Source organism: Theobroma cacao, chromosome 2 (assembly GCF_053813885.1).
Source record: "Theobroma cacao isolate CCN51 chromosome 2, ASM5381388v1, whole genome shotgun sequence".
NCBI lineage: Eukaryota > Viridiplantae > Streptophyta > Magnoliopsida > Malvales > Malvaceae > Theobroma > Theobroma cacao.
In genome coordinates, this window is record NC_142640.1 from 46,641,104 (window position 1) to 46,713,192 (window position 72,089).

The following is a 72,089-nucleotide window of genomic DNA, read 5'->3' on the forward strand; positions in this document are numbered from 1 at the left end:
AGAAGCAACAGAAGAACAAAGGCAGCTGAGAATAAACGCGTGGACCGCTCCATGAACACAATGACAGAAAGAGAGAGAGAGAGAGATTTGGATGCAAGGAAAGCAAAACCAGTGTGAGGCCTTTATATAAGGGTTAGGAGTGGAGCAGTAGTCGACAAAAGGGACGAACACGCATGTGTTATATCTGGGACAGATCGAGAAAAAGGGGAAAGGAAAGAAGAAAGAAGCAAAAGGAGAGATCTCAGATTCGATCATTCGCGTCATGACTACTCAGCCCCCCACTGTCTACTTCTTTTGCTTTCCTGCGTATCTTTCTGTTTCACTTTCTTTAATCTAATTTGTCAAAATTTTAATTGCTTCATACATACTTCCTCTTATCTTTTGATAAGAAAAATCAATAATTTTATCGAAAGCTATGCATTTTGTTCTAGACCAGTACTTGCTATAATAATCATATAATTACATTTTAAGACGTAAAAATAATTTGTGTTTATTAATTCGTAAAATAATTTATATTTATAAAAATTTTCATTCTTTTAAAGGGAAGAAAAGATTAATATATTTTTTTGAAAAAAAATTTCAATTTTACCAAACGAAACCTATTTGTATCTTGATTATTTTCTATTCTCTCTTTATAACGTTCTACATTAAAAATTTACTCACTTCATCTCATCTTATAGGTCTATGTTTTAGCTTGGAATCCAAAATCAAGAAAAAAAAAACTTTAATAAACATATTCGTATATTCTTTTAATAGGAGACATACCCTGTTTGAATTAACAAAATGTACAGATCATGTAGAATGTGTAAGCCTCCTCTTGGAAGCTAAAGACTTACCCAAGGATATCGACCCGATCGGCACAGCCCATATTTGTCACATACACACATGCTGTGTACAACCTAGCATATCACCATCTAGTAACTTTCTTTTTTATATGGTGGTGCCTAACTTTCTTTAATTTTTATATCGTGATGCCTAACTTTATATTTCTGGCAAGATGAAGGAAAGAATCTTGCTGCAAAAGAAAAAAAAAATCTGTGGCATAAAGGTCTTCTTGAAATTAATTCAACAACATTATACATGTAATTTTTAAAATTTGAAACGAATATCATTTTGATTTTTATAATTTAAAAAGTAATTCGTTGGTTTCTACATTCCTAACTTTAAAATGAAATTATTTTTCTTTTCTTTTCTTGATTACGTTAGGTCTGATGTAAGTGTCAATTCGTCATAATGTGTCGGCCACATAGAAGAAACATATCAGCTGACATGTATTTCTTTAAATATTTTTTTCTTTAATTTCAATTTTAAATTTCTACATTATGTTAAAAATAATAAAAATAAAAAATTATTTCTTAAAAATAGAAAAATATAAAACTTAGTATTTATTTTAAATTAGAATACTTTACATAAACATTTGAAAAATTGAAAAAGTGATTCTGTACAATAACCAAAAAATAACTCACTAGGAAAAATTTTTTCAATGTAAAATATTTTACAAGAAAGTTTAATGTTTTTGAATAAACCATCGAAAACATTTTCTATCGTTTAGATCATCTTGTAGAGAATATTTTCCACCATCACTAGTGGAGTTATTTGAGTATTTAAATGATAAATAGGATTTGATTACAAAGTAATGGTGTCATTTGGTTTTTAGTAATTTGATATCAAAAATAAAAATGGACATGAAAATAAGCAAATCAATAATGATATTCTCCAAAACATTTAACCACATATTTATAATTAAAGTAAACTCTAATTTTTAAAAAAATTTCCATCTCATCACCCTTTTTATCATAACATTATAAAAGTATCAATATTTATCAATTGTGTAACATATGCAAAACCGATTTGTATGTGTATTAGTAAGATTTATTCAATTTACAAATAAAAAGTTTTAATTGCATTGAATGATTTCATTAAAAATATTTTTTTAATTTTAATAGTATTGAATAATTTAAATATTAATATTTTAAATAAAAAATTTAAGTTAAATATTAATATATTTTTATTTTTTTTATATTTTAATTGAAATATTAATATTCATCAAACTTATATTCTTAGACTTAGTATAAGAGTTTTTTTTTTTTTTTGTTCTTTAAAACATATCTTACACCCTTCATAAGTGTAAGACATTTTTCATGGTCAATAGTTATTTTTTCTATTGACTTGTAAAATATTTTATATTTAGAATAAATTCTATATCTTCCAAACAGGTATAAATCTTAAAAACATTTTTCAAAAAATATTTTACGTCAAAATAAATGGACGATATCTAATTTTGTTTCTTTATTTTGTCTCTCATTTTCTTTTTTTTGTGCTTTCTTTTCTTTTCTTTCCCCTTCTCTCATCACCTAAGTGCCAACTGAAGATGGCAAAACGTGAAGCCTAATTTCTTCGCCTCTTGTTGGATTGGCAACAATAAGGGCTAATTTGACTCCTTACACCATTGTGGTGCTCGATCCGATCCTTTGCTATTATCTAGTGGCCCTTAACTAACAAGAGAGTGAGGAAAATGGAAAGAAAAGAAAGAGGTAAAGGAAAATTTTTGTATACTTTTTTCAAATTTTCATATATATAGATAATATAAAATATTTTAATTTAAAATAAATAATTTTATATTTCTTTATTTTTTTAATAAATAATTTTTTATAAGTTTTATTTGTTATGAAATATAATTTGAAAGAAGAATTATGAGACAAAGTATTTAAAGGGAATTAGAAGATCTTATTTGAGAGAGTGTATTTATAAATGAAGTGAGGGACATATTTATAGGTTAATAACCCCTTAAATCCTAATCTTAATTTAATTTAATCTATATAAAATTTGGATATACATAATCATATCTAAGAGTTCAAATCAGATTACACTTCTTGTTTCTAACTTCATATCAATTCTTAGGTCCTAACATAATGGACGTTCACACATATATTCATAACACTCTTCCTTGAATATCCATTGTATAAAAAATATGTCTCGTTAAAACTTTACTAGAAAAAACCCTCATGGGAAAAAAATTCGAGTGAAGGAAAAAAGGTATATAATTCTCTTCAAGAATATGCTTTTGAAATACTATCCCCCTAATGACTACGTTGTTTAAGATCTTTAAAATGACACATTTTAATTCTTTTGTACCAACTTTTAAAATGTTGCAGTAAGAAGGGCTTTGATGAATAAATCTGCTAGATTGCTACTTAAACAAATTTGTTAAACACTAATATCACCGTTTTCGTGGAGATCATGAGTAAAGAAGCACTTTGGTGAAATAAGTTTATCCTATCGCCTTTAATGTATCATTTCATTAATTGTGCTATGAAAGCAATATTATCCTCATATAATATTATTGAAATTTCCTTTTTAGTTGACAATTTACACATTTTTCGAATACGTTGAATTATAGATGTTAAACCAAACACATTCACGACTTCCTTCATGAATTGCTAAAATTTTTGCATGGTTAGAAGAAATATCAACTATAGTATGTTTTACAATACGCTATGAAATAGTCATACTTTCATATGTGAATAAGTAACCTATCTGAGATCGAACCTTGTGTGGATTAGATAAATATTCTACATCTGTATAGCCAATTAAATTTGATTTTGATACATTTGAGTAATATAAGCTCATAGTCATTGTTCTTTGAAGATATTGAAATATTTATTTAATTCCATTTCAATGTCTTTAAGTTGGAGAGAAACTATATCTTGCTAATAAATTTATAGCATATAATATATCAAGTTGTGTATTGCTAATTAGATGCATTAATGTTCCAATTGCTCTAAGATATGATATTTCAGAATTAAGAAGTTTTTCATCATCCTCACAAGGTCGAAAAATGTCTTTTTTTTTATATTTAGTAACCTTACAACCATTGGTGAGCTCAATGGATGTGTTTTATCTATATAGGATTGTTTTTGCACTTTGCTATATAATTTGATTGATGGACAAAAATTCTATTTGTCAAACGCTTAATCTGAAACCTAAATAAAACTTTGTTCTTTCAAGGTTTTTCATCTCAAATTCTTTTTTTAAGTAATCCACAGTTTTTAATAACTTTTCAAGAGTTTCAATAATACTTAGGTTATCAATATAACTAGCAATTATGACAAATTCATATCCAAATCTTTTTATGAAAACACATGGGTATAGATGATCATTGTATAGCCATCTTTTTACAAATATTCACTAAGATGATTATATCACATGCGTTTTGATTGCTTTAATCCATATACATATTTATTTAATTTGATCAAATAAATTTTTTAAAAATTGTGTGCTTCAAGCAACTAAAATCTTTTAAGAATTTTCATATAGATATCAATATTAAGTGAGTCATATAAATAGGTTATAACTACATTCATTAGATGTATTTCAATCTTCTTATGTTTGCTAGACTAATCAAATATAAGAATGTGTTATTCGAAAAAAATTAAATATAGGAATGTAATTGTATAGACCATAAGAGTATATTTCTATTCATAGTCAATATCATGTCTTTGGGTAAAACCTTCTATGACAATCCATGCCTTATATCTCATAATCTTATTTTACACAAATACCTATTTAGATTCCATTAGTATTACATCATTTGTTATTTGGATTGCAAGTCCAAAAATTTCACATTTTGCAAATAAAGTCAATTCCACCATGATTGTGGTTTTTCACATTGGTTAATCATTTTTACGTTTACATTCTTCAATAAATGTAAGTTCAAAATCTTTATTTTTTCTTCATAATATTATGCGCTATATTATATGCAAAAATATCATCGACGTTTATTTCATTTCGGTTCCATTTTTTCCCCATCATGACATAATTTATTGAAATTTGTTCATTTTAATGATTTCAGGTACCTGAATTTCTTTTAAAATTTTGTCAATTATGTCAGTGGTCTTTTTTGGAGTTTTTGTTTCCTCTTTTTTACCATATCATATATTTGCTCCTTTTCTTTTTCAAGGATTTCATCTTTGGAACTGATTATTTTCCCACGCTTCTAGCATACCTTGTCCTATAAGAACATCAATTCTAATAAGAGTAATTATAGCTGATATATGAGATTTAGTTATTCTTTTTATGTTAGTAAATATGTTTGGCAACCGATTTGTTATATTTTCCAAATGAATTGTCTTTTAAACTTCAAGTTCATATTAATTTGTAAAAGGATCAATACTAGATAATAATAATGTATTCCAAGAAATTTTTTTTCTAGTTACTTATTTTCTCCTTCTAATTAATGTTGGAAAAATTGTTTCATTAAAATGACAATCGACAAAAATTGCCATCAATAAATCTCTTATTAATGGTTCTAAACATTTAATTATATATGGAGATTTGTATCCAATATATATTCCTAACTTCCTTTGAAGATCTATCTTTATGCGTTGTGGTGGAGCAATTGGGACATATATCGCCCATCCAAAAATTCTTAAATGAAAAATATTTGATTCTTGACCATAAATCAATTGCATAAAGGAGAATTTTTTATAACTTGTTGGCATGATATGTACAAGTGCTGCGACATGCAAAATGGCATGTTTCTAAGTAAAAATGGGGAGTTTAGTAAGCAATGGGCTTACAATTAGTCAAAAGTGTTTAATAAATGATTTTGCTGGACCATTTTAACAGGCTGTTCAATAGTTATTTTTTTAAAAAAAAAATTATATGTATTTCATTATATGTGGTACTTGTTCAAATATAAAAAAGGACAACTAGTTTGCTACCTATACAAAACAAAAAGGGTTAGCATGGCTAACCTTTCCAATACCCAAAAGTCTTTACTTCCCTTGTATAGATCTAAAACAAAAAACAGGGGAGGACATGATCTATACATTCCTAACTCATGCTACCCATAAACAGAAATTCCCTCCATAAAAAGATCCAAATAATCAATTTTACAAAAATAAATCAACAAGCACACGAGTAGTGGGTGTTCAATTTCCCATGATTCAGCATCAACATAGTTACAATTAACCCATCAAACACAAAGCAAATCGAGAATGTAATCAAAATGACAAGAATCACAAAAAAGTCATTAATCATTATCCTGAATCTCAAGTTCAACCTCAATTAAGCCTGAATTACAATTGGTTGCCTTGGGTGTAATCCACAGCTAGTTATTTGTGATGTAAATTCACTAGTATTGTCAAAATGAATAGTCTTGATTGTATAATCAGAAAAATGTGTTCGGAAACGAATGATTTAGGTGAGTAATCTTACAAATGCCAAATTGTAAGTTAATAATAAGCACACATGTGACCATCTAGTTGATGCATCGATTAAAATCATAAAATATATAAATGATCCTCATGGTGGATGTATGGGTCCATATATATCACCCTAAATACTTTTTAAAAATATAAGAGATTGAGTTCCAATTTTAGCTGGTGATGGCTTTATAATTAATTTGCCTTAAGAGCAAGCAGCACATGAAAATTTATTAGATTGAAAAATCTTCTGATTTTTCAATGGATGACCACATGAAGTTTCAATAATTTTTCACATTATTATTGATCTAGGATGATCCAACCAGTCATGCCAAACATTAAAATTATTAGTAAACTTCTAGTTTACAATAACATAAATTTCAATGATTTTAATATTTATTTAGTAAAATTCAGATGAATATCCCTATTTTTCTTTAATAAAATAAGATACGTATATAGTAAAAAACTTGCAAGTTAAGTTAACATAAGATAACATTAAATATATAATATACTATTAAAACACATAGTAAATACAAATCATTTACATATAATGAGCATATATAAAAATATCTTCAAGGTAAAATTATACTAAAACATATCAACAAATTATTTAAGAAATTTCTTTCTTGTATATTTTAATCACCAATCACATGATCAATTTTTCTTTTAGGGTGGACAAGAAAAAAAATAATATTTAAATTATATCAACTTGGCCGTGATTAAGAACATCTTGAACAAAATTTGTTTCAATATATATATATTTTAGTTTTCAGTAATACTTGATAAAGTTTAACAAGATATTTCGATGTACGATAAATATGCGACTAATGACCTTTTATGCCACATCAATGGTAGGCATCTTCTATATTCTTTTTATTCTATCCACTTTTGTCTTTTTCTTATATCTTTTCACTACTTATCAACTTTTGATGGGAAAAAGTATTCATTCACTTTTGGTAGGTAAAGATATTCGACCACTTTTGGTGGGTAAATGTATCCATCTAGTTTTTGTGGGTAAATGTATCTATCCACTTATAGTAAGTAAAGTTATTCCTCCGCTTTTAACAAGTAAAGATATCCATCCACTTCTGATAGGTACACGTATCCATCCATTTTTTATGGGTAAAGGTATTCATCCACTTTTGGTGGGTAAATGTATTCATCCACCTCTAATGGGTAAAGATATTCTAAAATAATGATTAGTGTAACCACCATGATTGCAATTATTATGACAACCTCTTTCACGTCCATAACCATAATTATTAAATTATATTGTATTCACTTCAGAGAATGGACGAAGTTCATAATTTTTTATTAGTAACTTATTATTTTGCTTAGCCATAAAAAGACATGAAATTTATAACAAAGTATATTTCAAACTAACCAAAGTATAGTATTTGCCACTTGTTCCAAAAATAGATATCATAAAAAGTTAATTTCATATTTTCAATTTAAAATGTCTTATGCAAAATCTCATAGTATTAAAAATAGATTTACACGTGTTGAGCAAAGTTATAGTCGGAATTCAACAAAAAAAAATCATATATTATGAAAATCATATTCCAAAACTAGAACAAAGATATCATATATAATTATATATTTTCATTATCAACTTGATTTAATAAATTAAGGGACAATATATGATAAATATTACATGACAGCAAACTTCACATTAAGGTTGATTTTCAGGGAATGAAAACACCAAAGAGATATTAAGTTACTTGATTAATTTGCTAAGACCAAAAACCAAAGACCAACCATTGAAATCCTTTTGAAACCTGGAGATGATGAAAACTAAATAATACCAAAACTTAAAAAATTAGAGAATCATGTTGAAAACATGTTATGAAATATAACTTGAAAGAAGAACTATGAAAGAAAGTATTTAGATAGAGTAAAAAGATTTTATTTAAGAGAGTGTATTTACAAATGAAGTGAGGGACATATTTATAAACTAATAACCCTTTAAATCCTAATCTTAATCTAATTTAATCTATATCCAAATCTAGATATACATAATCAAATCTAAGAATTCAAATCAGATTACACTTATTGTGTCTTACATGTTGGGCTGTTTGACTTAGTTTGAACTTTTAAGTTATAACATAATGGACATTTACACATATATTTATAACATTATTTTTATTTTTACTATTTTTAATGTAGTACAGATTTTTAGAATTAAAATTAAATAAAAAACTTTCAAATAAATAATTAGTATACACGTCCATTGACATGTGATAGACACATGTTGTCAACTAATATTTAACAAAAGGTTTAACAAAAACAATCAAAGAAAGATATTTTCGATATAATATTGGAAGCACAGAAACCAACAAGTAATTTTTTAAACTACAAGAACCAAAATGGTTTGAGTCTCAAATTTTAAAGATTGCAGTGTAATCAACTCTAGTGGATGCTTTAAAAGATAAACTTTTGAAGATAACTTAAGTTAATGGTTTTACAAACAAACGTTATTTTGAAAAACCCAAGTACCTATGAGTGATAAATCATGAAGAAGCATAATGTTTATGTTTATGGAGGCTTTAATTTAGAATGAGGCACTTGATTTCAATTCATTTTTGGTAAACAAGATTGACATAAGAGTCTCAATTTCTTGAATTAATGATCATGAGATGCAATATGTTGTGTATCGAGCAAGTAGAAAAATAGATAAATGGAAAGATAGGCATTGACATGTCATGCCTCGTGTGACAAGCCCAGAGGAACGGAGACTTAGGAGCATTAGAAAAAGGCCATCAAGGCCACCAGCCGAGTGGATGTACTTAGACTGAAGAAGGCCATCAAGCTGATCAGGAGGGTCAAACGGGTCAACAACATGGTTGCCTGCACGCCAAACGAGCTAGACTACTCACCTTGTACGCCAGCTAGCCACGCTAGCATGTCCAGCACTGTTCCAACCGGTAAAAACAGTCTTCCAACGAGCTAGGAGTTTCAAATCATGCAAAAAGCTCTTCCTAACCATTAGGGGGTGCGAGACTTTGTAAGAGGGTTCCCTTAGCCTATAAAGGGATCTCCCACCATAACAAAGGGTGGTGTGAGAGTGTGAGGGGTGAGAGGGTTCATCCCCACCCCTGTCATGGGGTAGAGTTTTTTTGAGGTGTTTGTTTTGTGTTAATGTTGTACATTTGTGAATACAGCATACCTTTTTCCTCACTTCTTTTTTGCTTACTTTCCGTTGAATAGTCTTGTTTCATTCTTACCTTAAAGGGGAATGAGGGTTTATAGGTTGACATAGGTGCTGTAGTGACGTAAGAGGGGAGCCTAAGGTTGCGCAAGGGTCGAGTTAAAGTCTTAGCATGTAACAAGTGGCATTAGAGCCAAGTATAAGAAGAGCGACGGCCAAAGTTGTGTTTGTGGTAGAGCCATAAGGCAAGGGATGCAAAAGAACTATAACCGTAGCCTTAACAAAAGTGCACCGAGATGTCATAACGAAAGGGATTGATCATCTTAGCCAACAACCTTGGGCTTATCATCTCTTATCCACTCATCTCAGGGTTCCAGCTTATCGTTGATATTTTTAAACTTAACCTCATTACATTGTTTCAAATTTATGTGTAGATAAAACTTATTAACTCACCATGTAACCTTTGTATAACTACATGTACACTTCGTTCAATAAGTAATCGAGGAAGTTACTTGAGGCAATTCCTTTCATTATTAAGAACTCTTATTATTTTGTTTTTACAATTTATATTGAGCCTTTACAATTACCTATGATAAAAGTGGAAAGAAATGGTAATTTGTGGAAGTGAAATTGGAAGGGACAAGGTAGACAGAGATAGGAGATAGGAGGGTTGAGAGTCGATCTAGGGAGGAGGGAGGATCAATGGAAGAGGTAGAGGGAGGGGAGAATCAAGGGGCTGGTCAAAAGGGGAAGGGAAGGTAGAGTGTCTATTTTTGAAAAATTATCTTATATTTTTAAAAGATGTAAAATAGTTTTCTTGAAATAATGTGTTTACCTTTGTTGACTTGGAAATCTTTTACATCAATTTTTATATTTTTTACCTTTCTAAACATAAAAAAATACGGAAAAGCTTTTCGAAAAGTATTTTTCATGCTTTTCAAACCGAACAAAGATGTTAATTGTTTTCCTACCTAAGTGAAGGAGAGTGGGCGATGGTAGACTTTTTAAACCCATATAGATTGAAACCCAAAAGATGACCATGGCACCTGGACAAGTACACAGAGCCCATAATGCAACCAATATTTGCCAACAATAATTTTGGCACATAAATATGTGTAGAGTAGGCAGAGAGACACATAAGAGATGGACATTTAACTCCAATCACACTAGCTTAACTCAAGCTATAATGGTGGGGAAAATTTGAAATCGACATCTTAAATACGAGTAATATTTTTTTAGAAAATAAGTATATAAATAACTCTATCTAGCTTTCTCTCTCCTATATATATTTCCAATGCAATCGTTTGTCCTTCATATTATTATTATTGTATTAAGTATGAATCATTTATTTAGGGAATTTGTATCTTTCCATGAAGAAAGAGAGAAACAACTTCGATCTAAGAGGTGGAGTTTGGATAAAGATCTAAGTCCCGAAATGCCCATCTCTTCTCGTAAGAGAGAGAAGAATTTGCATTGCATTGCATTGCATTGCTCCTCGATAATTTGTTCCATTGCATGCGTCCTTAGACCGCAATCCCTCGATCACAACTCTCAATTTTAGGCAATGGGACATCATCGCATATCCATGTCCATTGCCGAAAAAGCAAAGCAGGACTGCAGGAGTATAAACTTTTATATAAAAAGAAATTATAACAATTATAGTACCCACAACCACTGAGAAAAGAAGCAATTAAAAATAACGGTGCATGCCATGATTTCCAACATTAAAATACGCTCTCTCTCTGATAAAGTAAACGTTACCCTAAACCTAGAATTAATGAATAAAAATAAGTTAGTAAATCACCAAATATAAATTTCTAGTAGTAGCTAATTAATAAAATCACTATGCCAATGCCAATATCATAATTTTATATATCAAGAAAGAATTGAGCACGTAAAAAATTTAAAACATATCTCACGTTTGATCATAATGATTGGCAATAAGGGACTGAATTGCGCCAGATAAGTTGGTCATGGCAGCAACAAGATCAGTAATTCCTTTCCTGTTAACTTCGTTTCGAGTTTCTTCGATTTGGAGTCGACGCTGCTCCAGCTCCATCACTTCTTGGTGTCGTTTCTCTTTCTTCTCCTCGCAGCTTTTAAGGGTTTGGGCCAAAACTGAAGCACTTTGCATTATGCTGGAACCAATTTTCCGAACTTTCTTGCGTTTGGTCTCTGAACCCAGATTTTCACTTGACTCTGTCTCCGAAGAATCTGACTCTTCTATGAATGTACACAAACAAATAAATAATTAAGCGTTCCTCTTCATCAACTCATCGCTAGTCATACTGAGGGTTAAATTTTAAGATTGAAAATTTAATGATTGATTTTGCAATGTCGCTGCCAACAGCCAACATTTTTTCTGTTTTTCTTTTTTTTTTTTTTGAGTGGCAATGAAGGAAAGATCAATAAATGGTAGCCTGAGGTCATAAAGGTTTCTGCAAATGGGTCAGCATCTGCAGAGACTCATGACCTTAATAGGCTTAAAGGAAAGCAACACTGCCTAGAAAGGGTGCAATTCATTTTTTCTCTTCTCAATTAGCAGCAATAAACTGGTCTGAAAAGTTAGAGAAAATGATGCCCAAAGGGCAAAGACAAAAGGTTAACCCTGGTGGGTTAAATCTATTAATTAGGATGACTTCTTCTATTCTATATGTCTATGGCAGGTCTCTCTTTTTCTTGAAGTGCCCAAAATCACCCTACCATCATGAATGCAGCTCTTCCACACTGGTTTGCATGATTGCTTCACCTATGTATTTCAAAACTTTTGGAACTGATATCAAAGTATCCAATAAAACAAAAAATAACATTACTCAAAACTTTTTCAATTTATTTTTGCAGGAAATTAACTTTTGTAAAAACCCATGTGAGTTTATATTAAATACATACATATAAGAATCTAACGGTTATTATGTTAAGCTCATATAATGGCTATATATACAATTGAAGGTAACATATGGAAAAAGAAATGGGTCCCTAATAAATAAAAGGAACAGAGTTTTCAAACCTGCAAGTTTGACTAAAAACAATATATAATTATAATAATAATAATATAATCACTGAAAGACAAAAAAAAAAGGTTTCTCATTTGTGACTCTGACACATTACTACTACTATGCTATACTCCAAACACTGCAAAAACACACCCACAAAAAAATAAAAGAGAAAAAAAAACTGCAGTACCTGAACCCGTCACCGGAGCTTCAACCTCCGGCGCCTGTTGATCTGTCCCGGCAGCTACTTGCTCTGATAATTGGGAAATACAAGGTTGCTTTTGTTGCTGTTGCTGAATGCTACCAGTACTTTGCTGTTGTTGTTGGGTGCTGTATTTTCTTTGAAGGAGATCATTAAGGGCTTCGAAGACTTCGGGAGACATGTTGGTAGGCAAGTTGTGGAGCTTACGTTGGTGCCTTTCCATGGACCAGTAAGAAGGGAAGTGATCAGAGGACTGGGATTGGGATTGGGATTGGTAGTGGCGAACTTTTTTGTAGTCACGGAGGAGGTTATCCCACTTGTCGTTGCATTGGTTTTGGCTGCGGAAGCAGCCATGATCCCAGCAATAGTTTTCAACCCATTTCCACCTCAGTTCTCCAGGTTTCGAAGGTGAGCTGGTGGAAGGTTTTGTGCGGCGTTCATCGTCTAGTCTTTTGGCTGTGATGAGGGTTAGAGTTTCTTGGATTGTCCAGTTTCCTTTGCGGTATTCACGGTTGGTGGGGGTGGGGCTAGGGGTGACGGTGGTTGCTGCTGTTATATGCGGTGGTTGGGGGTGGAGGGTTGGAGGCAAGGGTGGTGGAGGGTTGGACATGGTTTAAGCATGCGTTAGGAAGGAGGGGAAGAGGGGAATTGTGTGAGTAGAGTTTGGGTGGTTTTGTTGGTTTGTGATGGAGGGGGAGGGAGAGAGAGAGAGAGGGGTATTTTTCTTTATTTTGTGTTTTTAGTATTTTTACTTTCAAAGGGTATAAAGCCTAATTGAAGGCCAAAGAGGCAGGCTTACAAGGTTGAAAGGAGACTTGATAAAATTAATTATTCATTTTAAAAAAGATAAAATTAATTATAATATAATGACAAGTATTTGAGTATTTGACTCATTAGTGGGTGGATAATCTCTTTACTTAAATAACAGTGTTTGAATATCCTTTTCTCCAATTATAAAAAAGATTATTGTATAACCACAAGCTACGAAAGATATTGTTAGTACATTGGATTTTTCACTGTAAATATATTTTATTTTTCATATTATTGTTAATAGATATATATATTTATTTACTTTTAATTATAAAAATATTAAATCCAACCTTCTAAATTTTTTGTATTGAATATATAATAAAAAAATAAAGAATAAAAAGGGCAAAGATATAAATTTTGCAATGTGCTTAGAGGTAAAACCCTTAATCAAAGTAGTCGGCAAGTGGTCATAAATGCAGGACAAAGCTAAACAGTGTGGAAGCAAAGTGGTTGAAATTGGTTAAAGTAGGCTATGCCTGTGTTAGCCCTTGGTTTACAAAGGAAAGGCAAGGCAATGAGGTGAATGATGAGTAAATGGGGGCTCCAAAAGAGCACGGAATAATAAGTATAGACAAGCAGCGAATATCGCGTGGCTGGATTACGCCAAGCTGTACCCTCCAGTACACACCAAGATCTTCTAAACTAAAACTATCACACTCTGTTTTCTTTTCCTTTTCTAACTCGTATCTCTCCACACCTTCCATATTATACAAATATTCTCCAATATCGCAACTTGTATCTTCTTTTTAACTATAATTTTTATTTTAAAAAAAAAAAAATCCAAAATCCACTATTTGACCCTCCTAGCTTTATCTTTATTATCATCTTAACACATCTTCTCCAGCTAGTTCCCTCGTCCCCCCTCCTAATCCTGTTTCCCCTAAAGGGGCAGCCGAGGGATTGCGTGGGAGCTTTCTTTCCTTTCTATGTTTGGTCCACATTTTATAAGGACCACCATCACACTGCCAAGTGCCAAAGGCCAGATTGTAGTGGGGTCTCTTCCTGCCATATCAAACTGTAAATCTCTTCTTCCTTTTTTTTTTTTTTTTTTTTGCTTTCACCGGCCCCAAAGATTGGAATTTTTTTTTTATCGTTGCTTTAACACTAGATTAAGAAGCCCCTCCCTTAAACAGTGAACACTAATTATGCAGTGTCCATATCATGGTGGGCAAATGAAAACTTCTATGTATATATTGTAGATGATAGCAACTTTAATAGACAGTAAGTGACGGCTTCATTTTCTCTGTACATGAAACAAAAGGTCTGACCCATGCACATTACACCTATGCAGAGAAAAGATGGCAGGAGTGAATGGCTGTGGAATTTCACCTAGATTTTGTCAACAGGGCTCGGTCCATGTGCTTTAATACCATCCACAAGATTTCGACCGTTTGGAAGAATATTGAAATTGGTGGCCGCCTAAGTAGTGGCTATGCAGCTACCAAGTCTGATCTTCAAAATAAATAAACAAACTGCAATAGTATTGAAAACATAAGAGTACTGAGTATGTACATAATAAAGTTAATGGTTCCTTCGCCCCTCATCCTCATAATTAAACTCCTTGAAGAGCAGCAAAAATCAACAAACAGGGATATAAGAGTTGATAAACCAAAATCTTCAACGCTACATTGGTTGAAGAAACTCGAAACCAGTGTCAGCTTCGCAATATTCATTCCCATGCAACCGAGATCATAGAATTGGCGAGCCCCGACTCCTCAAACGTTAATTTACTATCAAAATCCAGAGATTTTGAAGCTCCTGGAATCGGCTGGGTCAAGCGGAATGGCTTTGATTCAGCTTCACCAAGTTGAGCACAGCAGAATGACCACAGTAGCTGCAAAATGACAAAAAGAAATAACAAGTATAAAAACCCATCAGTTAGGACAGTCCTGAGGACTGGGCATGAGTCCATCACTCTGCCCAAGGAAACAATACACAATTTTGCCCCAAATTTTTAAGTTGAATCTAATGGTCCCTACTCAATACTCCCAAAAATTGACAACATGAGATATCCATTTAAATTATACATCTCAGTTTAAACTGGTATACACGTCAGTCAAAGCAACACCTGAATGCTCTTAGTTCGGATGTACAGGGTAAAATTTATTACTTTGGGATAGAAAGAACAAGGGGAGAGAATCTGAGGAATGATTAGCTCCTATCATTAATTGATGCCAAGGTTTTCTCATCTTAGTCACGAGCCACCCACAAAATTTGCAAAATCAGTTTGACACATATTCATAGTGTGCCTACTTTACAGCAAGCATCCAAAGGAAATATTGTTGAAAATACAAATTCTATGCTCAGAGTGGGATCATCCAAGGAAACCATAGTTAAACACAACAAACCAAATACTAATATATAAATGGTAACAAATCACAGTAAAGAAAAAAAAAAAGCTCCCAAAAATATTCTTACCTGTATTGAATCAGTACGAAGAAAATTTCTCTGCACCCTACGTCCATCAGGAAGACGGACTCCAACCCTACATAGGAGGCTCCTATCACCCTTAGGTTCTTCAGGCAAAGGTGGATATGTAGGCTTCTTAGTTAAGCATGGTTCCTCCTTGTCAATATTGGATAAAACTTTATCACCTGAAGCTGTTTTACAAAAGTCTTTCACGTTCTCCATAGAAGCTGCTACTGCTCTTAGCATTTCCTCATCTTCGATAGTTTCATCTGTTGACACTAGAGCAAATGAACTCAAATTACATACAGCACTTACAGATGAATCAGACATTTTTGTAAAACAGCATATGTGGTTGTGGATGGATTTTTCGTTTTCCTTAAAACCATTCCTTCCTTTCTTTGTCCACTAATGCAGTATTATATAGAAAATTAATACATAAAGAAAGAAATCTCTCCCTCCCTCTTGAAAGTTTCTGCTGAAGCTTTCCATCTACTCCATCAAAATATTCTCAACCTAAAGATATAGCCATTCTTTTAACAGATCTCAGTATCACATCTTAAGACTTATGTTAAGCAATCCAACCTGAAAATAGGATGCACCCTAGGCTGGAATTCCATTTACCTGTTTATTGGTTCTCTACCAGTAATCTTTAAATTGGTGTAGGGCAGAAAGATATATGATTACCTTTAACTTTTTGTTGAGGAGTAACTGAGCTTCCTCTTGGACGTTTATGAGACAGAGTTGCATGATAATCCCTTGGGCCACCATCCATGAATTGAACCAGGTCCTACAGTTTAAAATAATTTTTTTATCAAATCACAAAAGCCAGATTTTGAATTTTCCTCAAATTCGATAAAATGAAGTTTTATTAACCTTCTTTTAAAAGTATTTAATTTTCGTTTTTGCTTATTTGCCTAAGGAATTACAATCTGCAATTTATGTTTGCCAACTTATACCTCCAGCAAACTCTCTGGTTGAACCATTCCACACCAGAAGCGCATTTTCTGTCCTGTGATTGGGTCAATAACGAGAACTACTGGAATCAAATCTAGTTTGTAATAGGTGCAAACTTTCCTGCCCTCACTTGAATCATCATACACCTATATCCATAGAACAGTATCAATCAGAAGACGTATATAACAAAACAATATACAGATTCAAAAAGTATAATGTATAAAGTTCTGCTAAGAACATATGTGCCAGTCAGTGCTAATAGAGCTGTGGCTCCTAAGGTCATATACACAATACCATTCACTAGTAGTCTTCATGCACTATTTTAATCTTTCCATCTACATTTGCTAATAAAAATTGCAGTATCATACCAAATTCCTTTGTTTCTTTTTCCTTTTTTTATTTTCAATTTGTGAAACAAAAGAAAATATAAAATGATTGCAATTAGAACACATTGACAACCGATCTTTAAATTCCTTCCTTCATCAAAACACACTCAAGAGACTAAAACCCACATCATGTAAGAATCTTGTAAATTTGAGCACAATCAAACCATTGTAAGAGTTAAAGCATCATTCTCAAAGATGCAATAGCGTCTGTCAAGAAAAGAAACTCAAGCTAAAATTTGAATAGAATATGGCCTAAAAGATTGACAGCCGATGAAGAGAGAGGAATATAGGCACACAAGGCAAAGACAACTAAAGCATCATACTAACCTGCCAGAAAATAAAGTTGGTTTTAATGGTTTGAGAAACTGCTTCATTTCCCCATGTATCTCGATTAAGCTTCAAAAACACATACAACATCAGAAAATTAGATTACATTTTATGCCACTTCAAACCCAGGGAACAAAGTAAATAGTTCTTAGTTTTAATTAGAGCAAAAAGAGAATACTCAAATAATACCATATGTGAGCTGAACTCCTTCGTAGATTGCAAGTTCACAAGGAGCCACTTGTCCTCAAGAGATGCAGCAGCTTTTGCCTGAATCATGAACACATAGCTTTAGGTTGAATTGACTTTAAAAGTTAAGGAAAAAACTAATAGCAAAGGCAGTCTAAATACCAATTTTTCTAGCCCAATATTAAACCCCAAAGTATCAAATTTATGTATTTTCAAAACAAACACATACATATTGGCTACGCACTATATGGTTGACGGAGGGAGATCATAACTTAAAAGGTGAGGAGGCAAACATTTTGAGGTTGATATACAAGTCAGGTAAAAATGAAACTGGGGCCACGGGGGGTTGCTTAACAAGATCCATGGGCATAACAGTATAGCTGCCTCAGCAACATTCTATTATATATTTTTTTGTTTCATACTAAATAAAACAAAAAAATAAGTGTGCAAAGAAATAATTGATTTAGCCAAATTGCTGATCAAATCCATTACTGAACATTTGAACAAAGATCAAATCTTAATCATTCAGCCAATAATTCTTAATCTCTTACCAATAATCATCATCCTATACTTCTCATAACGAGCCAATAAACTTGATGCTGCTAAATACATCCATTCAACAATTACAGAAACGTATAAATCATAAAGAATATAAAATGTTGAGATAAACCAATATACCTTTTCAAATGGTCCTTGAAACATTAAATGAAAGGGAGGACGATATAAAGAGGCAAGATTATCTCGAGGAGCATCTACTGTGGAAGAAGCACCTTCATCTGATTCCCAAACCCCAGGGCGCTTCATTTCCTCATCAAAATTACGGAATGCAACTGACGAACTCAACTGTTGGGGAGGATATCCCAACCTTGATGCCCTAGATTAACATTAGAAAATGAAATTTCAACACATGATGAAGTATTAGAAAAATGCAGGAGAATATATATATCCAAATCATACAAAATCTGAACATAAGATAAGCATGTATTTACGCATGCACGCACAGCAGACTCAACAAGGTATGACCAAAATGAAAAACCAACGTACAAATTTGCAACTTTACATATAGAGAAAATAATAAAATAAAATACCAATGCAACCAGCAAGATATTAAAAATAAAAAGCAGAGAGAAGAAACATACCCATATAGCATTCCATCATCATAAAGTGTCTCCCTTACTACAGGTAAAGGAGGGCGTACATCATCTCCACCAGTGGATCCAACATTATCATTTGCAGGTTCGTTTAACTCACTGAATAATATAAGAAGCCAATGACAAACTATATTAGTAAATTCTAAAACAAACAACTAGGTGATGATTAAAGTTGAAATTAATGCAAATCTCTACCCAGAATTTTGACTGGCCCAAGAATCCACATTTTCCAGTGCTGGAGACTCTGAAGACGATGCAACCACACCACCTTCATTACCCACATAAAACAGCTGAATAGCTTCATCCAGCTTCCAACTTGTAGCCTGTTTTCCACAAAAATTTCACATTGAGTTCCATATGATATAAACAACAATCGCCACTTCAGAAATAAATATACCAGAAACAAAGGATTCCCCGGTAACTCTACATCATTAGCAGTTTACGTCAGCATTACCAATTGAATTCAAAACCCATTAACAATTTAAGATCAAAAGACGCAAACCAATCCACCAACAACTCAATCTTAACTATTCCTAGAACTTCATCAGTCAAACACATAAAAATCTGACATTCAGTTAAAACCCGGGAATCAAAACCAGCATTAAACTCAACGGGAAAAAAGAAAACAAAAAAAAAAAGTCCCCAACTTCAACATTGTGGAACCTTCGATATTCAAGGAGCTTAAAACTTTATAGAATAAAAACGAACAATAGAGTGAGAGAAGAAAAGGGTACTTGCAAAAACTGCGTGGCGGTCTCGGCAGTTTGACCAACGGCGATCTCGAGGAAGGAGGAGACCATTCTCTGCTTATCAGTCGCAGACAATATTCCCTCCATTAGGCCCCTTGTGCTGTTTCCTCAATTTCCCCCAAATTCTTAAATCCAAATCCAAAATCCGAAGCCCTAGAGAAAAAAAAATCAGCTAAATTTCGATATAGATTTCGAGAAGAAAAAGAGATAGAGAAAATGCGTCATCAAATCTTTAGGGTTCTATCGCGGAGATTTATAGATTTACACTCCAAACAGAAACCTGCACGGTGAAGGAAAACCAAAGGCCAAAGGGCATTTTATTAAGGTGTTTTTCCATAAATTATTATTTTCTTTTTCAGATAATAACTTGTAGCCGAAGGATAATAGTATTTACCGATTCGGTGAACCAATATCTATAATTTATGTCTTCCCTTATTGGGCTTTGGTACTCAATAGAGCCCACTGAATAAACTTCCCCTCCAATTAATTATTTTTTTTATTAAATTATAAATATCATGAATAAAAAATTTATTAAACAGAATTATAAGTTTAAGATTTTTTTATTTTTTATTAATATGAGATTCATGATATTTATATTAAATTAAAAATAAAATTGTAAATTATGCATGTTTACATATTCGAAAAAACTTTTGATTTGATAGATTTAGATTTTATTTCATTTTAGATGATTGTATTATAAAATTTTAATTATTTATTATTCAAACTTTTATATTAAAATTATTTATATATAATTATTATTTAAAAATGAAATAAAAATAAGAAATGTTAACATTTAGACAGAAACTGTTAACGAATATTTGGTTGGGCGGAAGCCAAAAGTGTTCCAAAACCCACCTTAGGCAAGACCCGCGCTTTCTGATTGCAGTGAGTTCCCTCTGACTTTGTTTCCATTTCATTCGATTCGTCCAAAAAAATAAAAATTGAAAAGGAAAAGACAGATGGCCGCTGCAGCTCTTCTCTCTCTCTTCTGCCTTTAGTCTCACTTCTCGCTTAAAAGGTTAGATCCTCGTGCCTCACCGCCCTTCTGTCTCTGCTCTCTCCTCTTCTCTTCTCCGCGCCTAACGCAAAATCAAAGCAAAAAGGGAAAAGAATGGAAAAAAAAATTAATTTAAAGGAATGATACCAAAAAAAAATCTTAAAATGAAGCGCGTTTTTGACGAAGTCTCAGACGAAGAATGGGAGAACCACTCTTTCAAGCCTTCTCGTGTTTTAAGGAAAAACCCTAGCCCTCCTCCAATTGAATCTTTCGCCTTCAATTCCCGTACGGAGTCTAGTTTTTCCGACCAAAGCAGCGACGATTGCGTCGAAGTCGAACAATTGGAGGACGAAGATGTTGAGCCCGAGGACGCCGGGCGGGTCAATCGTGCCCGTCGATTCGTGATTGACGACGACGACGAAGAAGAAGAAGATTACGGAAAGGACGGCGATGAAAATGATTGTGAGGAGGTGTATGATGTTGAGTCGAGTGAAGAGGAGGAATTACAAGAGGATGACGTGGTAGGAAAAGCGTTGCAGAAGTGCTCTAAAATATCGGCGGAGCTTCGGAAGGAGCTCTACGGGAGTTCCGGTGCTTCTTGTGAACGATACGCCGAAGTAGAAGCTTCTTCTGTGAGAATCGTTACACAGGTAATTTTCCTTTCAATTGAAAGCATTATATTTTTTGTTTAGTTCCTGAGCTAATTAAGGCAGGAAAGGGCTTGATCACTTACTTTTTTGTAATTTTTTTAATTAAAAAGGAAGCTCTATGAAATTGCAGAAGTTTACAGTAAGTTCAGGTGACCTTAATTAGATGAATTTTGTGATTATGCTTTTTGTCTAAGCTGTAGTATAATGAAAATCACTACAAATAGTTCTGCTGCTTGAAATTACATTTTTATGTTCATTTTAGGGGAGCCAGTTGTTTTGAGATACTACATAATGAAAATTGGAGAAATGTATGAATGCATTGTCTTTTCCACCTCAACCTTTTGTTTGCCAATGGGCTTGTTTATAAATTGGAACGCGTCTTACTTCCGCAGAATGATATTGATATAGCATGTGGGGCAGTCGATTCGGATTTTCAGCCAGTTCTCAAGCCATACCAACTGGTCGGTGTAAACTTTCTTCTTCTGTTGCATCGCAAGGGTATTGGAGGAGGTATCTGTTCTAATCTTTTGACACCAATGTTCGGTTATGTATGGACTTTAAATTTCTAGATTTTATATTATTGATATGGTACCCAAATAAGAAATTGTAATTATTTGTGGGGATTTCATAAGTTAATGAGCATAGTCGTTTGTTCTCATAGGAAAATCCGAGAAGGAAGAACAGACTATTTCTGTAAACATAAAAATGCTCATTCTTAGGTGCCTTGTTGGCCTAGGTTCTCATGTATAGTTGTAGATTGTTAATCATGATTGAGTGATTAAAACTTAAGATGAAGAAAAGAAAATAAAATTCATGATTATGGGTGGTGTTTTGATTCTTGTGTTGCATAATAATTGTGTTGACCTTCACCAATCATTTTCTTGAGATCTGTCAACAATTTTCGTAAGAAAGGGAGGCGAAGGAAAATATAAGAACTTTGGGTGATAATTGGTTACTGGAATTAGATAATTTTAAGATTTTATGCTCTAACTTTTAGTGAATGAGATTGAACTTGCTTAGTTAAAAAAGCTCATGAAGTTGAGGTTCATACTTGTTTCAATGTTGTTTTCAATTTGATAAAAATTTCAGACAAGAATTTGGCAGGATTTGGTCGTATAAAATTTGGTATTGTTTCAACTGATGTTCATTGACCAAAACGGAATGGTTGTTGGTTAGAGTCTTCTTTTCCTTTCTGATGCCTTATGCTGATGTTAATGCTGAAGTAATGCGGCCTTCAAATTTTCTTGCCGTCTTATGAAGTGCAGTACATGCACATCAATATTTATTGCTGTTACATCCTCTATAAGATGTTGATGTCTCTTTGTTTATATATTTCTCCACTTGTTTTGGATGCTTAGTTTCAGATCTTTTTTGATTTGATCCAATTCTGCAATTATTTTGCAGTCCCTTCATCTTACGGTTTTTTTTTTAATTATTTTTATTTCATTTGTCAAATTCATGGCTTAAGTTATTTAGTGCTGCCTCTTGGGACAGTCATGCCAGATATTTATGTGTGAAAATGTTTGTCCTTCAAAGTTAGTAAGTTAAGGCTCTAAATGATATGTGTCTATGTTTTAGATGATTGGTATAATTTGGAAGGATTAATTACAACTTTCTGTATATGTGCAGCTATTTTGGCAGATGAAATGGGTCTTGGGAAAACCATTCAGGTACCTTGAACTCCAATTTGTTTTCCTTGATAACCTTGTCTGTATTTCATTTTGATCAGACTAAATTCTTTTTATCTACAGGCTATCACATATCTAACTTTGCTGAAACATTTGAATAATGATCCTGGTCCCCATTTAATAGTTTGTCCTGCCTCAGTCTTGGAAAACTGGGAAAGAGAACTTAAGAAGTGGTGTCCATCATTTTCTGTACTTCAGTATCATGGTGCTGGCCGAGCAGCTTACTCAAAAGAGTTGAGCTATTTGTCCAAAGCTGGATTACCACCTCCATTTAATGTTCTTCTGGTGTGTTATTCACTTTTTGAACGACACAGGTATACGCTGTTGTTAACTGGGTTTTTATGTTTATGTTCTATTCTGTATGTTTGTTTCGGCTCTTTAATTAGTGGTTTATACAGTGTGCAGCAGAAGGATGATCGTAAAATTCTGAAACGTTGGCGTTGGAGCTGTGTGCTAATGGATGAGGCCCATGCTTTGAAGGACAAAAACAGCTATAGGTGGAAAAATCTAATGTCAGTTGCTCGAAATGCAAACCAGCGTCTTATGCTAACAGGCACACCACTGCAAAATGATTTACATGTACTTTTACCTTTTTCTCCCTGTTTTAAAGTAATTTTAGAATTGGAAAATATTAAAGTGAATAACGGTTGCTAAGCATTTTGCTCTTATAGTGCAGGTTGTGAGTGGTATAGTTCACAGTTACCAAAGAAAAATTAAATTCAATGCTGAAGCATGAAAATTTATAAATTAAAAACTACAGTTTTAGAGAACTCAATATTGTCAGTGAATGGCCAAAATTTAGTTAGGGAAATGCGTAACCATGTGTGAAGCATGCATAATGAGAAGTATGTTTCAACGCATTGAATCATGTATCTAATTTCTGCTTCTGATAACAAAGTTTCATACCTTGTTGTCTCCAATATCTTTTTGCTGTCAATGGAATGCCAATTTTTGTTAGAAATACCTCTTATGTGATCATAAAAGCTTCTGTTAAGAATTTTGGTGTCACAATCAAATGCTGGTGGTATCAAAAGCGTTTAGAAGATATTTTTGATAAACATGCTTCTAAATCTTCTACATGTTATATTGTTGTTGCAGGAGCTGTGGTCATTGTTAGAGTTCATGATGCCTGATCTTTTTGCCACTGAGGATGTAGACTTGAAGAAGCTGCTAAATGCAGACGATAGGGAGTTGATTGGTCGTATGAAGTCCATGTTGGGACCATTCATCTTGAGGCGTTTGAAATCAGATGTGATGCAGCAACTTGTCCCAAAGATACAACGGGTAGATACTGTCTTACCCTTAGGTTTTTAATTAGATATTGAGATTTATTTTTTTTGAGGGGCTTAGGTTGGAAATTTTCTTTCTAGTGATAACTTTTTCAGTATAGAGACGCTAAGTATCATTTCTGCAGGTTGAGTATGTGACTATGGAAAAGCAACAAGAAGATGCTTATAGGGAATCCATAGAGGAGTATCGTACAATTTCACGAGCACGCATTGCAAAGCTTTCAGAGTCTGACTTGAATAATATTGTTGGAATTCTTCCTCGACGTCAGATCTCAAACTATTTTATTCAGTTTCGCAAGGTGCTTTATATTCTTTTTTTTCCTTGCCATGCAGTTAATTTGTAAAAGGGTCCCCTCGCACTTAAATCTAATTTCTCTGTTTTTGAACTTTCCTAGATTGCAAATCATCCATTATTGGTGAGGCGAATTTATGATGATGAGGATGTTGTTCGCTTTGCTAAAAGGTTACATTCAATGGGTGTTTTCGAATGTACCTTGGACAGAGTAATTGAGGAACTAAAGAATTACAATGACTTCTCTATTCATCGGGTAATTTTTCCATGGAAAGTTGTCTTATTTTTTCCAATACCTTTAGACTTGCTATGGTTGACATTTGTTACATTTGCACATCATACTTTTGATTGTGTTTGTTCCTTAATTCTTTTTCAAGAAACTAGAGTCATTCGACTTTTACATTTTATCAAAACTTTTGTGACTGACAGACATTAGCTGGTGGAGACATTTGAAATATTTTAAAACTGGAAATGGAGATATTTTTGAATGTTGAAAAAGAAGATAGATTAGGACTAACAAGAGACTGGGAAGTATGAGAAAAGTAATACTATATCTGTGAATTATCAGCATTGCAGGTTGGTTGGTAGTTCCTCTTCGTTCTATTGGCATGTTCCCTTTTCTGTTTTTCCACTCCTTTGTTATGAAGACCATATTTTAGTTTTCTTTTCTGCAATTACGCTTATTGTTTTCTTACTTTAGTAGTAAACAAATTTTAAGTTGTTTTGTAGTATATGAAAAATTCCAGATTGATTCAATCTAAAAGCTTAACTTCTGAGGTGAGTGCTTGAAATAGGTTTTAATTGCCAACATGTCCACTTCATGCAAGCCTGTTAGATTTGAAAGAGGGGACCAAATGTGTGCCCATCATTGACCTTTTGTTGAAATCTAAATAAGGAAACTCATGATTTGCGCTTTATTTAGGAACAAGCGAACCTAAAAGCTTAATTTGCTATGTGAGTGCTCAAGGATGTGTTTTAATGTCCGAGAATTTTGATAATGGTGTAAAATTAATGTTGTTTTTGGTCATACATGGTGTTGTGGTGACTCTGCTTTAAGTTCATGTTAGGTTTATCTGGTTTTCACTTTGGCTCCTCTTTTCTCCTTTGAGCCATAACCTTTTGATGTGATTTGAGGTTGAAGCACATTTGGCTATATGATGTTGTGGAATGTATCAATTGCCAAAACTGTAGGTTGTTAATTGGTGCCTTGTCATATTCACCATAGATATGCTTGGTTATCCATTGATATGAGTTGTCATGCATATCATGCCAATATTTACTTATTCATCTAAGTCACTGAGAAGTATAGGTCTAATTATGGCATGGATAAACAAGATAAACTTGGAAATTAAATGCATACCTTATTTTCGGAGCTTTCTTTTGGACGGCTTGTTTGGTTACACATTCGATGAAGTCCTGGTTAGAATTGAATTGTTTCAATTCTAATTGGACCCTAGTGAATCCAATAAACTATGAAAATTTCTGTGTATTGATTACCATAGCTGATGCTGTTGATGGATAATTTTACTCATTTTAAACCTTAATGGATATTAGAGTGAGAGCACAGGAATTTGAAGATTACAATGCACCTCTTGTATCAAATACAGAGACTATTTGTGGGATTCAGTCTTATCCTTCCCTTCCACATTGAGTACTTTTAGGTGTTAAATGCCACCATTGTAGTTTTGCTATATTTTCTATTAAAAATGCCTTTATTTTTTAATCAATCTGTTATTATTGGTATAAGCATGACTATTCATATTTGAACTTATCTTCCAAATAGCATGTTAGTCCATTTCAACTGTAAAAAGTGTTGCTTATACATTTAGTTTTTCATAATTTAGTATAACTGGCTTTGTATGTTCTGTTATTATTTCCATTGGAATCATGATTTTGGGGCTCAACCTTTGTGTATACATCACCATTGATTCTTTCTCTGCTTAAGACTAGGGTGTAACTGCAAGTTTATGCTGGGAATGTTTTCTGCAGTTTTGAATCTAATTGTTACCAAAATTATATTTCTTTCTGTTCTCATTTTGGCATTAACACTTTTGTTTTAAACATCTTTGTTTGCAGCTTTTACTTCATTATGGAATTACTGGTGGTAAACGAACTCTTTCGGATGAACATGTTATGCTTTCAGCTAAATGCCAGGTACTTTCGTATTCTCTCTCTCTCTCTCTCTCTCTCTCTCTCTACATGTTATTCATCACTTACCTTTGAGCGTGCATTTCCGTTGGTGCAGGCATTAGCAGAGCTTCTCCCTTCACTCAAGAAAAGTGGGCATCGGGTTCTGATTTTTAGCCAGTGGACTTCGATGCTTGATATCTTAGAGTGGACTTTAGATGTCGTTGGGGTTACATATAGACGGCTTGATGGAAGGTGTTGCTTTACGTTCTGTTTAGTTAGACTTTTCTTTTTCCTTCTTATGAGCGAAAAGTTTTGGTGTTTTTTCTTTTCCAAGGCTGATTAGAGTCTTCTATTACAATGCATAAGTGATGCAGGACTTTTAGTTGGTGTTTTTACTTGTATACAAAGCCAGTGTTCCAATTTTCTTTTTCCCTTTGCATTTACATCAGCTGAGCATTAAATATATCTTACATTGCAGTACTCAGGTGACTGATAGGCAGACCATAGTCGATAATTTCAATAATGACACTTCTATATTTGCATGCTTGTTGTCTACAAGAGCTGGAGGGCAGGGTTTGAACTTGACAGGAGCTGATACTGTAGTTATTCATGACATGGATTTTAATCCACAGATTGACAGACAGGCTGAAGATCGCTGCCATCGCATTGGCCAAACGAGGCCTGTTACCATATACAGGTGCTTGAAACACCCTTCCTTGCCCTTTTCTTTTTCCCTGGCTCCTACTTCTTCTCATTCTCTTCTCTCGTCAGCGCATTGTGAAGTTTTAGTTGCATAATTTACTTAGCATAGTGGATATGCTCAAATTATTTTCAGGCTGGTTACGAAAGGGACAGTTGATGAGAATGTTTATGAGATTGCAAAAAGGAAGTTGACTCTGGATGCTGCAGTGCTAGAGTCTGGAATGGATGTAGACAACGGCAGTGATACAGGCGAAAAAACAATGGGACAGATACTGTCATCCCTACTGATGAGCTAGTACAAGAGTATGTGTTTAGAATTTTTTCTTTTCTTTTTTGTTCTTTTGCTGATTCTTTATATGTAATGCTTATTGTTGTATCAGTTAGTATTATTTAAGAGAAAAACATTTTGATCTATTAGTTAGGGACGTTTGAGGGAAAGTTAACCTTTATAATTGTTAGGGCATGTCTTACATGGGTATTAATTACCCAACATCAAATTAGCAAAATATCAATGAAAAAATTATTAGCAGAAGAGACCGGACATTTTGGTGCCTATAAAAGTATCAAAATCCTATGCCCTGAATCTTCATCACTTACCTGAAGAAAGATTAGTTGATTATGATCTTATATATGACCTAGTAAAGAGTCTCATTGTCATTATCTTAGAACCCCGTTTACTTAGTGGAGGTGGATAGGTAGCTTAAAAGTTGAACAAATTTGATTGTTTTCAGGTTGGGATATTTTTGGTAAGCAATCAATTTGCATCTGAGTCTAGAGGATTTGAATATGCAGATGGTATGAACTTGTAATTATTTTGAAGTTATATAATCCTTGGCAGTTTATATTGTTTGGGTGCTGGAAAGGTTTGAGGGAAAACAAATTAGGAGGATGATGAGAAAATAGATAGTTGGATTTTATTTTTCAAAGCTAATATAGGTTGTTTCATCTTTTGATTATTTATGTTTTTTAAGCATTCAAATGAGATGAGAAGTGCTCCTTTTTGTTGTTTTAAAAAAAAAAATTCCTAAAGGATTCAAGTATGCAATTTATACTTTTATTTTGCCTCATATTTCTGATGAATTGAGACGTATGTAGATGTTTCTCTCCAGAAACATGTGCATATTATTGTCTCTAAGGACTAATGTAATACTGTCTAGTGTGTAGTTAAATGGGAATGGTGGTGATGGTACGAAAATGAATAACCAAATGGAGAGAGATTTGTATTTGCGTTTATATTTGGGAAAGAAAGACTAGACTAGAAGAGTTTTAGAGAAATCTGACAGCCTTTTTACCAAGGTGCTGACTGCTGCCAACGGATTTTGGGGTGGTGGCTGAGGATAAACGATCAGGTGAATCATCCATGTCCAGACTCAAGTCGTTACTTTGCTGCTGCCGTTTTTGGGATTGGTCGCCAAGGGGAAATGGAAAATGAACATCCTTCAGGTCCCCTGCCACGTATGACTCAGCGACTTCTCCATTAGGCTCCAATGGTGAGCAAATAGGAAAGCCAATTATGCATCCATCATCCTTGTGGATCTCTCTCAAGTAAAAATGCTTCGTTTTGTGTGTGTGTGTGTGTTTTTTTTTAATTTTACATGTAAAAATTTTTAGGTCTTGGACTCTTTTCATTGCATCCCACAAAGCCGTACTCCCCTACCCTAGATTTAAAGGTTATAAATTCCAAATTCAATGAACGTTGGTTATAGATTTTATTATTGGAGTGTCTTTTAACATACATAAAAACCTGTTAGGTAGAGCTTATCACAAATACCTGTTAGGTAGGGTTCACAGAAGGAATCGACATGGCTGGATGGAATGCTATAGATAAACAGCATTATGATATCATTTTACGTGATAAATGATTCGTAAAATTACATATAAGATGACAATTTTTTCTTTTAGAACAATATAACACGATGGTTAATAACAGGAGATTCCAATATTAAAAAGTAGAGATAACATGAAACAATTGATTTTTTCCTTTAATTGTTTACTTCCTATATGAAATGAACTTTTAGGTTGAATAAATTTACCATCTTTTAGAGTATATTAAACATCAATTTGGCACTAGAAAAAGAAATACAAGAAGAGAGCAACATCCCACGTGATTTTTTCCATGCGTAAAGTCTTCTCAAAATATTGCTTTTAAATCGTGTAATTAGCGTATGGATAGAGTAGTGCCATGTTTGGGTAGGGTGGGACGAAGGCCGATTCTAGACACGAGGGAGAGTGTATATATATATATATATAATGTTTAAGGGATAGGCATGGGATGATGGGAGGGAAGGGCAACCGAGCAAGGGCCACCCTTGGGTTGGGCGTCCTATAACTATCACTGCCCCACCATGTAGTAGTTGCCATCTTCATGGACCGTACCACCATATCTATAGCATCGTATTTCCTGTCTCCTTGTTTCTTTTCAAGTCATGTGAATCTGATACCTTTTTCCCTTTTAGCAGTGTGTGAAGACAGCTTAAATATTTATCTTTGGTACGTTTTTATTTTTATTTTTTTCTGTGATTTTAAAATACATAATAAAAGGTTATTTTTTTATTGTTTGATAAATCTTATGTCTCAATCATCTCAAAATTTAATTTGAAATATTAAAAATAAAATCTTAAATTTTAATCATCTTTTTAAAGATTCTTTCGTGCTAATGCAATGATATTAACTTATTTAATCATCTATTTTAATGTATCAATGTATATTATATATATTATAGTATCATCTCTTAAGAGGCCGTTGTTAATGTGATTTGACTGTGATCAAAGAGGTTGTCCACACAAGTCATAATGAAGTTCATACATTTTGTAAATTTATTTGCTTTTGCATAGAAAAAGTTTAAATTCAAGGAGAGCATTTGTATTTTAACAAGAGTTTCTTATAGTAAAATTCCAAAATAAATAGGAAAGTACTAACCACTAATTTTAGGTTTGTTAATTTATTGGTAGCAGTTTCTTTGTACTAAACATCACCTTATACTTATGAGATGGAAAAAAAAAATCTTTTCATGCGTAGCATTTTATCCTTGCCTCTCCCATCATACATATATTATCCTTCCATAATTTTTCTTGATATGTATGATTTGGATTTACATAATAAATAGAAGGTGATCATTTCTTATCTTATAAATCTCATACATTATTTTTAAAAAATTGATCTTGAATTCTTCAGGTTGAAGCCTCAGATTTTTAACTGCTATAGTATTTTTCTTCTGAGATTTATTTACCCTTTCGCATGTTAAAAAAGAACCAAAAAAGACATCACTAGCTTCTTGGTTTAGTTCACAATTAGTTCAAGTACAGGAATAATTTTCATATTTTTTTAAGAACAATATACAGGAATAGAATTTAATGCTAATAAAATGTTAGCATATATATTGATTTCGACTAATACATGAATTGAAACTGTTGGGATATGGACATATTAATAGATGTATTGAGAATATTGGAACATTATTGAGATACTAAGGTTGGGATTGGCGACAAAAAGATAAGAAAGGTTGGTTTGCTTGTCTAATCTAGTTAATCAATAGGAACGTTGCTTGTAATGTCTAAGGAGACATAAGAAAAAAAGGAAGGATTTTATGGGATGAGAGGTGAATTATTATATAATAATAAAAGATAATATGTAAAACAAATGACCATGCATGAGGAATTGGTAATATATGTTTTTTTCCTGATAAGTCACCTGTAGTAATGATATTGGGTCCATACCGCATATAGCAAGCATGAGAGTTGGAAAGTCCATCAAGACAAGTTGCTTTTAATGGTATATTCTGATTTACCAAAACGTTTATGCCTTCAGTCGGTGTGGACAATCAAGGAAACCATAGCCAAAACATGCAAAAGCTGTTAGTTGGTATGTCATGTTGGTCATAATTCCGTTTCTAAGATATTTCTTGCATCACCGTCCTTGTAAACGACAATCTTTCCTTCTCTCTTTCTCTCTCTCTCTCTCTCGTTAGAGAATCTTTTCTACAGTTTTGGATGATGATCGATGAAGAAATTTGGCTGCCCGTGAGTCCTCTCCTTCTTCTCTTCACACCACCCTTTCAAAAAGTTGCCCTCTCTCTCTCTCAGACGGAAAGGGGGGGTTAATTTCGTGGTCTTTTGGTTTCATACCCTGTAAAAGGAAAGAGAGGGTTTCTTTTGTTATTGTGATCTTAGAAGCAGGACCTGTGCTTCCCCTTCACAGGAGGGGGACTTTGGGGCAGTGGTTGTCCAAACATGTCTCTTCTTTAGAGCTTAAATCCAAGAGAAAAGCACAGAGAAAAAAGGGCCCCCACCCATCAATGGGCAATGGATGACCCGACACCAAGTGTCCTTCCAATGTCACCATCGGCTCACATGCATCGAAGCAGGCAAATCACATGTTTCTGTGTTTTTGCTATCTCTCTCTCGTCCTGCATTCTTGTAAGGATTCTATGTGCAAATTGCAATGCATGTCCGCTTTCACATTTGCTTATTGCAATTCCACTTTTCGAAAAACAATTAATGACAAATTCCATGCCCATTTCTCTCTCTCATTTTGTTGTAAAAATAAAAAAAGAAAGAAAAAAAAACCCAAATGTAGAATAGAAACAATGTGACAAAAGCCATTACTCTTGTAAATGCCATTAGGAAAATGACCATATTGCTTTCACTGCTTTTGCAAGCTTTTGGAAGTAGACGACTTTGAGTGGTGTCAGTCTGTGAAATGCATCCAAGTTCAAAAATGGGCAATTAAGCGCTCCGCCGTTCTTGAAGTCTTCAAAGGTTTTATATATGGTGGGCAGATTAATGTACTTTCCAGGATTTTTGACTGAAGAGTCAAAATTGGGTTTACTTTATGGTTTCAACATTAGATGAGTAATGATTTCTTTTTTTGACTTTTTCATTGTCACTATTCACAAATTGCATAACATTTCAACATTCATCTTATTAATTTGCTAGTCAATTGCATCTCTAAACTTTTGTTTCCAGTCTTTCATATAGTAATTGAATATAAATAATATTTATAACATTAAGTGCGACAGAGAAAGGCTGCAAATTGTGTGTGAGATATATGAAGGAAAAGAAAGAAAGTTCCCCTTTTTCTTTTCTGGGTATAGCTGATTTACTTCCAAAGCATCTGTTTCTAATCCATCATCCACTAGTATTATTGCTTATTAATTAGCCCTTTCGTTTTTTCTTTTTTTGGGTATAGGTAATTCTCAATTTTCTTTTTATGAAATTTTGATAACTTATGCATTCTTTGTGAAGTTTAAGCAATAAATGTGGATTATTTTGGTTCTACATGTGGTAATTACTGGGCCAGTATTCATTCATATTTGAGTGTAAAATGGCCAATCCAATATTGTCGATTTTATGAGATTCAATTCAACTTGTAGCTTAATTTATTACCCTACTTAGGGTTATACCTATTTTTTCTTAGAAGATCATCCGAACATTGGATCAACTATAGTACCTGTTCAAATACTTTGTTACATGAACTTCTGTTATTTACTTGAAATATGAGTTGACGGCTCATTTTTTGCTGATATCTTATCACAAGCAAAATAAATAAATTCAGTGAGGTTTGTAAAATCAGGTATGTATTGGATTTAAACAAGCCCAAGAACGTGAAGCATACAAAAGAGACAAATTTGAAAGAGGAGAGTTAGCATCATGTATGGGGACAAAAGGATAAAAGTTTTGTTTGGACTATGAGAAAATTGATTGCTTGCGGCAGCCAACATGCAATGTGATAAATGCATGCCTTAGTTCATTCATTCTCAACCTCATAGCCCACCCCATTTATCGGTTTCAAGGGCCCACTATCACCCCTTGTTTTTCTCTCTACCTTTTTTTTTGTTTTCAGTTTGAGCTTCAAATCATATTCCAAATTTTATAAACTTGAGGAATTCCTAACATTAATTGATTCTTTAATTGGTTGCAATAAATTGGACAACTTGATTAGTTTTGACTTTGTAAAGTTGAATTTGATCAATCATTCGACTGCTAACATTTATTTTTTGTCTGCTTATATTTTCCCTTAAATTGAATGCAATTGTAAATGTCACTCAAAAAATCTCATACTATACAATATATACAAAAATACCCATTAAACACATCAAGACTATTTGATTTGTGAAAAATTTAAAGGAAAATAAAAAAAAATTAAAACATGTTATATTATCTATGTATGTATGTAAATAGTACACACACTATTGCTCAATGTTTAAGAAGTCAAATCAATATACTTTGTCATGTGTCGTAAAATGAGAAACTCATATTAAGTCCTTAAATTATTTAAAAATTTTTACATAAATTTTTATTATTTTATTACATTCAATTAAGTTTTTATATTTTTATTTTGAGTCAAACAAACTTTTATAATTAACAGTTGTTTAACTATCGTTAATTAAAATATCACTTATCATTTTATGTCACGTAATACTGACATGTCATAATAAATGGTGATATGGTATTGATATGACATGATAATAGTTATTTGATATTTTTCATTTTCCACGTCAACATCATATGAGTATAAAATGACAAGTAATATTTTGATTAATGACAGTTAATCAACTTTTAGCCATAGTAGTTTATTTGACTTAAACTATAAGTACAAAGACTTAGTTAAATGTAAAAAAAATTATTTAAATTTTTTTAAATAATTTAGAGACTTATAAAAACATTAAGCACCGATATTTTTTATATTGCAAGTTCCTAATAATTTCCTCTTAACGTTATATTATCATGAAAGATACAAAGCCTAAATGATCACTTTTAAAAATATATATATATATATTTAAAAAACTTAATTTCCTTTAGTTGATGTTTTAACTTTAAAATTTTTTCTCTTTAATTTTTTGTATCCTAACTGAGTTTTGAATTATCCTTGGAAGATATAAATTCTAAACAACATTGATAGTGACCGGTTAGTATGAATTTGGTAAAGATTGAAAAGGTTGAAGTTTTTAGAGATATGGAGGTTATAGAAATTTAATTTTTTAAAGAAAGCAGCAAGTATTGGCGTGCGAAATTGAGCTTTCAAGTATTGAGAAAGATCACCAAATTGAGGCTTACACACACTCCATATTGTTTAGATATTAATCTTATTTATTGAGTAAAATTTTGAAGGTTAAAAGGGCACAATTAGATTTAATTTGACTCATTTATATATATATATATGTATATATATAAACTAAAGAGGATGATTGGGTTATCAAATGATGCACTTTGGGCCAAGCCTTTAGACTGTGAACAGAAAATGCTTAACCTTAAGGAATCTACCATGTTGAATTCACACGTACACGACATGCCCCTTTAAACGAAGAAATACACCCACGTATGTCTTCAATGGAAGTACGTAAATAATTTAGGAATGAAATTTTTACAAATATAATAAAAAATTTTCTCTATAAAATATGACATCATTTATACACACTTAAAGAAAGCCACCGAATACCCAAGCAATGTTTGTATTTATCAACTTAAACAACAACTATAGTTTTGTTGATCCGATTATTAATAAAATCACTTTGATTGAGGGAACAAAGACTTCTAATAATATATGAACATTTAATTCAGTAATAGGTACAAGCATTCTTTTATTTTAAAAATTGAATTTGATTTGTTGTTAGTTACCTAAGAGTATCACTATAAAAAGAATTGGCAGCCGGGTGCTGACCAAGGCTGTGATAAGGCGGCACCCCTTTTGACGAATGCATAAACTTTTGTGTCATACTGATATAGAAAATCAGTCACATGTTGATCTACGGAGTGACATTACTGGCCATGAAATGAAATTAATATTAAGCCTTTTCTTTTATGTGATATGCTGAAAAAATGTTGAATAAAATTAGCACACATGTTCCTTCTCGTCAAGTTTAATTAAGTAAAAAGAAAGACTTCTAACATCATGAGACTACTGTCATCAAAGATTATTTTAGCATACATTTAAATATGTCCATGACATTATGGAATGATGTACACTTTAATATTATTGTAACGTGGGGATTCAAAGTACCATTAATTTAATAACTTTTTAGATTTAAATCAAAATATTTTATATTTTATAATTAAGTTGTTAGTAGTAATTAACTTGAATATTGTATAAGTCTCATCATTATTCATATTGATACCGGATGAAGTATATATCAAAACTATAATTACTTTTTATTGAGGTTTAAAAATATATTTGTACCGCAAAATAATTAAGTTGCATTATTGAAAATACAAGTAATAAAAATATATTATTTTGAATAATATAATCTAGAACCAAAAGTGGAAAAATAGAAAAAGAGTTGATGAATAGGACTAGGAGCGTATAACTAGGATAATATTATATGCCTCTTTTAGATATATATATTATAATTGCATCTTAAGTTGTCAATCACTATAGACAATGAAAGAAACAATAAGGAAATAGTTGGTGAATGGTAAACTCACATGCCCTAGAAAACATTTGCAATTAATTACTACACTCCTTGGTGTACGAGAGGGAAATCGCATAGGGAAAGGAATAAGGGAGAAAAGCGACAAGGGAAGGGGAGGAAAGAAGGTTGTCCTTTATGGTGTCCCCATAGGGGTGCCGGCAAGGATTCTTCAAGGTACGAGAGGGACCCACTCCCTCCTTCCTAGAAGAAGAAGTTATGTCATTTCTTGGGGGCTCACTTTCATTGTCACTCCAGCGTGGGACATAGGGAATCCCTACAAACCGCTAGATGTCTCTCCTTATAAGATAAGATGACCCCTCCTTTTTTATTTTTATATAATACTATAATGTGTTCACATTAGTTTACATTAAAAGTTCTTTTGGGTTCTATTTGAGTTGCCATGTTTCTTCTGTTTTAATTAAATTTTAAATCAAAGCAAAGAAAAAGGTGTGGAGTGTATCCTTGAATGAAGATCTTGAGACCCCATTGAATTGACCTTTGGTGCTTTTATAATCCAAAACTTTGATGGGGAAAGAATTTTTTGACATGATAATTCGATATTATAATTTTACGATAACTTCAAGTACAAGTATATGCTAATCATGGTTCGATACTTTGTTCTTAATAGCATAAAAAAATAGCATTAAATTTGTAATTTGGAACGTAAACCGAGTTCCTCTTCAAGATTGCTGTGTGAAATAGTGTGTAAGAAAGATTAATTATACATAGTGGGAACAAGAGTCAAATCTCAACTCTAAAAGAAGTTTCAATCTCAAGTCTCTCTCTTAAAAAAAGGAAAAAGAAAAGTTCCTTTCAACTCTTTTTGCACTAATGAATGATCTCACTGAATTCCTTGTTCATGCTTAGATATACTTACACAAAATTAATTGATCCTTTTGTTTTGGTTTAGAAATTTCAGCAATTATTTATCTATCTACTTATTCCTTTGATAGAATACACCCAAGAAAGGGTGCGAGGTCTAGGAGTTTTCAACGAAAAAGAATGAATAGGTATACCCATCAAAATAGTTAATTCAGAATCCAACTATACATATACTAGAAAGTGCAGGAGTTCAAATCCTTCCTATCATTTATCATAAAATGAAAGAAAATATGTGATGTTGACTTGCCTGCAAAATGTAAAACGCACCGTTAATTTGAAGTGAATCTTTTATTGTCAACTCACAAGATTTTTATATGCTATTAAAGATCATTGATCTGTTGTTTAATTTTCTGCTTGTAGAAGATTATAATTACAACCTTTTTCTTTCATTTTGACATGATGCTTTACATGTTGATGTGAAGTTGTCATAAGTCATATTTAGAGGACATAATTACTATATTTAGTCACTGGACTAATGACATTTTAACCACTGATAATTACTCAATATCAGAACACTTTTGATTTTAAGGAGTCCAATCCCATTGACAATAGATGGCTAATGATTAAAATAGTTATTAATAATGCATATCCATTATTTTCAAGTGTTACTTGAAAATGTACCAAAACAAAAAAAAAAAAAAAAAAGTTGCTACTTTGAATGTTTCTTTCCCTTTTCTAACTCAAAGTTGCTTTTTGAAATTATTGGGCTGAACCTATGTACATGTGTTGTGAGAAACTCTTCTCATTTCAACTTTATAAAGATTCCCGTCCAAAAGAAACACTACTCTTACAAAACTCAAGACTAAGCAATAACATGTCTCATGTTCATCCTCACACTGCAACAAATCTGAGATTTCATAACATTATTATGAAAGTATAATTGATAATGAGACATGAATTTGATCATACTAATGATGTAATTCTTTTTCCTGTGATCTTAATTTCAACAAGCAGAATAATTCATGTTAAAACCATAGAGTACGTAACTTTCTTTTAAAAAGGTAGAGACAAAAATCGAGAAAACCGCAATTCAAAATCCTGGAAATTAATGGCATCAGCTTCGATTTCTTCCCTATCCTCCTCCATAACTTGTTCCCTTCTCGAGTGATGCCATGAACATAGGCCCACCCGTCACCGGACCGGCATCACCAAAATTCTTTGGTTTTCTGATAATTTATACACCTAATAACAAAGTTGAATTAATTTGTATCTATTACTATCAAATATCAACGACTGTGGAGGGAATCAGGCTCCTAAAACTCATTTTTTCTGACAAGGTAGTAAGCAGCCTCTTGCATTGCAGCAATGGCTGGAATGTTTTGCGGAGAGAATAATTGTCTAAGCCTTGGATGCTAACCTTACCAACCAGCTGTGGCTGTGCATGTTAGTCCCGGCCCACTTGCTTGCCATTCTTTTCATACCTTGGGGTGACAATTATGAATTATGAAGCATCGTAGCTGGATGTGGTGGTTACCCGAGAATCTGTTTGACTTGAAATTACTAACAAGTCCCCATCTCTTACACTTCAAATAGTATAATTTTTGACCCCCATCATCAAATCATGATCGTTAGATCAGATATTTCCACTGCCCCACCCCCACCGGGGTCCCACTGATCAGCTGTGACCCTCAATTTTCTTTATAACAAAAGAAAAAAAAGAAAAAAAGAGGGGTCTGTCTCAGGAATTCATTTTTTATTTCTTTCTTCAATTGAGACATTTGTACTGCTATGGCCCCATCTATCGTTCAAACGCATACATTTTTTATGTAAAGAGAATTACATGATTTGGTCATGGAGGTTGACAGAGGAAAGACGAAAGAATTTGGCCCTCTATCATATACCGACAAGATTGTCTTTGTCGCTGAGAAATAGTCAAGAAAATGACTAGAAACACACTCATGATCACTTTGGGGAGGGGGGAAATGGAGGAGCAGTAAAAAGTTGCTTAATGAAGTTTCCCTTGCAAGTGAGAACAAGCTACCTCTACTCTCTCAAAGCACAATGCAACAAAGAAAGGAAAGGAAAAAGTGTGAGTTTGAAGCATTCTTGCATGGTGGTTTTGTTTTTATCTCCGCTCTCATGCATCATCATTGTCTTTCTTTCCAACCATGCAACCTTAGAATTACGCGAGCAAGGTGCATATTTTTCACATACATCTGGCATTAAGAATTAAATTTTCATATGGGACAAAGTGTTATACAGTGTGACAGATTTGAATGAAAAAACAAAATTGGAAATTACGTAAGATACCCGTGAATTTTACGATTATAGTCAAAGGTATTTACTCTTCACATATGACTCTAGTCCTGAGAATTATCACGGTGAGAGCTTGTCACGATTCAATCATACATTGACAGCATGTTTGGTTGGGAGAATGGCTAAGCCATTCCCCCTTTATTCCCAAAAAATTTTGATTCCTTTATTTGGTTGAGAAATGATTCAAGGAATAGCCATTCCTATTCTCTAAAATCCTCCAAAACTAAGAAATAGCTAATACCACCCTCCCCCATGGTATTAGCTATTCCATGATTAAGAAATAAACTCAAAAAATAATAAAAACAAAAAATACCCCTTATAAATTTGAAAAATTACAACTTTATTTGTATAAAATATTATTTTTCTCTCTCTCCTCTTGTCACTTGATTCCAAGTTTTAATAACATATTAATATTTTACAATATTAATATTAAATTATAAATAAAATATTTATATTTATGTTATCAATTATTAATAAAATAAATTATAAAATATTCCTATTTAAAAACAAAATAAATTAAAAAAAATAAGCATAATATAATTTAAATTATATAAAAAATATTAATAATTAAATCATCAATTATTAATATTTTAAATAAATTACCAATTATTAATTTTTAAAAAATAAAATAAAATAAAAATTAATCATAATAATATTTAAATAAAATAAAATATTAATGATTAAATTAAAAATAAAATATTAATATTTAAATGATCTATTATTAATATTTTAAATAAATAATCAATTATTAATTTTTTAAAATAAAATAAAATAATTGATCATAATAATATTTAAATTAAATTAAATATTAATATTTTAAAATATAAATAGTTAAATTATAAATAAAATATTAATATTTAAGTTATCAATTATTAATATTTTAAATAAATTACCAATTATTAATATTTTAAAAAATAAAATAAAAATTAATCATAATAATATTTAAATTATTAATTATTAATATTTTAATTAAATTCTAGATTATTAATATTTAAAAAATCTAATAAAAACAAATAGTCATATAAATAATAAAGGGTGTTTTTGTCTTTTTATTTTCTATTTCTTTCTTATTTCAAAATTATTATTACTAACCAAACACTACAATAAGTTATAATAATTATTCTTGTTCTATTCCCTTTGTCATACCAAACTAAGTAATAACTATTCTATTCTATTCCCACCTCATTTTATTCCCATATAATAACTATTCTATTTCATTCCTGTCTATTTCGACAATCAAACGTAACCTAAGTGTTTGCGCAAGAAAGAAAGATCACTTTGGGAGAGTAAACAACTAATAGATACGGCTTAGGCTCGAAGGGAAACTGTGTTGTTCCTGGGGATATCAACATTCCTTCGTAACTATTCTTATCAATTTCCAATTTTACTTAGGGTTTTCGTAGATAAAAAAATTGTGGTATATGTGCTTATCCAAGCAATTTTCTAATTGCCAAACCTTAACTAACCATGAGGGATCACATTATTGAATTACTTTATTTTCTTTGTTTTCTTTCCAAATTGAATCAATAATAGGCCGGAATTAAATTGTTAAGCTCTAGTAGTCTTTTCCCTTTCCTACAATAGCTCCATGTTAGTTTATGCTAATGATAACAATGGGTAAGGACTAAGAGAGGAAAAAAAGAGGATTTTTCTTAAATATATTCCAAGAGCATTCGTTAATTAAGGTGCCATTCACGAATATGTTTTTGCATTAATTTTTATTTTAGAAAAAATTTATTATTGTGAAAACAAACTACAAAGTTCTAGCATCACGAATATCTGTTTGCAAAACTTAAAAAAAAAAAAGACTAAACTACATTAGTTGTTACTTAAATTTGTAAAAATTTTTATTTAAGTCTCTCATTCTAAAAGTTAAATTTTTTTTGATGACTAACATTTACAAAAATATAACATTCCAAGATCTCTTGTTGTTAATTAACTAACAAATGAAGGAGAAGGATCATCAAGAGCTACAAGCTTGATCACTTGCGGTGGTGACAATCAAAGGGGTAAGTTTATAGTCATGAAAATTCTTTTTTTTTTTTTTATAAGACTTGAGTTTATTAATGTAACAAACCATTACAGGGAAAGGAGAAACTCTCATTTACAATTATAGCAAAGCACCTTGCAACACCAAAGAAATTCATCAAACAAAACTAACATTGGATTTAAGCAACTAGTAGTGGCGAGATGGGCAAGTAGAATTTTGTGCAAAGTGGGACTCCTTACAATGAAGTATTTGGGGTAGTCTTTGGGTGCGAATACGAGATCCATGGGAGTGTGGTAGTTGGTTTGCGATTGATTCAAGCAAAGGTTAATGGGATGGAAAGGGTGAGTTACACTTCTCAAGTCAATTCTATCGACCTTATCAATTTTTTACATGTCACTTTTTCAAATACCAACGGGGTTAAAAAAGTACTAGATAAGATTTAACATAGGTTGAAAAATTGAAGAGTAGGCTTTCATCATGGAAGGCCAAAACTTTGTTTATGGGAGGCTGTTGACTCATCTTAAATATATTTCAAGCGATTTGCCTATTTTTCACATATCTTTGTTTCATATGCCTGTTTGTATTAAGACGACAATTGAAAAATTTTTGAAAAGGTTCCTCTGGGGAGGACCCAACCTTGTGCGTAAACTTCAACATGTTAGTTAGGATGCCATATGCAACTTTTAGGACCTCGGCGGATTGGGTCTTATTGACATTGGTCTTAAAAATAGAGCTTTTTTGAACAAATGGCTATAAAGATACGGTAATGAATTGGAAAGCTTGTGGAGAAGAATTGTTGTTGAAAAGTCAGGCCTGAATCACAATATGATTTTACCGAGCTTAGGAATTTAAGTAAAGCCTCTGGTATTTGGAACAACACCACCAAGCCACTTTATGACACTTGTGACTTTAGCTCCTTTATAATGGATGGTATGGGTTTGTCCTTGGGTAATGGTAACCAGACTAGCTTTTGGGAGGATGAATGGGTTAATGACATCAACCCTAATAACTCTTTCCCTAGAATCTATGCTCTGGTAGTCAAAAAAGTAGACAACATTGGAGAATTTGGCAATTGGAATGGTAATGAGTGGACGTGGAAAATTGAGCTACACAGGAATGTCTTTGAATGGGAAAACTAGTAATGGGAGAATTTTAATCTTCTCATAAATGATCAAACCTTCAACAAGAACTTTTAGGATAAACTTGTGTGGAAAGGTAGCATTAATGGCATTTACTCCTCCAACTCCTTTTGTCATCAAGTGTTAATTTTCAACTCTCCTCTAGTTGGTCATTAGAAACTCATCGGGTCCTGTCTCGCCCCCTTAAAAATTGAGATTCTCTATTGGCAACTAATAAGAAAAAGACTAGCGGTGAAAGAAGCTTTGGTAAGCAAAGGCCTCATCAATGCTGAGGCGGCTCCTTTTTTATTTGTCAGTGCTAGATTGAAATAGTGAACCATCTGTTCTTCACTTGTGGAAAGTCCTAATTCTTATGGCAACAGTGGTGTGCTTTGTGGAATGTTTATTAGGTGGTTCATAAAGACCCCTTAGTTAGTTTTTTATCTTGGTTTGAGATTGCTAACTCTCTTAATAATGAATTGGTTTGGCAAATGGTTTGGTTTGCCACCATATGGGCTATTTGGACAGCAAAGAATGAAGTGGTGTTCAAAGGTAAAATTTAGGATAGTGAGCAAATTTTTGAACTCTCTAAGGTTAGAGTAGCTTGGTGGATGAAGGCCAAATGGCCAGATTATAATGCCTCTGCTAGTTACTTGGCTAGACTTTTGAATGAAGGAACCATTCCAATCAAGAACAAGTTGAACAAGAATGTGTTGGTTTAGTTTAAGTCGATTGCAAGGTCCTTCAAATTTAATATAGATGGGTCTTCTTGCGGTTGTCCAAGTGACTCAGGTATTATTCTCTAAACTTAGCCTAAATTCCTTGTTCATAAAAACAAATTATTAATATTTTAAATAAATAATCAATTATTAATTTTTTAAAATAAAATAAAATAATTGATCATAATAATATTTAAATTAAATTAAATATTAATATTTTAAAATATAAATAGTTAAATTATAAATAAAATATTAATATTTAAGTTATCAATTATTAATATTTTAAATAAATTACCAATTATTAATATTTTAAAAAATAAAATAAAATAAAAATTAATCATAATAATATTTAAATTATTAATTATTAATATTTTAATTAAATTCTAGATTATTAATATTTAAAAAATCTAATAAAAATAAATAGTCATATAAATAATAAAGGGTGTTTTTATCTTTTTATTTTCTATTCCTTTCTTATTCCAAAATTATTGTTACAAACTAAACACTACAATAAGTCATAATAATTATTCCTGTCTTATTTCCTTTGTCATACCAAACTAAGTAATAACTATTCTATTCGATTCTCACCTCATTCTATTCTCACATAATAACTATTCTATTCTATTTCTGTCTATTCCACCAATCAAACGTAACCTAAGTGTTTGCGCAAGAAAGAAAGATCACTTTGGGAGAGTAAACGACTAATAGATACGACTTAGGCTCGAAGGGAAACTGTGTTGTTCCTGGGGATATCAACATTCCTTCGTAACTATTCTTATCAATTTCCAATTTTACTTAGGGTTTTCGTAGATAAAAAAACTATGGTATATGTGCTTATCCAAGCAATTTTCTAATTGCCAAACCTTAACTAACCATGCGGGATTACATTATTGAATTACTTTCTTTTCTTTGTTTTCTTTCCAAACTGAATCAATAATAGGCTGGAATTAAATTGTTAAGCTCTAGTAGTCTCTTCCCTTTCCTACAATAGCTCCATGTTAGTTTATGCTAATGATAACAATGGGTAAGGACCAAGAAAGGAAAAAAAGAGGATTTTTCTTAAATATATTCCAAGAGCATTCGTTAATTAAGGTGCCATTCATAAATATATTTTTGCATTAATTTTTATTTTAGAAAAATTTTATTATTGTAAAAACAAACTACAAAGTTCTAGCATCACGAATATCTGTTTGCAAAACTTAAAAAAAAAAAAGAAAGACTAAACTACATTAGTTGTTACTTAAATTTGTAAAAATTTTTATTTAAGTCTCTCATTCTAAAAGTTAAAATTTTTTTTGATGACTAACATTTGCAAAAATATAACATTCCAAGATTTCTGGTTGTTAATTAACTAACAAATGAAGGAGAAGGATCATCAAGAGCTACAGGTTTCATCACTTGCGGTGGTGACAATCAAAGGGGTAAGTTTGTAGTCATGAAAGTTCTTTTTTTTTTTTTTTATAAGACTTGAGTTTGTTAATGTAACAAACCATTATAGGGAAAGGAGAAACTCGCATTTACAATTATAGCAAAGCACCTTGCAACACCAAAGAAATTCATCAAACAAAACTAACATTGGATTTAAGCAACTAGTAGTGGCGAGATGGGCAAGTAGAATTTTGTGCAAAGTGGGACTCCTTACAATGAAGTATTTGGGGTAGTCTTTGGGTGCGAATACGAGATCCATGGGAGTGTGGTAGTTGGTTTGCGATTGATTCAAGCAAAGGTTAATGGGATGGAAAGGGAGAGTTACACTTCTCAAGTCAATTCTATCGACCTTATCAATTTTTTACATGTCACTTTTTCAAATACTAACGGGGTTAAAAAAGCACTAGATAAGATTTAACATAGGTTGAAAAATTGAAGAGTAAGTTTTCTTTATGGAAGGCCAAAACTTTGTTTATGGGAGGCTACTGACTCATCTTAAATATATTTTAAGCGATTTGCCTATTTTTCACATATCTTTGTTTCATATGCCTGTTTGTATTAAGACGACAATTGAAAATTTTTTGAAAAGGTTCCTTTGGGGAGGACCTAACCTTGTGCGTAAACTTCAACATGTTAGTTAGGATGCCATAGGCAACTTTTAGGACCTCGGTGGATTGGGTCTTATTGACATTGGTATTAAAAATAAAGCCCTTTTGAACAAATGGCTATGAAGATACGATAATGAATTGGAAAGCTTGTGGAGAAGAATTGTTGTTGAAAAGTCAGGCCTGAATCACAATACGATTTTATCGAGCTTAGGAATTTAAGTAAAGCCTCTGGTATTTGGAACAGCACCACCAAGCCACTTTATGACACTTGTGACTTTAGCTCCTTTATAATGGATGGTATGGGTTTGTCCTTGGGTAATGGTAACTAGACTAGCTTTTGGGAGGATGAATGGGTTAATGAATTCAACCTTAATAACTCTTTCTTTAGAATCTATGCTCTGGTCGTCAAAAAAGTAGACAACATTGGAGAATTTGGCAGTTGGAATGGTAATGAGTGGACGTGGAATGGGAAAACTAGTAATGGGAGAATTTTAATCTTCTCATAAATGATCAAACCTTCAACAAGAACTTTTAGGATAAACTTGTATGGAAAGGTAGCATTAATGGCATTTATTCCTCCAACTCCTTTTGTCGTCAAGTGTTAATTTTCAACTCTCCTCTAGTTGGTCATTAGAAACTCATCGGGTCCAGTCTCGCCCCCTTAAAAATTAGGATTCTCTATTGGCAGCTAATAAGAAAAAGGCTAGCAATGAAAGAAGCTTTGGTAAGCAAAGGCCTCATCAATGCTGAGGCGGCTACTTTTTTATTTGTCAGTGCTAGATTGAAATAGTGAACCATCTGTTCTTCACTTGTGGAAAGTCCTAATTCTTATGGCAACAGTGGTGTGCTTTGTGGAATGTTTATTAGGTGGTTCATAAGGACCCCTTAGTTAGCTTCTTATCTTGGTTTGAGATTGCTAACTCTCTTAATAATGACTTGGTTTGGAAAATGGTTTGGTTTGCCACCATATGGGCTATTTGGACAGCAAAGAATGAAGTGGTGTTCAAAGGTAAAATTTGGGATAGTGAGCAAATTTTTGAACTCTCTAAGGTTAGAGTAGCTTGGTGGATGAAGGCCAAATGGCCAGATCATAATGCCTCTGCTAGTTACTTGGCTAAACTTTTGAATGAAGGAACCATTCCAATCAAGAACAAGTTGAACAAGAATGTGTTGGTTTAGTTTAAGCCGATTGTAAGGTCCTTCAAATTTAATACAGGTGGGTCTTTTTGTGGTTGTCCAAGTGATTCAAGTATTGATGGCATCTTGAGGAATGAGTTTGGAGACATTCTTGCCTTATTTTCTAAAGCCATTGATATTTTTGACTCAAACAAAGCGAAACTCTTAACGATAAGAGAAGCTATGATCATCTTTGTTGCCTCTAAGTGGTGTTCTTCCCATACCTTTCTACTTGAATGTGATAATTACAATGTTGTCAAATGGATTACTAACCTCTGTGAAGTGCCTTAGAGATTGAGATCACTGGTCATTCAAACTTGTAATGTTTTTGTTAAGATTAACAGATGGAAATCAATCGTATTCCTCATTCCTTTAACGATAAGGTTGACTCTTTGGCCAAAAAAGGTGTGTTTAGGCCATCGGACTTTCTATGGATTAATGGTTTTATGAATATACAGGATATGGAGCAGGTATAAAGGAGATTTACTAGGGGTAAGGTCCCAATCACTTTTTTTTTTTTTTTGCTTGGAGACACCATTTTGAACTAAATGAACTTGATCTTCTGACTTATTATATTTTGTGGATTAATTTTGATTGCTAGTGTTGGGGTCTCTGCTTGTATATGTTGCTTTCATGCATTCATTGGATATATAGTTTTATATGTAAGGTTTTCTTTGTCTATTAGGCTAGCCTCTGTCACATGTAAGTCTTACTTAGTAGCTTTTATCTTGTAAGTTGTTTTTTGTATGTTACAAGTTTTTGTATTGGCTATATGGGTATCTCATCCCTCAGTTTTCAATATAATGATTCATTTTCTTGCCTTTAAAAAAAAAAAAATTTGACATAGGTTCCTTTGGAATGGGGTGACAAAGGAACAGAAATTGCAAATGGTGGATTGGGAAATGGTGTGTAATTATAGAGATAATGGTGCATTTAGGTTGATTGATCTATATCTTAAAAATAGGGCACTCCTAAATGAATGGATATAAAGGTGTAAGAATGAGTCAGAGTGTTTTATGGTGAAGAGTTTTAGTTGAGGAGAATGAGGTTAATGACATGGGGCTTCTACCGGGGATGGATCATGGTAGAAAGGTCTCAACAATTTGGAAAGGTATCAAGAGCTCTCTATCTCCCAACAACAAGTACTTCTTGCAAACCAAGGCTAGTGTTGGATTTAGTTTAGGAGATGGAAACAAAATATCTTTTTAGTCGTAAGAATGGATCGGGGTGGGGGAGGATAACATTAAAAACAATCTTTTTAAGATTTTTGTGCTAGAAGTGAACAAAATAGAAAAGGTAAAATAGTACGGTGTTTGGGAAATTAGTGAACGGACTTAGAGGATTAAGATTCAGAGGAGACTCTTTGATTGGGAAATTCAGCAATGGTCCAATCTTTAGTAAGTGTTGAGTGGCATTGTCCTAGGTTATGGAAAAAAAAAAGACAAGTTGATATGGAAGGAGACCTCGAGTGGTAAGTACTCCACCAAATCATTTTTTAGAGCAGCACTAGGATAAGGTGAGGGCAATGTGAATGTGTGGAAAGGTATGTGGGGGGGGGGGGGGGGGGGGAGTCAGTAATTTGCTTACTCTATAAAAGGGAAATTGAATCCAACAATCATTTATTCTTTTTTTATTATGAGATTTGGAAAGTACAGAGTACGCAGTGTAAAAGTTAAGGGATATAGTTGGGTTAAGCCAAAAGATCCATTGGCGACCTTCTTTTCATGGTAAGGTTGTGACATCCTTAGTGATAATAGTAAGGTATGGATAATGGCATTTTACACCATAGTTTATGGTCCATTTGGCTCCATTAAAATGAAATGGTTTTCTGAGGAAAGATATAGGATATGAAATAAATCTTTGAGTTAATAAAGCTTAGAGTGGCATGGTGGCATAGAGCTAAGTATCCTTAAACAATAAATTCTATTTTGAATTTGATGCAAAATCCAAATATGTCGCAAGTATCATCAAAAGTCAAAGTTGCTAGGAAAATATATTCTTTTTTTTCTTTTGAAAATAACTAGGAAAGGATGTTCATGGGTAGCTCTTCCACAAGGCTTTTTGAAGTTTAATGTGGATGAGGCTTCTAGAGGCAAACTGGGGAGGCAAGCATTGGTGGGGTATTTAGAGATAAGGTGGGAATGGTCAAAATAATGTTCTCGAAGGTTGTGAGGATTATGGAATCGAACATTGCCGAGTTGCTTGCAATTAAAGAAGCTTTTTTGTTGTATGCCAACTCTAAATGAGCTAGTACTCACTACCTATTTATTGAAAGTGATTCAACCAATGTGGTTAATTGGGTGAAAAAGCCTCACTCTACGCCACTGAAATTGAGGTATCATATCCTATATATTGAGTGCATGGGGTTTAAGATTACTAGTTGGGAGATTCAACATACACTGCAAGAAAATGGCAATTAGGCTCAAAGGAGTATACTAAAAATAAAAATATATCAAGGTTAGCTTGAAAGGCTAAAATGGTCCAAAGATGTCCTAAATCATATCCCTAACTAAGTTGTGCCTAAGATTTCACTTGGAAAGAGAATCAAGCAAATTTGCATAAGAGTTCTAAGTGGAAATCCAGGAGGCAGGTTTAGCTTAGATGTTGATTCTAATTGTTTAACTTAGTTGAAAACCTTTGGTTGTTGCTCCATAAGAAATTAAGATGATTCCTTCAACTACAATTATAAGTGTTGGAATAATAATTGTTGTTCTGCTACCTATTTCTAACAAACTAGTCAGATTCAGTGTAGATGGGGCAATTATCATTGGAGTGTCCTTATCCATAAAGTTCACAAGTCATAAAGGAGTTTTGAACTGCATTAACACTCAATTTATCAATTTTCTTTGTGAGAGAAGCCAATTGTGTAGTCGAAGCATTAGTTGCATCTAGTTCATGAAGTCCAACAACTTTTCTCTCACCCAATCCTTTAGATGGTCATTGGTAATTATTAGAAGCCATCTCCTCGAGCAAATCATAGGCTTTTTCAATGGATTTACTTATAAGTGCACCTTGAGCTGCAGTATCAATAGTGGTTTAAATAAGTCCCAACAAACCATTATAAAAAGTCTAAAGTTGCAACCACTTAGATAACCCATGGTGAGGACACCCTTTTAACAAATCCTTGTACCTCTCCCAAGCCTTATATAGTGATTCAAAATCAAATTGCATAAAAGAGGTGATGTCATTATGCATCTTTGCAATTTTAGCAAGTGGAAAGAATTTTGTTAAGAATTTTTGAGCCAAATCATTCTAAATACTAATGGAACCAATGGGAAGTGAATTTAACTAGCTTTTTACTGTATCTCTCAGTGAAAAAGGGAAAAGCCTCAATCTTATGGCATCATCAGTAACATCATTGACCTTGAATGAGTCTCAAATTTAAAGGAAATTCACAATATAAGTATTAGGATCATCATTAGGCAAACCTTCAATCTGAACATAAGTTTGAATCATCTGAATGATTGTTGGCTTAATTTCAAAGTTGTTAGTTTGAATAAAAGGTCTTTAGATACTAAAGTGGAGACCTTGTACTAGTGGGACAATATATTCCATCAAAGACTTGGTCTCTTCCCCTTGTTGATAAGCCATTATTTTACTTTGAGTAGAAACTTGTTGATTTTTCTTCTAAATTCTTTAAAAAGTTTTTTTGATTTTTGGATCAAGAGGAATAATTTTCAAATTTCGAGCTCTTTGTATACAACAATCAAAAGTACCTGAAAAGAAAGAAAAGAAAAGTCTTAAATTAGATTAAGAATGCTTGGTATTAATATTAACAAGAAAGAATTAAAAATCAATTCCTTGGCAACGGCACCAATAACTTGTTGTTGGATTAACCACGTTAATGCACGTATCATTAAACAAGCAATATAATGAAACGTAGAGTGTCGATCCCATAGAGAATTGAATTAATTCTTACTGTTAACTACTAAAATTAACACACCTTAATCTTATTTAAACAACCAAATTTAAATTATTAAAAAGAAAAATTAAATCAAACAAATTAGCACTGAACTAATCTAAAATTAATCAAAAAATTTGTTTTAGAAATTCAATCAACTATCAGACCTAAAAGTATGATATCCCTTAATACTTCATCTGAATATTGTATCTCTCTCTTAACTTACTTCAATGGATTAAGTTGCTAACTTAGAATCCTAAATTATTTACAAGTCTTTTTCAATTTTTTTTTAAAAAAAAATCTTTCTCAATTAATTTACTATATATCTGTATAAATTAAATTGAAGATTCATTATGTTCATGCTCTAATCTTGACTACGCATGGCTTATAAGTGTATATTTACCTTATATGCGAATCAAACCACCTAATCAACTAAGTGCATTTGATCATAGGCTATTCTATTCAAGGTCTATTCTTAATCTCATTCATCAAGGTTTAACTTAAGTTTTTAATTCAATCTAATTAGTGATCAGGCACTTAGAATCATTAAGAACTAAATAGAATAAACAATTTAAAACCATCAAATATAAGTACAAGAGAGATAAATAATTCAGACTATGTATTGAGTTTAATCATAATTTTAGATAACTAAATTAGTTCCCCATGTTGTCACAAATCATCATCAAATAAAGTTGGGTAAAATACCCTCACCTTCTTAAGTTTTAATCGAAATTCCAAGTAGGTCCATTAGTTTTCGAAATGGACACTCTGCTCTAAAAAAATCTTTTATTAGACATATAGGTCCAGCCATTAATTAACTGTTAGTGCTTACATTAGTTTGATGACGTGGTAATATTGAAATGATAATTTTTTTTTATTAATTTTAAAAATTACTATTATATAATTTTTATTAATTAAAAAAATGGGAACATTAAGCACCGATTGGTGTTCCCTAAAGGAGGGAGCACTAGGTCAATGCTCCCAAGGGAAGGGAGCACTGGTGCTCGTTCCCTTGGGGTGCTCCTTTTTGTTTATTTTTTTTTTTAAAAAAATAATTTTTTAAATTAATAAAGAAAAAAAGGGCATTTTAGTCTTTTCATAACATCTATTAATAATGTTTACGCTTTTAGGGCAAAATGTATATTTCGAAAACTAATGGACTTGCTTGGAATTTCGATTAAAACTGAGGGTGGGGGTATTTTACCCAATAAAGTTTAAACATTAAAACCAAACCAAGAAAAATAAAGAATTATAAAAGAATAAAAAAACTCTAAGAGTTGAAATTTTTATCTCCAAATCTTCTTGAATCCTACAATTTCTTCTCAGCTCCATTGAGACTTTTCTTCAATGATTTTGTAGCTAAATCGTAGCTCTAAATCTTGTGCTTTTTGTTCCTCTAAAAGTCCTTTGAAAGGTTGCATAAATAGGGTTTAAGTTTGCATCAAGAAAGAAGTTTGAATCAACAAGGATTTTCAATCAATAACAAGTGCATCGTGACCTACCTCTTTGCAGGCCATGCCTCGACCATTTAAAGGTGAAAAAAACATGGAATTCATCTTAGGGCGCCACGGCCTACCTCCTCCAAGGCCATAGCCTTTCTTCCTCTGTTTTGGACTACAAAAGTGCTTCAATTACGACAACGGTTTTGGCCACCTTCCAAGCCGAACTAGGTAAAGTGGTAAACATGAAAGTTGTTTCATTTTCTCTTATCCTTCTAGTGGTCCAAGAATCACCTCATTTAGAGTTCTATAGTGAAAGTTATGGTCTAAATACTGAGATGTGTGCAGTAAAAGTTTGCATCTCATGAACACTTATCTGGACACCTAAAAAATCAGCAAAATAATCAATAATAACATATGTTAGGCATATTAACAGCAATTTATGCACAAATTTAACTAAGATTAGATTGACTCACCTAATTAACTAACTTAAAAAAATTAAATAAAACCTATTAATGTCTATGCATCACTACAAGAATTTAGCTAAATTACTATCAGAATTAAATCCAAATAACTCTATACCATAGAGTTATCATATGATCGATCATTTTGTAAAATAAGGGGTATGTAGAATTGAAAATCCACTAGTGGTGCTAGATTAACGCGCTCAATGCTTCTTTTTTGGTTATGATATCACAAGTTAGCATGAATGCCAAGGCAATGAAAGTAAAACACCTGCACTTATTTGTTGAATTGATGTGCTAGATGATTTGACTAAGTCATAGAAATTGGCTTTTGCATGTGGTCACGCTACTTTTTTTGTTTAGAGCAATTGCATTCTATGTATACTTGAATAGGGAATTTGAGAATTTTTGGTTGCTATGTGATGATGTCGAGCCATATTTTTGTGTTTTTATGGAGTTGTCAGTGTTTGAATTGAGAGATTCATTGATGTAAAGTTGATGGTATGATCTTATAGGTAACCTGTTATAAGTGTCTGTATGTTTATAGTAATCAATTTACACTATATTAACATTTTGTTTCTCCAGTGAAGTGTTGAACCACTACCATATGGGTAGTTTTTGTAAAGCTTATTATGAAACAAAATATACCTTTGGATTTCCAATAACAAAAAAGACTAGAAATCTCTTTGCCCTTTGACAACCCTTTAACAAATGTTGAACTCTTTCTATGTATTTTCTCACTGACTCACTTCTATTACCTACACTAATTATCACATCAAATAGCTTCATTCATGCAAACCACACCTATCACTACACCCCTACTTCCTTTGCAAAATCTTTCTTCAAAAACCAATAGTTCATAACATTAAAAGGCTTCAACCACCAATTTACTTGTTCAAGACTCAGCAATATTAGATAGTGATTCAATGTTAACCTATTCAATGCAAATTAACATAGTGTAAATAACACTGTTAACCATTTTTTAGTGACTAAGTACCCATCTATCTTGTTCCTTTTTGAGATGTTGGAAAAATATCGAAGCACAAAAACAATTCAAGAAAGTCTAAGGTGTGGAACACTATCTTTAAGGATAATTTATACCTTTTTGGAGCATTAAGCTCGATGTAAAAAGATTGTAGTGATTGTCTCCAAAGATTCAATAGACTTTTCTTGATTAGCTTGCACAAATTATTAGGGATACTAGGAACAACAACAAAAATATAATTAAGAAAAGACCCAGTGAAAGTAGGAAAGTAGAGAAGAAAACAAAGAAAAGCTAGAATTGAGAGGTGTGTTGTGAACTAAGGTAGAGGCAGGTATTTATAGGTTAAGAATTGAAGTGAATGTTGCACCAAATCAAAGGATTTAATGTTAAAATCAGATAGTTATTAAACTCAGTTAGCATGTAACATTAAAGTCTCAAATTATGTTAGGTAGAGTTTGAGAGTTTTAGTAAAAAAGAATGAGTAAAAGGTTGAGAAAAAATAAAGCCAAGGTACAAAAAGTTCACTTAGGCCTAGCCCACGTGTATACTTGCGTGTAGAAGGGAAAATATGCATTTTGTCAAGTCTTGACCCGATCTCGTGTGTGCGCGAGCCCACTTTTTTTTCCTTCCTTACAACAAGCTCATAATGAGTTTGCTTATTTAAAGCACTTATCTCTTTTTGTTCTTTAGCAATGTGGGATATTGAAACATTATAAAATACCACTATATGTCCAACAATCCTCCATATATTTCATAACGTTTCATAATCGAAAGTTTTTGCTGGGTTTAATCTCACTCAAGTGTAATGTATCGAGATTGGTGCTTTTTGAACTATGAACCAGGCTTAGAAAAAATGAAATATAAATTGTAGAATTTTGATGAAGTTTATAACTTATATGAACAAAAAATTCTTTATGTGAATATGATTTTTCATAAATCACATTACACCCTTACAATTTCTGTTATTTAACGCGATTTTATGTGAATAGGCCATGCGCATGCGTAGTTACTCATAAGTGCTCTAGAGAATTTGTTACTATTCTCATAAGAGCGGCCCCACTCAACACTTATATAAGTGATTCCATTAAGTGTATATTGCTCCACCACCCATAAGAAAAATGGAATTCATTAAAAGTTTGACTCAAACTCTCTTTCATTGTAGTCTTGCACTATTCACACACCATAAAAGGGACAATAATTTTAATAGTGCATCAATTTATCAACAAATAACTTTTTATTACCCATATGAACCTAATTCATGGGATCACCACTCACATAGGTTGGGTTGCCATTATTGTTGATTTTTCTCAATTGGCTTAAGTCCCATTCCCCTCAATGTATCATTAATTAATTTTCTTCCTAAAGGTTTAGTCAGAGGATCGGTCAAATTCAGCTTTGACTTCACATTATTATTGGATATAATTTTATCTTTGAGCAACTGCTTTACCAAATCATGTCTTAAATGAATATATCTATGCTTACCATTGAAAGTTTTATTCTTTGCAATGTTTATTGTCACCTAGCAATCATAATGCATAGACACAGAAGGTGTTGGTTTCATTCCCAATGGAATATTTACTAAAAGGTTTCTTAATCGCCCAACCTCATTTCTAGCCAACTCTAAAGCTACAAATTCTGCTTCTATTGTAGATTTAGCAATTATTGTTTGTTTGGCTGATTTTCAAGTAACAGCACCCTTATCAAGGGTGAAAACATATCCACTTGTGGATTTTGTCTCATCTGAATTTGAGATCCAGTTAACATCAATGTATCTTTCAAATATAGTGAAAAATTCATTATATAAAATACCATAGTTTATAATACCTCTCAAATATTTTATTACTCTGCTCAAAGCAGTCTAATGATCTTGATTGAGACTTTGTGTATATTTGCTTAATCTACACACAACGTAGGCTATATCAAGTCAAGTATAGTTCATCAAATCAATCAGACTCTCAATAATCTGAGCATACTCAAACTAAGCCACACTATCACCTTTATTTTTTTTTAATTGGGTATTAGCATCATAAGAAGTATTCACAAGTGTGACATTAAAATATCCAAACCTTTAAGTAGCCTCTCAACATAATGCTCTTGTGTTAGCATTAGGTCACTATCACATCTTACGATTTTAACACCCAAAATAATATTGGCTTCTTCTAAATCTTTAATATCAAATTTAAAAGTTAAAAAACATTTTGTTTTATTGACAACATCAATACATGTACCCATTAGCATTCAAAACATCAATAATAATAAGCATAACCATTTAAATCAGAGGTTCTATCTTAAAACAAGTAATTTAAAAGCATGCTATGATAATAATAATGAATACTATGCTATTAGCATATCCAAAATAATGTTATGCATATGTCATTGCTTAATAAATCATGCCATGGAAAAATGTGGATGGCAAGCATCATCACAAATCATGTATCCCACTTAAAATAAGCTATAATGCACTAAAACAACCATTATATTACTTATGTGGTAGCATTTTCATTTGAAGGTGAGTTGGGGAAATAAACATGACTCAAAAGCTTGTTTCCCAAGGTTAAAACCACACACACACACTCAGAGTAATAATATTATAAATATTCACTTTTAATTAACATTTAAATCCATGACTTGCATGTGTTAATGCTCAATATATTTCATGCCGCTGAAGGTTGTAAATACTATATTCCTCAATGCAACCATTAATGCCAAGTTTTTGTAGTGCAAGCATTTAAATGGGACCTAAAACACCATGGTATTTCTTCAATCAAGTATTAAAAATTTCCTTTAGTCCATTGTCCACAATTGAGATGCATGGCAATATCCCAGATGATGCCATACCCAAGAACCTCAATGACTAAAGTAGTTTCTGCAAATTGCCATAGTCTTGCATGAGAAATCATGGATTGAATCAAAATCACAGTGAGTCCTTATGTCCCAAAAAATATTCCACATAATAATATTCCATATCCGCCAATGAAAACTTTCATGCAATTTGCTTCAAGAACAGCATGTGTCTCATAATTAAACAAATATTGGTGTCACATTTTATAACATGATCCTCACATTTTTGTTTAAACTAAATAGAAGCATCAACAAAAACAAGTAGCAATAAAATAGTCATCAATAAGAAATTTATTTAAAATATATAACGTTGCCTTACTTCTTAAATCAATAAAGCTCAAGAAATCATGCTTTCCAAGTAAACCAATAGGAATTTAAATCATACTTATACAATTCAAAAAATCAACACCTAAGGCAACTATAAGCTCAAGCTTCCCCAATATCAATGCAATTCAATCATGCTTATATATATACATATATATATAGATATATCTATATTTTCAAAGTATATTTTGAAATAGACACACCGACTTGCGTTGGTTCAAGGTTGGTCAAAATAAGACAACTTCTCTAAGCCTTTCTATTAACAAGGTTAGATTTAGTCTTGCACCAGACTGACAGTATTTACAATGGTGGTGGAAGTAGTGACAGCGGTTAGATTATTATCCTTAAGATTGTTGAAAAAATATCGAAGCACAAAAACAATTCAAGAAAGTCTGAGGCATAGAACATTGTCTATAAGGATAATTTCTACCCTTTCGGAATATTAAACTCTGTGCAAAAGGATTGTATCGATTATCCCCTAAGATTCAACAAACTCTTTCCGATTAGTTTATACAAACTATCACGGATACTAGGAACAACAAACAATATAAATGAGAAAGGACCTAACAAAAGCAAGAAAGTAAAGAAAAAAACAGAGAAAAGCTAGAACTAAGAGGTGTGTTGTGAATTGAGGCAGAAGCTGGTATTTATAGGTTGAGAATTGAAGTAAACGTTGCACCAAATTAAGGGCTTCAACATTAAAATCATATAGTTATAAAACTCAATCAGCATGTAACATTAAAGTCTCAGATTATGTTACAAAAAGTTCACTTAGGCCTGACCCACATATATATTTGCATGTAGGGAGAGAAATCTACATTTTCTCAAGGTCTAGCCCGATCTTGTGTGCACGCGAGCCCACTCCTTTTTCTTTTCTTGCAACAAGTCCATAATAATTTGCTTATTTAGAGCACTCACCTCTTTTTGTACTTTAATAATGTGGGATATTAAAACATTATAAAATACCACTATATGTTCAACATGAGACATCTTGAATCATGTGAATCTGTTTCCTATATAAAGTGAGTCAATAAATTACCTTCTTGTTAAACCTATTAAAGTCTCTACTCCACTCCTGAAATACAAATAGCTCATCCTTTTAAAGCTATCCCTAACTATTTTAAAATCGCCCATTACGCACTATTTACCATTGATTGTCTCCTTCAAACAAAGTAGATTACTCCATAAATTTTTTTTTTTTTCTGACTCACCTAGAGGGGCGTACACATTTACCATGACACACTCAAAATTCTTTTACAACCATACTCCCTTAACACAAATAAAAATATTTGAAAACTCCATTTTTTTTTCTCAAAATTTTTCGTATCCCATACCACAATTAAACCCCCTGATTGCTCACTCAATCAATGGTATAGCAACCCGATCTAGTGTCTCAACTAGACCTAGGTTTCTGATACTTTATCACTCCAATTTTCCATTTTTGTCTCTTGGACTAAAATCATATCAATTTTATTATTGCTTAACTATTCTTCTCAAAAACTCTCAAATTTAATGTCAATGGAATAGCAAGGGGTTGTCCAGGGGCTATCAAAATTGACAAAGTGTTTCGAGATGAGGTAGGTTCCATTAAAACTGTTCCGTAAGTTTGTTTGTATAGGAGATTTAAATCTTGTTGCTTGCTATTAGAAAAGCTTTCATGGTGCTTACTGCATATAAATGGGCATATTCTTGTGCTGGATAATTGAAATTGATTTGGCTAATGTAGTTAGTTGGGTACCCCTCACTCCGTCCCGTGGAGGCCAAGGAAGTGGATTCTACATATTAAAAGTATTAAAACTCATGCGGGCAGTTGGAACATTAAGCATACTTCGTAGGCTACCAATTGTCTAGTGAATGCTCTTGCCAAAGCTGGGGTAAACAGAAAAGACTTTCTTTAGATAATCAACTAGTGATTGGTTTTTTCTAGTTTGTATCAGTAATGTTTTGGCCGCATGGGTTGTGATGGAATGTCATTAACCATGTGGTCTGTGTTCTTTCTTACGAGTTTAGTAGGTTTTGCTTCTTATATATGTATGAAAACTGAGATTGATCTTAGTTGGCATGGTCTTTAAGAGTGGTTGATTGTACTTGATTATTGAGAATAAAACTCGGTTGCATTTAAAAAAAATAAAGTTAATATTTATTTTTACATGTCAAATAATGTGACATGCTGATATATTATAGTGGATGGTGATATAACAAAATGGCATAATCACATGATCTTTTTAACCCTTCACATCAGTGTCACATGGACATAAAACGATAAATAATATTTTAATTAATTACAATTAATCAACCGTTAGTCATAAAGGCATATTTGATTCAAAAAAAAAATATATGAGCTTAATTAAATATAATAAAATATAAAAATTTATTTAAAATTTTTAAAATATATAATTCAATAATTTTTTAAAGTATTATGTTTCATAAATTCGATGAATTTCAATGTATTGGATGAAAATATAACTTTAAATTAAATATAATTGGAGTACTTATTAGCAAAACTTAATGACAGTACTTACCAATTTGATTTGTAAATTGGCTTCTTTTTTTTTTAAATCATACATAGAACCCTCGATCACGTCAAAGAGTTAAGATGGTGGGAAATGTATTTGATAAGGATACATAGCGGTCCAAAGACAATCAATTAAGCTGAATTCATTTCAGAAAAAAAAAAGAAAAGAAAATTATTGTTAGGTGTATGATGATATACAATTGGATTAGTGCTGCCATTCCCCTGACCTAACGCTGACCTCATGTCAACTTTATATTTGGTGATTTTGTTGGATCCAAAAAATTCCACCGCCAATAATATGTTATATTTTAATTTCAAACGCTTTTTTGTAAAGTAAGGCCTACACAGCAATTAAGTTTTCTTGTCTCAACTACCCTAAGTGGTATTCTTAATTTACTTTTCATTATATAATATATATATAGCCAGACAGATAAATAGATAGTGCTAAATAGTCTGAAAGTCGACATGAGAGACAAAAATTATGACAATATGTAAATAATATAAATTTTTACTTGATTTATTTTGACCACTTTTTTTTCAGACTTTTTATTATTTCTCTGTTATTAATGCTATACGAGCTAATCACAATGAGGCTGGTTTCAACTCTGGTATGAGACTGGGAGCTCAGCCAAATCTTGTCTTGTGTCTAGGTTTAACTTGTTGACGCCCCCAGTTAGGCAGAATGAATGGAGCAATCTCATGATGTATTAATTCCATTCAAGATAATCTTTCTCAACTCAACTACCCCTTGCTGCTTTGAGAGCCTATATCTACTTGCATCATCGGTTGTTAATTCCGTTTATTTTTCCCCCATGTATACTTATTAATTACAAGCATTAATAGGTTATTATTATTTAGAAAACTACAAAATAAGTTGAGAAGAGAGAATTGAAATGGTTTTCCTAGATTAAGAATATTTTCTTTGGATTTTGTGTTTGAAGTTTGAAGTGTAGACTAGACATTCACTATCATGCACATTTATGGATAGATTCCCTCCCCAACTGTCCATGAAAGTTTGACGCTTTTTGGTGAAGATGTTGACTCATACAACCTTGTTTATCAATTTGGAAAATTACCAATAAATGCCTATTAATTAAAAGCAAATACATGTTACCTCTTCTGAACAAAGTTTGAATTTATAAGGTGCATAGGTACAAGCTTTTCGGGCTGGCATTAGCCCTTGGGAATTTTAGGTCAACTATACTTTCTCCTCATGAACTACAGCTCAATTACTTTTGTTAAAGTTGCTTCTCATACTTTCAATTGAAATCTCCCTTGAAATTATATGTAACTTTTATCTTTATTTGATAAGTGGTGGTTAAACCCATCAATTCTCTTAAAGATGAAGTTGGGAATGATTGTAAATTATACTTAATATAATTGATTTTTCTCTTATCATTATCTTTTTATGAACTTGTGAATCTCACTCAAGTACTGTGTCTATATGTTCTTCATAATATTAAAAGAAAAAGCATGACGTTTTAGGTGCCAAACGGATACGACGTGCCCTATGTATTCATTAATGCGGTTTATAGTCATGTGTCCTATGAGCATAAAACTAAAAAATAAAAAAAAATTTGATTAGTTGATATTTTTATATTTGGCATAATATACAAAAACGTTTTTAAATTATTCAAATAAGTTCTCATATTTTTTATTGTGTTCAATCAAGTCTTTATATTTCTATTTTGAACCAAATAAATCCTTGTGCTTTTTATTTTGAGACAAATAAGCTTTTATAACTAATGATTAACTTAGTTAAAATATTAATTGTTATCTATATTGTGTAACGTTGATATGATATGCTAAAATATCATAATTGATTATGATGTAGCATATTGACATATCATAATTGATAATGATATGATATGCTAATTTGACATGATAACATGATTATGTAGCATTTTTCAACCCCCACATCAATGTCATGTCAGCACTATGTGAATATAAAATGATAAATGACGTTTTTATTAATGGCAATCAGTCAATCATTAATTATAAAAGTTTATTTGACTCAAAATAAAAGTACGGGGGTTTGATTAAATATAATAAAAAAGTAAAAACTTATTTGAATATTCATGAATAGTTTAGGAACTTATTTGAGCATTATACCTTCATATTTTATTTTTTTTAAAATGTAAAAAGTAAAATTGTCAATGATGTCAAAGTAATTTGTTAATAAAATATTTTTTTCAATTTTCTTTTAACTTCTTTATTTTTTGATTATCAAGTATTTTTTAAACTATTTTACAATGGATTCTAAGGAGAGAGAATAAATAAAGAAAATGGAGACAAAGGTAGTTGAGTTGAGAAAGATTATCTCAGTACAGCTGATGGCAATGCCAATACCTTCTAAAACCAAGGAGCTAAAGTTGCCACTGCCATGAAGAGGTTCGGTAATATTTTCCCACATACAAGAGGCTTTAGTTCCTTGGGTAGGCCTCGGGATGAGCCTATTTTCCTCATCACTAATTTTTCCCATAATCACTTGCTTTTAAAGGCTCCTTGAAACATTTCCAAAATGCCAAAGCCATTTGTTAAGGAGCGCTCTATTCTTGAGGTCAACATCAATAATACCAAGACCTCCTAAATCACAATAATTGCAAACTGAATCCCAAACATGATGAAGTCTACGAACAAGGTTAAGCCCACCCTAGAGAAATCTTCTATGAATTTTATTGATGGAATCTCACACACTAGCTAGCATTTGGAAGATTGACATATAGAAATTTGGAAGACTATTGAGTACTGATTTAAGAAAAGTAGCGTGCCCACCCATTGAAAGGGACTTGGCCTTCCACAAGGCCAATTTACTTTCGAATCGTTGAACAATCGATTGCCACAGACTAATGGAATTTTGTCTAGATCCCAAAAGAATGCCCAAGTAGATAGAAGGAAGTTTACCTGCCTTGCAGCTGATTTGGTCAACTTATGCTTCCACAACACTCTGGTCAACACCAACATCGTAAAGCTGACTTCTCTAAAAATTAATTTTCAATCCCAAAATAGCTTGAAAACACTTTAAGATACGTTTAGGGTTAATAAGAGAGCAGATGTCTAGGTTAGAAAAGATTATCATATCATATGTGTTTTAAAGATGTGAGACATGAACTCCTAAACGACCAACCTCAACACCTTTCATAGCAAACTGTTAGTCGTCTTGTACATCATCAAGCAAAAAACCTCCATCACTAAGTTGAAGAGTAACGGAGAAAGGGAACAACCTTGCCTCATTCCTCTACCCATCAGTACCTCTCTAATAAAGGACTTATTAACAAAAATAGAGACAGGCAGTGGAGATGCAAGCCCATATCCACATACGCCCTCTGCAACCAAAGCCTAAAACGGTTACGATGTAGTTAAGGAACTCCTAAGCAACACTATCAAAAGCTTTCTTGAAGTCCATTTTGAAGATAAGACCACATTTTCTATTCATTTTCATGGTGTCAACCATTTCATTTGCAATAAAAGAGCAGTCCAAAAGTAGGCACTCATGGATAAATGTGAATTGGTTGATGCCCACTACCTCATCAATGACAACCCTCAATCTTCTATCAAGGATCTTCACAATAATTTTATACAAACAACCTATTAGGATAATAGGCCAGTAGTTATTTAGTGCAATGAGGTTCTCTTTCTTAGGAACTAATGTGATGAAGGAAGCATTAATTCCTTTGTCAATGGTTCGGAGTCATAAAAATCACTCATTAGCCTCATAACATCCTTATTAATGACATCCCACTGATCTTTGATGAAATTGAAAGTGAAACCATTCGGACCTGGGGCTTTGTTCTGTTGCAGCTATCAATAATCTCTTAAATTTCATCAACAGTGAACTTACCTTTTAGAGAGCTAGAAGATTGAGTTCTGAGCTTTATAAGACCACAGTGGAGACCCCGAAGTTCAACTATTAGTTTTTGCTCATAAAGCCTCTCGAAATGCTCAGTAACCTTTTTTTTAATAGTTGTTGGATCAACCAGCTCTTCAACATGGCTAAGAATTTTATCAGTATGTTTGATTATCCTTCTAGCTGAAGCAATGTTGTGGAAGTAGCGAGTGTTTCTATTGCCATAAAGAAAACATTTTACATAGGCTTTTTGCTCTCAAGTGTGCTTCTCCATCCTGTAAAGTTTCCATATGTCACCTTTCAGCCTAGAAAGTTGTTAATGTTTTTTGGCATTGTGACCTTCCTGGTGTAGTTCATCAAACAAGGATTGGATATCAATCTCCGAGTTGTGAATTCTATCACCAACGCCAATAACCTCTTTCTGCCACTTCCAAATTGCTTGTTTAGTGCCCCTTAACCGGTGCTATACAACCACCTTTTTATTATCCAGATTACTAGTCTCAGACCATGCCTCGATGAACATACCCTTAAAGCTCGTCTCATCAAGCCAAAAGTTGAATAAAAGTATATGTATAATAGTAATTATATTCCTTATAAACTAATACAATATATAAAGTGTATATATATATATTAAATTACAAGTTGATTAATAATCATACTTTCAGGAATTAATTTTATTAACTCTATAGGTTTGTCCTTAATTATATGAAATTAAAAAAAAAGCTGCAAAACTATTTTGATCTCACAGTCTCTTTTTAGGTATATGTATTATTATAAGTTTACATAAATAAAAGTATATTTATTATAACTGATAATTTTATAAGTTACAATTTTTGTAAAATACAAAATAAAAATTAAATATGTTTATATAAAAGTATATATATATATAATAATTATATTTCTTGTAAAATGATAAGATATTCATATTATTTAAACATAACTAATAATCTAATAGTTTTTTAATTTAAATATCTTAATGACATCACATTATTAACTTGACTAAAAATCATATATCATTAATATAACTATCAATTTTTATCAAAATGAATTATTCATGAATTGCTAAAAATGTGGCGTATTTCTCATCCTTACCCAAGTTAAAATCCAAACACCTGCAAAATTTTACATATTTAATTTAATTGTCTATTATTTACTATATAAATATTAATAAAATGTTATATAAATGGGTATAAGGTTTGGATTTGGGGTGGGTACCTGCCTAAATTTGAATATAAACATAATCGGGCTTCGGGTAGCAAATACCCAAGGAGTAGTACCCGAACCCGATACATATAGTAAAATTACTATTCGAATTCATTTCAAATCCGATTATAAAGTACCCTAACCCTATATAATTGGGTTGGATATCCACGGGTACCTTATAACAAGGTACCCATTGACATCCCTATTCAAATTTTCATCTTTTGCATTTTGGTCCACTTGAAGAATCTTATAATAATTAACACTCATTCTTCAACTTCCTTTTTTCTTCTTGATGCTTGAAGATTTTTCTTTTCTCTCGCTGGATTTTGTTTTTTTTGTTTTTTACTTTTTCTCTTAACTTTAGCTCTTTTAACTAAAGGAATTTTGATTTAATTAAGAAAAAGGACATACAAAAAAATTGTTTATGTTTCTTGACCATTGCCATTTGAAAAGGAGAAGATTCACTAACATTGATCGCATACTCACTAACGTTGATCCCATATAAGCTGCACCCACCAAGGTCTTTCATTTGTTTTCTTCTTTTATGTGATTTTTTTAATTTTTTTATATTTTTTGGAGTTCAAAATCCTATTTTTAACTATTAATTATCTTTTCCAAGTTCAAAATTCCTTTAATTTTTTCTGATCAAGGTTTTTGGAAGAGGATGAGCGGATTTTTTTTCCAAAGAGAATATGCCTAATTTGAAAAAATGATATAAGGGGCATTTGTGTGTAAAAATATTTATGTGGTATTGAGTCTCAGTTTTTTTTTAACGGTTGACTAATAATGTTAACAATTAAAAGATCAAAAACATCAATTTAAAATAAGAGGAGCCAAAGTGTTTATTAGAATGATTAGAGCAGCATTTTGGATTTTATCGGTGTTAAATAATAACATGGTAAGCATCATTCATTGCAAAAGCGTTTTGCTCGCCATTTGAATGTTGTCTTAGCTGGACTGCTATTGCATCTCCTCCTTTGTAATTACCATTATATTATCAATGAAATATTTTGATTGGCTGAGAAAAAAAAAAAACAATGGAAGTTAATTTTTGGTGTTGAATTTCTTGTAACGCAGGCACGCAACTAAGGAATGTACTCAGCGCAAGCTCACAAGATTAATTACACTTAATTACTTCTGATAGTAATGATTCATATATTTAATCAACAAATTAATGAACAATAAAACATCTTTGCATGTCTCTGCCTAATTAATTTATTAAATGAGTCAAAAGAGCACTATTTATGATGACAGAGGGAATGAAATTGTCATAAAAAAAAGTTGAGTAAGTTACATTATTAGTCTATTGCACTATTTCATTTTCGTTCTGATTTAAAATATTAATGATATATTATTGGTAAATTTCATCTATGTTTTAAGGTGTATTGGTAGATGAATAGATTTGAAACAAATTGAAATGAATGTGAATGAATGAAAATAAACAAATTAAATTTTATGTTGCTTACGAAAACAAAACTCACGAATTAACAAACAAGGTTATTTGACGAAGAGAATATGGCGCTGTGAAATGCATCATTGTCCAAAATGTAGTATAAAAAATAGAGGGTGTAAGAAAATACAGAAAAGAGGTGAAAATATATATGGGATGAAGACCGTGTGAGAGCGGCGATGGAATGACGAAAGGGAGGCTTGTCTTGATGCTAGTAAGAAGATACGAAATAAGAGAAGGAGAGATGGGCACAGGGTAAGGCCTACAGGTTGGTGGCCCCCAAAGCATCGCCGCATAACGACACATTTCGCTGTGTGAGAGCTGCATGAACAGTGACAGCAACGCCCCTTCGCCCCTCAATTACACTCATTTTTCTTGAAACAATTTGTGAAGTTAAAAAAGAAAAAGGAAAGGAAAAACTTATATTCTACTACGACAACAGAAAGTATTGAGAAATACTATAAGAATACACCACAGAGAGAGAGAGAGAGAGAGAGAGAGAGAGAGGTATACATATGGGGATAGACATGTATGTATTTGTTTATGCATATATGACATGAAATGATTGAGTAAGTTTAAGAGTTAGCCATATTTTATAAATCAAAAAACAACAATTGCTGAGAAAGGGGAGAGGCCTATACTTTTGATTGTTTTCTTTCTCTTCGACTCCGGATTGTAGCTGTCTCCTTATATACTTTTCTCTTGGTATTTTGTGGGTTTTATCTGTAGTTTTTCTTCCTCTTGTTTCTTAGTGGATTGTTTCTGAAATGATTTTCAAAGGGGAACTAGAGCTAGGGGAGGTAAAAACATCCCCCCATGGCAGAAACCCTTTATTTTGCTTTTCTTTCTATTAACTCAACTTTTACAAATCCTGAGAGAGGAGAAAAGCTGAAAATTTTATGCCGATTATGGTAATTTGGGTGATTTCTGAATTCTAGGTTTGGTGGTGTTGAAGAAGAAGAACTGAAGAAGTAGCAGCTAAGCCTAGCCCGAAGAAATTAACAACAAGAGAAGCAAGCAACGATTAACAGCCATAGTATCTTTGAAGATGGCCGCCGCCTCATCATCCACACCGTTCTTTGGAACCAGGGAAGAAAATCAAACCCAGATGATACAACAACAATCTTCCAGCACACCCACTTCCTCAACTGCTCCAACCACTGCACCTCAGAAGAAAAAGAGAAATCAGCCTGGAACACCAAGCAAGTATCTCTTTACATACATCTGTTATGTTCTTTTTTTTTTTTTCTTTTGAGGCTTTTAGCACATGTATCCAATGAGTAAGGCCAATAACAAAAGAGGTTTTTGTTCTTGTTCATTTATTTTAATTCAAAAAACAAAGATTACCCAAGGAACCCTAATCTAGAAATTCGTCAGTTTTCATCATATAATTTATTCCGGACATTGTGTTTGTTTGAGATGGTTTCTTCTTTCTCTCCCTCACAATTAAGTCTTGGGTTTTATTTTGTTTCCCCTCCCATTTTTCTAATAATTTTTCGTTTGGCATTATTTCTGGACGAAGCAGATCCAGATGCGGAAGTGATAGCACTATCTCCCAAGACCCTAATGGCAACAAACAGGTTCATTTGTGAGGTATGCAACAAAGGGTTCCAAAGGGAGCAAAACTTACAGCTTCACAGAAGAGGACACAACCTGCCTTGGAAGCTAAGGCAGAAGACTACAAAAGAAGTGAAGAGGAAGGTTTATCTCTGCCCTGAGCCCACATGCGTCCACCATGACCCCTCTAGGGCTCTAGGTGATCTCACAGGCATCAAAAAGCACTACTCAAGAAAACATGGCGAGAAAAAATGGAAGTGTGAGAAGTGCTCCAAGAGGTATGCCGTGCAATCTGATTGGAAAGCTCATTCAAAGACCTGCGGGACTAGAGAGTACAGATGTGACTGTGGTACTCTCTTCTCAAGGTAATTAATCATATACATAATCATTCACATAATTACTACTTTTTTTCCCCTTTTTTTTCTTACGTTATGATGAAAGTTGACAAACGAAAAAAAAAGTGTTTGAAAGATTTGGGGACTAAGAGTTGGGAAGAGAAAAAGCCTGTTCTTTTGTTTGACCTTTTTGGATTACTTGTCTATGGATTAGATCTCTCTTCTTCTTCTTCTCTTTAAACTCTTAAAGGACTGGTAGCACGTGAATAATAATCTGCGAAACTGCCATGGCTGATGAGGATTCCAGGCAAAAAAAAAATCAAAAATTAAAAAATTACTACTTCTAACACTGAATGATAGGGAGAGAAAAGGAGAGAAATGAGAAAAAGTAAAACAAAATTTTATCTTTGTTATGTCTCCCTCGGTAACACCGCCTTACATCTCTTCCCTATTCACGTGTTGTTTATTTATACGTTGTCAGGAAGGATATTGTTACTGGATTTGTTGTCATGTGGGTTTTGCATATGTTTACAGCCCTTGTTTTCTTCGTTGTTTGCCCACCCTCTTCTTATCAACAAAAAACGTTAGGGTTGTGGGGTTAAAGTAAGATGCTCTTTTCTCTCTATTGCTGAGCAGTTCGAGGACAATTCTCCATTCCTTAGTGCAGCACTTATCTGGAGAGAAAGTGTGTTTTACCAGTCCTTTTTGAAAGTCCTATTGGTGAAGCATTGGGCTTCTGAAAATGTTTGTCATTTATTAAGAGCTTTCACGGTTATGGAAAAATATTCTTTGCATGGATGATAGACTTCTGGTCAGGGTTTTTCCATTTATTGCAGACAGTCCCAGAAATTTATAGGCGTCTCTGGGATTTCTGGTCTTTCATCAACCTGGAAATGATTCCCCACTTCATTTATTAAACAACTTGTCCTCAAGATGGTAGTTGAACTTTGAATTGATTGATCATTTTCAGCTTAAACCCAGAATTTCTGTCCGCTCTTTTTTTGTACTCCGCTCCTCTTCTTTCATTTTTCTTAGGAAACTGAAATTATTTCTCAGTTTCCAGCTCTGCTCTTTTTGTCAGTTCTTCATAAAATCATCACTTCGTTTTATTTTCCTTGTTCCACCTTTTCTTTTTCATCCTTTTGCGTCTGAGGATTGGGAGAATATATTTAACACCTTAACACCATTGATTCACATTGAGATGAAGTTTACTATTTTCGGGTTTTTTATTTTTCTTGTTTCTAGATACCCTCTTTTCTTTATTTATCTTTCAACTGAAAAAATAAAAGAAATACATGATGTTGAAACCATTGGAAATGATCTTCAAGTTAAAGGTCCCCCATCCTCATGCGTCAAACATGTCAACCTAAACCAGTAGAAGTCACAGTAACTAATTATGTTCAAACTTTATTCCATCCTACTTTCATTTCTTAACAAACAATGGCTAGATTTTCTTTGACTTTGGGCCTTGAATACCAAGGTTGACTAACAATTTTCTCTCCATGATCTTTGCTGCAGACGTGATAGTTTTATCACTCACAGGGCTTTTTGCGATGCACTGGCTCAAGAGAGTGCTAGACACCCCACCAACTTAAGCACAATGGGTAGTCATCTATTTGGAAGTAATCACATGAGTTTAGGACTATCCCAAGTGGGTTCCCAAATTCCATCATTGCAAGACCAGAATCAACCACCGAGTAACATGCTGAGGTTGGGAAGCGCCGGAGCAGCAAAGTTTGAGCACCTCATCCCTCCATCAAATCCTTCTCCATTACAAAACATGCCAACATCTGCATTTTTCATGCCTGATGCAAACCAAGGTTTTCATCATCAAGACCATCAATCTCACCATGGGCATGGACCATTTCTAAACAAACCATTACATGGGCTTATGCAACTTCCTGACCTTCAAGGGAATACTAACAATACCCCCGCATCCACCAATCTTTTCAATTTAGGCTTCTTTCCCAATAACAGTGCTGCAAGCAGCATAAGTACCAGTGAAAATGCCAGTGCCTCAACTGCCAACTTACCAAATTCCGGGTTTTTAAGCCCTAATCAGTTTAACAGTGGGAATGGTGGTGGTGGTGGTCAAGGGACAGCAATGTTCTCTACTAACATGGGAGATCAGGTCGGTTCAGGACTCTCCTCTCTTTATAGCACTTCAATGCAACATGAGAACATTTCTCCACATATGTCAGCCACCGCATTGCTGCAAAAAGCTGCTCAAATGGGTTCAACTACAAGCAACAACACCTCCTCTTTGCTAAGGGGCTTGGGGAGTTCTTCAGCAAGTGGGAGTAAATCCGATAGGCCAGTTTTATCCGCTAACTTCGGCAGTAATTACGGTGGTGGTGGAGGTGAAACCCTAAGATCACAGATGGAGAACGATAGCAATCTTCAAGGGCTAATGAACTCTCTTGCAAACGGTAACTCTTCCATTTTCGGGGCGGGCCATGGACAAGATAGCAACTTTGGAGGGTTCAGTGGAAGTGGGATGACTCTTGATCAGCAAAGCAATAATGCCAACTTTTGCAACGTAAATGAGGCCAAGTTGCATCAAAATCTTGCGGCAAGCATAGGTGGAACTGATAAATTAACCTTGGATTTTCTAGGTGTTGGAGGAATGGTAAGAAACATGGGTGGAGGTTTTTCGCAGAGAGAACAACATGGGATCAATATTAGCTCTTTGGACCCCGAAGTGAAGTCAGCTCAAGCAAATCAACAATTTGGAAGTGCAAAACTTCTCTAAATATTGACTAGAAGCCGTCGAGCTAGGGTCTGAGGCAGGCAAGCTAGCTTTGTAGGTTAAGATGTAGGGAAAAACTCTTCTTGGTTTTGAATTTGACGGCATGAATTAGCTAGGGTTTCATTCCTAAGGTGTTTTTAAGGTTTACTTTAGATTCAATTTAAGTTATTTTCTTTGCATACTCTAGTCGTTGAACAGAGATGGTAAGCAAAAAAAAAAAAAATCTTCTCTCTTTTCCCTACTACTATTCTCTAGTACATTTTCATTTGGATGCAGAGTCACCTTACATGGAAATTTCCTAGTCTTTTCATTATCTTTTTTTTTTTTTTACATGAAGATTCAGTTAAAGCATAAGTTTTATTTCATTGTTACTTTTACCATGTACTTTTTAAAAAGTTAGAAATTACAAATTTTACCCTTTACTACAAAAATAAGATGGTGATTTTACTAATATTATGTTTGATTTAATACCTATATATATTTGTTCTGCAAAATGATATTAATACAATAAATATTTAAGTTGTTTGGTCACTTTTAATCAAGTAGTATAGTTTTGGTTTCACTATATTTTTGTTTAATAAGTACTAGTAGCATCTTTTGCTAATGACAAAAAGTATTACCAAAATGAAAAATATTCGGAAGCAAGAAGCAAACAAAGTCAGAGAAAAAAAGAAGATGAAGTAAGCCCTGATCGCAGGAATTAATGTCAAAACCATGGGGCCTCGGAGTGACTTCAAGAATCTTAACATGCTGACTACATTCCAACGAACTCGACAAGTTAATGATTATTTTATTTCCATCCTCTTCATTCTATTCTTTATTTTATTCCATTTACTTAGTTTTATTAAGTATTCAATCTTAGAATGAGAGAGACAGATGATGCACTTTAATATCTTTATAATTAAAAAAGAGAATTTATTTGGCCACCTAATACCTAACCCCAACACCTTATATTAGTAATTAATAGAGACAAAAAAAAAAACCTTAATTAATGCTTTAATAGACACACCCATTCTTTTATTTTCCTTTTTTAATTCCGATGGCTAAGTTTTATTGTATTTACAATAAGACATCATTCCTCTTTATGTTGACTCGATCCATTGCTTTTAGTGATAACAACTGTAATCTCGAGTTACAAAAATGAGAGATGATTTTATAAAATTCCATAAATTTAATATGTTTAATTTCATAATTTAAGATAAAAAATTTCAAGATAAAGTTTTAACTTGTAGCAGCTGAGATGTCATGCTAATTAAACGAACAATCTTTTTTTTTTTTTTTTTGCGGCAGTAAAAAAAAAAAGAATTATTCATAATTTGGAGGGTAGTGTCCTCAGTGGTACCGGGTCACTGGGAGTGTTGGTCAGAAAATTTCTGTAATTCAGGTAGCAGCAGCAGATAAAGCGTCCAGAATTGTTCGTTATGGTAATAATTGGGAAACTCATGTGGCACTTTTGTCGCAATTGTTGTCTTCTCTTTCACTTTATGGAATCAATTAGTCCGTGACTGCCAAAGTGATGACAGTTTATTCATCCAAAATAGAAAATATATGAACAGTCTTTCACTTTTAAAATTTTTAACCTTTCTTTCTATTCATCTACAAAGTATCATTACTAAACTTTTCATTCCTAAGGGGTCTCCCTTCACTTATTTCTTTGGTTTGGCCCCATGCCCAAAGTCTATATTGTACTATACATCTTCCCTCCTGATTAATAATATGTAATTAACACTTAAAGAGCCTTAACTTTCTTGTTTGAAGTTAACTTCAAGTGACTTTTGACAGGAACTTTACCGAACTAGACAAGGTCTCTTGTAACTTGAAAAGTTTAATATTGATGTAACTTTCATGTGCAACCTCGATTAACAGCAGATGTTTATATATATGTTTAATTATTTGCCTAGCCTTTTCTTGATAATAGATTGTTTTTGTTTAGCCTAAACCAGTTCTCTGGGTTTCATTTGATCAATGTCTTCTAGTCGTTGTCACCTACCCTCACAGTGTTTTTATTGCATTTTATGATAAGTTATTGTTGTAACAAGACCCTGGCGTGGCCAACCGGACAACAAGATATACGAAAAGGAAGCTGATGCACAAAAGCTCAAAGCACTGATTACACAAACTATATATATATATATATATATATATATATATATATATATATATATAACTGTGATTCAGCTTACTAGCTTACATCCAGGGGTGAAGACAGGAAAGGGATCCTCACTAGCTATAAACTAAAGAAGAATAGAGATTACAATTATATGTGTAGTCTCTCCAACCTTAGCTAGAATCAGAGTCCAAACTAATAAAACCATCAGAAGAGTAGCTACTTTTAATTCTTGTTTGCTGATCGAGTGGGATTAAACCCCTAATAATGAGTAGTTACCCTCATAGTTTAATAAACTAGCAACCTAAAAAAATTTGATTGTAGACCTAGATGTCATGATACCTTGAACTCGACAAAATTGATCTAAACAAATCGTACGATGAGTGAGCTTAGACCATTGGAGTGCGTATAAGGAATTTCATAGAACTAATGTGAGTATAGAAAATTGCATGTGGGCACGGGATTCTAGTCAACTCTCATTTTTCATCTTCCAATAGTACATACTCATTGTCAACAATG

At 32.7% G+C, this 72,089-nt stretch overlaps 5 protein-coding genes and 1 non-coding gene across 13 annotated transcripts in view; 3 read left to right on the top strand and 3 right to left on the bottom strand.

Annotated features, from left to right (window-relative positions):
• The window catches only part of LOC18609930 (defensin-like protein), a 794-nt gene extending 514 nt beyond the window's left edge, over nt 1–280 (bottom strand). The window contains exon 1 of the mRNA XM_007045292.3: nt 1–280. This exon is cut by the window's left edge and continues 11 nt beyond it. Within this exon, the coding sequence (XP_007045354.3) occupies nt 1–53 (53 nt within the window). The 5' untranslated portion in view covers nt 54–280.
• Nucleotides 281–11,185: 10,905 nt separating this feature from the next.
• LOC18609931 (uncharacterized) lies at nt 11,186–13,253 on the bottom strand. The gene is made up of 2 exons (XM_018114795.2): nt 12,538–13,253; nt 11,186–11,577 (listed from the first exon to the last, which is right to left on the bottom strand). Exons 1-2 carry the CDS (start codon nt 13,157–13,159, stop codon nt 11,270–11,272), a joined length of 930 nt encoding a protein of 309 aa, XP_017970284.2. The 5' UTR covers nt 13,160–13,253; the 3' UTR covers nt 11,186–11,269.
• A 1,566-nt stretch (nt 13,254–14,819) lies between these two features.
• LOC18609932 (plant UBX domain-containing protein 7-like) lies at nt 14,820–19,893 on the bottom strand. Of its 2 annotated transcripts, none has more exons than XM_007045296.3 (10): nt 19,507–19,893; nt 18,968–19,095; nt 18,761–18,871; nt 18,300–18,495; nt 17,625–17,702; nt 17,436–17,504; nt 16,725–16,868; nt 16,453–16,555; nt 15,778–16,037; nt 14,820–15,193 (listed from the first exon to the last, which is right to left on the bottom strand). In XM_007045296.3, exons 1-10 carry the CDS (start codon nt 19,606–19,608, stop codon nt 15,029–15,031), a joined length of 1,356 nt encoding a protein of 451 aa, XP_007045358.3. In that variant the 5' UTR covers nt 19,609–19,893; the 3' UTR covers nt 14,820–15,028. The 2 variants fall into 2 exon arrangements, with proteins under 2 accessions (XP_007045358.3, XP_007045357.3); XM_007045295.3 differs by having other exon boundaries at nt 15,778–16,046.
• A 464-nt stretch (nt 19,894–20,357) lies between these two features.
• Nucleotides 20,358–28,984, top strand: ETL1 (SNF2 domain-containing protein / helicase domain-containing protein). 4 transcript variants are annotated; one of them, XM_018116121.2, is made up of 13 exons: nt 20,360–21,168; nt 21,561–21,678; nt 22,798–22,838; nt 22,920–23,170; nt 23,255–23,435; nt 23,955–24,140; nt 24,271–24,444; nt 24,541–24,693; nt 26,514–26,591; nt 26,683–26,819; nt 27,046–27,264; nt 27,403–27,572; nt 28,566–28,984. In XM_018116121.2, the coding sequence occupies exons 1-12, from the start codon at nt 20,659–20,661 to the stop codon at nt 27,563–27,565; spliced, it is 2,211 nt and encodes a 736-aa protein (XP_017971610.2). In that variant the 5' UTR covers nt 20,360–20,658; the 3' UTR covers nt 27,566–27,572; nt 28,566–28,984. The 4 variants fall into 4 exon arrangements, with proteins under 4 accessions (XP_088659934.1, XP_088659936.1, XP_088659935.1 ...); XM_088803808.1 differs by having other exon boundaries at nt 20,358–21,168; nt 22,920–23,435; XM_088803810.1 differs by lacking the exon at nt 28,566–28,984 and adding an exon at nt 28,427–28,517 and having other exon boundaries at nt 20,358–21,168; nt 22,920–23,435.
• Nucleotides 28,985–48,944: 19,960 nt separating this feature from the next.
• LOC148764336 (small nucleolar RNA R71) lies at nt 48,945–49,050 on the top strand. The gene has a single exon (XR_016024907.1). It is a non-coding gene; the product is annotated as a small nucleolar RNA R71 (small nucleolar RNA).
• A 16,185-nt stretch (nt 49,051–65,235) lies between these two features.
• LOC18609936 (protein indeterminate-domain 4, chloroplastic-like) lies at nt 65,236–69,704 on the top strand. Of its 4 annotated transcripts, none has more exons than XM_088803602.1 (4): nt 65,236–65,351; nt 65,761–66,024; nt 66,348–66,744; nt 68,233–69,704. In XM_088803602.1, the coding sequence occupies exons 2-4, from the start codon at nt 65,871–65,873 to the stop codon at nt 69,464–69,466; spliced, it is 1,785 nt and encodes a 594-aa protein (XP_088659728.1). In that variant the 5' UTR covers nt 65,236–65,351; nt 65,761–65,870; the 3' UTR covers nt 69,467–69,704. The 4 variants fall into 4 exon arrangements, with proteins under 4 accessions (XP_088659728.1, XP_007045369.3, XP_007045367.3 ...); XM_007045307.3 differs by having other exon boundaries at nt 65,252–65,391; XM_007045305.3 differs by lacking the exon at nt 65,236–65,351 and adding an exon at nt 65,364–65,622.
• The last annotated feature ends 2,385 nt before the right edge of the window (nt 69,705–72,089 follow it).

Coding starts and splice junctions, on each gene's coding strand:
- LOC18609931 (XM_018114795.2), bottom strand. CDS start 13,159: ATGTCCAACCCTCCACCACCCTTGCCTCCAACCCTCCACCCCCAACCA. Junction 11,578..12,537: donor AGCTCCGGTGACGGGTTCAG/GTACTGCAGTTT, acceptor GTACATTCATAG/AAGAGTCAGATTCTTCGGAG.
- LOC18609932 (XM_007045295.3), bottom strand. CDS start 19,608: ATGGAGGGAATATTGTCTGCGACTGATAAGCAGAGAATGGTCTCCTCC. Junction 16,556..16,724: donor AACCAGAGAGTTTGCTGGAG/GTATAAGTTGGC, acceptor TTTAAACTGTAG/GACCTGGTTCAATTCATGGA. Junction 16,047..16,452: donor TCCTCAACAAAAAGTTAAAG/GTAATCATATAT, acceptor CATTTGCTCTAG/TGTCAACAGATGAAACTATC.
- ETL1 (XM_088803808.1), top strand. CDS start 20,659: ATGATACCAAAAAAAAATCTTAAAATGAAGCGCGTTTTTGACGAAGTC. Junction 24,694..26,513: donor ATGACTTCTCTATTCATCGG/GTAATTTTTCCA, acceptor CTTTGTTTGCAG/CTTTTACTTCATTATGGAAT. Junction 26,592..26,682: donor TGCTTTCAGCTAAATGCCAG/GTACTTTCGTAT, acceptor CCGTTGGTGCAG/GCATTAGCAGAGCTTCTCCC.
- LOC18609936 (XM_088803602.1), top strand. CDS start 65,871: ATGGCCGCCGCCTCATCATCCACACCGTTCTTTGGAACCAGGGAAGAA. Junction 66,025..66,347: donor AAATCAGCCTGGAACACCAA/GCAAGTATCTCT, acceptor TGGACGAAGCAG/ATCCAGATGCGGAAGTGATA. Junction 66,745..68,232: donor TGTGGTACTCTCTTCTCAAG/GTAATTAATCAT, acceptor TCTTTGCTGCAG/ACGTGATAGTTTTATCACTC.